Below are 72,089 nucleotides of genomic sequence, written 5' to 3'. Positions count from 1 at the left end.
ACTCAGAATGACGGTTCATTCATGCATGAATCACCCACAGGTTTTCTGCAGGGGTTTGAAGCCTCTTTTTCCTCGTATTGTGGCAGGTTGGAATTATATAAAGCAAGAAGTTTAATGCGTAATTAGGGGCGTGGCCTTTTGATTGGCATTAATTTGTCCAACCTGTAAATAAATACTTTTTATAAGATCTTAGAAAATGTTGGGAGTAAAGAATCAGGCCTGTAATTAGTGAATTGGTGTCTGTCTCCAGTTCTGTACAGTGGGAGGACTTTTGCAGTTTTCATTTGTTTTTGGAAATGTCCCAGTTCTGAGTGACTGATTACAGCTGTATGTCAGTTAACAATCCATCAATAACCTTTTTGACTATTGTCATATCACCACAGTCAGTTGACACCTTGTTTTTACATTTACTTACAATATCTATGATTTCTCTCTCCTCCACAACTGTGAGAAACATTGAATCTGGATTTCTACTTATTAATGTTTCCTTCCATTCATCAGCTGATCCAGGATCACACATTTTTCTGCCAGCTTTGGTCCAACACTCACAAAATACCTGTTAAAATTATTAACCACCTCATTCATGTCATTAATGACTTCATCTTTATTGGTTAAATATTGTGGATAATTAGTCTGTCTTGAACTTTAATGTTATTTTTAGTCCTTATTCATGAAGGAATTCATGTCTCTCTCCATGAAGGCAAGTGGTCTCAGCTCTGAAACAGCAAAGTCCTCCCTCCATTATCATATTATTTTTATTATTGTTGTAATTATTATTACAAAAGTGCATCTGCACTCGTTGAGTTTGCACTTTGAAAGAGATGGAAAATGGACTGGTACCAAAAGCCAGGCTTGTTGCACAAGGTTTTGAGGAAGTGCAAGTTTCTGCTACAGAAGGAATCTCCAACCTGTGCTTCAGTCTCTGAGGCTCCTTGTGGCAGGAAGTTATCAAAAACAATGGACACTGCATTTGATGGACATAAAATCTGCCTTCTTTCATGGTCTAGAAATGTGGAGAGACATTTTTTATTATTATCATTAAGATAGATTGTTGAGTTTATGTTGAGCTTTTATAACTCACCACCAGGGGGCACTGCTGCTCTTTCTACATATGGAGAGTGTAATATTCCAGATTTATTAACAATAAATCTAAAATGAAAACTTAATTACATTTTTCATGATAATTTCTGACTAAATATGAGTTGAGGTAAAAAGACATTTACTCCTAAACGGATGTCTGATATAAAAGGGTTAAATCCAAAGTCTGTCCTCTTCCTGGAATCTGATCCCGATGATCCTCCCTCTTCTTCCTGCTCTCCAACCTGCAGATCTGCAGCTTCAACACGGATCTCAACATCAGCTTTATAATAAATCATGTGTCAGACGAGTTGTAAATCTAGTACAACTTGATTTTATACATGTGATTCAATAATATTGTTAATTTCATATTATTTAAATAATATGAAAAACGTACACAGATATGTTGTAACTTTAGATTGTAACATATCATCATACATAATATATCATAATAACACAGCATGGATCATTTGAATTACATTGTTTTGACTTAGTTTGTCCCATGAATTACACGATAATCTGATGTACGCGCAGCTCCGATTTAAAATGCTTAAACCCTTTTACAGTTTTCAGCGAACTATAATATCACAATATATCTTATAATTTGGATACCGCAATATCGTATTGTATCGTGACTCAAGTATCGGGATGTGTATCCCACATAACACTCATTTCCTCATTCAACTTTAAACCAAATGTTCTTGTTTTCTAAATCAATAAAAACATTTTAAAAGGGAAATAAAAGCAAACCGTATCTGACTGCACTGACTTCTGAAATCTTCAAGGTTTTTTGTTTAATACTGCAGACATTAAAATGTATAAAATGGTGACAAATGGTTGGCTGTTCTGTTTCTGACGTGTTGATGGTTGCGTTTCTTCTTTTGTCCTCGTTTCTCTGAAGATTCTTCATGTTTTTCAGAGGAACGTTGTAAAAACTCAACACGTAAAAATATCAAACTTGGACTAACCTCTGAACGGAGTAGATGGAGAAAGTTTAACAACATGCTCCATGTTGTTAAACTCTCTCCATCTACTCCGCTCAGAGGTTAGTGCAGATTAACTTTACCAAGAGAATGTGAATCAAATCAAATCAAATCAAACTTTATTTATATAGCACTTTTCCTACAAATAATGAAACACAAAGTGCTTAACAGAAAAAAAAAACAAGAAAAAACAAATAAACATAAAACTTATTAATGCCCCCCCCCCCCCTCCCCGCAGACAAAAGCACACTACAATTCACCTAAATTCCTAAATTACACACACAGACACGCACGCAGACACATGGTGTAGACATGGCTAGGCACAGAGGATCCAGGTGACGAAACGGTAACAGGGAGCCGTCCACGCCAGGAGGTCTCATAGCCCGCAGCTACAAGGGGGGGGGCCCACAGAGACCATCCCGGCCCGGACGGAAAGAGGAGTCCACACCACAGCGGTGAAGCCGTGGTGCAGAGCTCCACCACCATCCAGGCCAGGACGACCCCCAGGACGACCCCCTGCAGGCCAGAGTCACTCCCAGCATGGAGGCTCCCCATGAGGAAACACTGGAGCTAAAAGCTACAAGAAAGCAGGATAAAATACACTAAAGGAGTTTATAAAAAACATAAAACATACAAACATAAAATCCTAAAAGTATGTCTAGAAAGTAAGACATTAAAAACTAAAATAATAAAACAGTAAAATGTATAAAATAGACCATAAATAACAACTAAAATATTTAGATAAAACATTGAGATTAAACAAAAATAAAATACGATAAGAAAGGATAAACTAAATATAAAACAGAGCAGTAAGATTCAATAAAAATAAGGGTGAGCATAAGAAATGTAAAAGAGTTAAATGAGTCAGTTAAAAGCCTGATTAAAGAGATGGGTCTTGAGCCTCTTTTTAAAAACATCAACAGTCTCTGCGGCCCTGAGGTTCTCCGGGAGGCTGTTCCACAATCGGGGACCATAAAAACTGAATGCCGCCTCCCCGTGTGTCCTGGTTCTAACTTTTGGTATGGTTAAAAGGCCAGCACCGGAGGACCTCAGGGTCCGCGAGGGTCGATAGGGTAAAAGTAGTGCAGACAAATAAGAAGGCCCAAGACCATTAAGACACTTAAAAACTAGTAAAAGAACCTTAAAATCGATCCTGAAGCGCACGGGGAGCCAATGCAGCGATTTTAAAACAGGTGTAATGTGCTCCCGCCCTCTGGTCCTCGTCAGCACGCGTGCGGCTGAATTCTGTAATAATTGTAGGTTGTACATGTTCTTTTTAGGAAGACCAGAGAGCAGGGCGTTACAATAATCTAAACGACATGAGATAAAAGCATGCATTAGCACCTCCGTACTGGCCTGAGAGAGAAACGGGCGGACTCTGGCTATGTTCTTAAGATGGTAAAAACCGATCTTTGTTATGTTTTTAATATGTGGAATAAAAGTGAGCTCAGAGTCAAAAATCACGCCCAGATTTTTAACTGATTTTGAGGGTTTAAAATCCTGTAACTTTGGTAAAAGTTTCTCTCTCTGGCCTTCGGAACCGATGAGTAAAATCTCTGTTTTGCCCTGGTTGAGCTGTAGGAAGTTTGCTGCCATCCATGACTTGATGTCTAAAATACAAAAATGAATGAAGAATAAACAGATGGGAAAAAGGATGTGTGAGAGAGGCAATGTAGATGAACGAAATAAACATTTAAAGAAACTTCAGCAAATACTAACAGCTCTTTATTTGCACCGTAGAGATGGCAAGTTACCAACAGCAACAAAAAATACGATTTTAAGAAGGAACAGGGATTCAAACAACATCAATGCAGAACTCATGTGACTCAGCAAATCAATTCTGCGGCTAAAACCTTTGTTGCACGTCTTGCACAATTATCGCTTATCGCCCGTGTGCGTGGTTATGTGCCGTTTAAGAGTACACGATTTAGTAAAGGTTTTTCCGCAGGTTTTGCACAGGTACGGCTTTTCGCCAGTGTGGGTCCTCGAGTGAACCACCAGGTGGGAACATCGCCTGAAACTCTTTCCACATGTTTCGCAGATGTAGGGCCTCTCGCCCGTGTGCGTGGTTATGTGGCGTTTAAGAACTGATGATTTAGTAAAGGTTTTGCCGCAGGTGTTGCACAGGTACGGCCTTTCGCCAGTGTGGATCCTCGAGTGAACCAGCAGTTGGGAACGTAGCCTGTAACTTTTTCCACATGTTTTGCAGATGTAGGGCTTCTCGCCCGTGTGCGTGGTTATGTGGCATTTAAGAGCTGATGATTTAGTAAAGGTTTTGCCGCAGGTGTTGCACAGGTACGGCCTTTCGCCGGTGTGGGTCCTAGAGTGAATCACCAGGCTGGAACGTTCTGTGTAACTTTTTCCACATGTTTTGCAAAAGTAGGGCTTCTCGCCCGTGTGGATCCTTGAGTGAATCACCAGTTTGGAACGTTCTCTGTAACTTTTTCCACATGTTTTGCAGATGTAGGGCTTCTCGCCCGTGTGCGTGGTTATGTGCCGGTTAAGAGCTGATGATTTAATAAAGGTTTTTCCACAGGTGTTGCACAGGTACGGCTTTTCGCAGGTGTGGATCCTCGAGTGAGCCACCAGTTTGGAACGTTCTCTGTAACTTTTTCCACATGTTTCGCAGCTGTAGGGCTTCTCATCCGTGTGCGTGATTATGTGGCGTTTAAGATCTGATGATTTAGTAAACGATTTTCCGCAGGTGTTGCACAGGTACGGTTTTTCGCCAGTGTGGATATTCATGTGATCCATTAAATTACAACTTTTACTGAACTCTTTCCTGCAAGTGCTGCAAGAAAACACCTTCTTCCCTGTGTGGGTCCTGGTCAGCTTTGATTTACAGTTGCTGTCTGACGGGACAGCAGCATCTTCGTGGTCACCGTGTCGTCTCATTGGCTCCGGATCTGCAGTTTTACTGGAGTCTGAGCGTAAACTTTCAGTTCCTTCCTCATCTTTGTTTTGAGCTTCAGGAGAAATGTGCAACAGTAGCTGGCCACAGTTTGGTCCTGGCTCACCATTTTCAACTTTCACATCAGCGACATTGACCAATGAGACATCCACCTCTACGTCCTCGTGCTTAATCTCCTGACCGCTGGAGTCTTCCTCCAGTTCTGTAGTCTGTGGATGCCCTGGTTCCTCCTGGTCCGGGCTGCAGCTCCTCTCCAGGTTATCCAGGTGCTGGTCACTGAAAACCCCGTCCTCCTCCACCTTACAAACATTTTCTTGTGGGAGGAAGAGAGGAGAGAATGGTTCCTTTAATAAATCCCAGAAATGTTTATAAAAAGTTGCAGTAAGACCATCACTCCCTGGGGATTTATCCAAAGACAAACTGTTAACTGGTCAAGTTCAACAGAAGAAATATCTGCATCACATAAATCTGCAAACTGTTTTTCTATAGTTGGAATAAGATCTTTGATATAGTTAAAAAAGTTGGCAGCATCATCTCTAGAGAAAGATGAGGAATAAAACTTACTGTAGAAGGAAACTATTTCTCTGGCAATCACAGCTGGATCTGTGACAGTTTGATCTTTAATCACCAGTGATTTGATTGAATTTCTTTCCCGTCTTCTTTTTTCTAATCGACAAAAGTGTGGTGTGCTTTTTTCTCCTTCCTCTATCCATTTTGCTCTTGATCTTATATAAGCACCTTCGGCTCTCCTGAGATAGATTTCATCAAGCTTAATTTGCTAAATTTGTAATTTTTGTTTATCCTCATCAGTCTGTAAAATTTTATTGCAATATGAGTTTATTTCTTTAATAATTTCTGATAATTTGTTACTTCTGTTACGTGATCTTCCAAAACTAATAGCAAATTCTCAAACTTTAAATTTTAAGAATTCCCATTTAGCAACATAAGATATTATTGATTCATCACACTTTACATCTGAGATTAAGATTTCCATTCCATCATGAAAGGCCTGGCATTTCAATAAACTTATAGTTACATTTCCAGTAACCTTTGTTCCTACGATGGATTAAATACATATCAAACCTGAAATTTTATTTTCAAAGTATTGTTCCTGCCACTTTCATTTTCTTTGTCATGTAAAGATTGTTTTCAGTTCAACAGTGATATGCACCATTTTAATACAAGACAGGCTAATCATTTAAATCTCCTGAAGTTCCGTACTGGTTTGTGTCAGTTCTCCATCAGATACAGTTATGGAACACCTACAGCAATCTCGTCTACCTCTACTTCATTCAATCATTTTAAACATAAACTCAGGACACATTTAATTGATCAGATTACCTAATGATATTTCTAGATTTGTTATTTTTCCTTTAATCATGTAGATACCATGTATTCTATTCATGCTGCTGTTTATTTGCTTTGTCTTTGTTTTTAGACTGCAATCATGTATTCTGCATATTTTAAATCTTTGTACAATATTTTGCTGTATTTTACAGGTAGAGGCCTCGTATAAGCCCCTTGGGCTTTTTGCCTCAGCCTAGCACATTACCAATCTCTCTTTTACATTTGTATGTTACTTGTTCTGTTTTTATACTGTGCTGAATGAATCAATCTAAAAAAACGGTGATCTATATCTTTTCTACAGAATAAAGGATTAAGTGTAAAGTGTGAAATCTCAGTCTGGTCCAGAGTCTGAATGGAGCATGAAAGGCAGCACCAAGTAAACAGAACAACAAGTTAGTTCGGGATGTTTCCGAATCCCACATCAGCAGCTGCTTGAGCTGGGGAGTTTCCCATTTAGTTGGTTTGCTTCATCACCACGGCTTTTAACTGGAAACAAAGGGATCTTGTAGGAGTCATACTCATGTGTTCATTCATTCAACTTTCCAGGGTTACGTACCGACTCTGTGGAGTCTGATTTCAGGTTTCCAGGCGAGGTCCAACAGTCTGCGCTGACGGTCGAGCTCTTCTTCATACTCCAAGATGCTTTTTTCAAACACTGACAATATTTCTACAGCAGCTGCTGTTAGTCGCTGACCGATAAACTCTCTCAGATGATTCACCTTAGACATTGTTGAAGAGGAAAAAGAAAGGAAACAACAGAACCGTCCTCCTCAAAGGAATCACTGCTCACGTGTTCCGTTCGCTCCAAACTTTCGCTCTTCCGCCGGGTGTTACAATCTGGAGTTCCGGTAGAAATCACGGTTCTACGTATAGTTCCTTCTCGCAGTTACAGTCAGTATTTCATTTATCAACGAAAGTAATTAGAATAAAATGCAAACAACATTCTTTTCATCACTGGTTTACTACGACTTCTGTCATTTAGCAGACGCTTTTATCCAAAGTGATTTACATCTGAGAAAACAACACAAGCAAGAAGGTTTAGACCAGGGTTCGGCAACCCGCGGCCCTCTAGCGCCGCCTAGTGGCTCCTGGAGCTTTAAAAAAAATGTTTGACCTTTTTTTTTTCCTTTTTTTTCTTCTTTTTTGTATTTTTTTGTCTTTTTTTCCCTTTTCTCTTTTTTTCTTCTCTCTTCTTTTTTCCATTGTTTCTCTTTTTTTCTTTCTTTTTCCTTTCCTTTTTATTCCCGAAATTTTGACTTTTCTCTCGACATTTCGCCTTTTTCTTGAAATTTTGACTTTTTTCTCGATATTTCGACTTTTTTCTCGAAGTGCATAATGAAAAAAAAATCTTCCCCCAGTTCTAACTACACACAGCATGTGTTGCCTTCATTCTAAGGCTGATACAAGACTTTTCATTTTTTGCGGCTCCAGACATATTTGTTTTTTGTGTTTTTGGTCCAATATGGCTCTTTCAACATTTTGGGTGGCCGACCCCTGGTTTAGAGTTTTAGTTTTTCCGACACAAGGAGAGCTGACGCAATTTATATGATAAGCTTCTGATTTTTAATATCAATAAATGAAAGAAAAATGTTTTTTAATTCATGTGTACTTTATTATTTGTCATAAAACATTTATGTTGACAATATAAACTTATATTTAAAACATGAAACATCACGATCTGATTCCTCTGCTGCAGAAATAAAGACAACTTGTGCTGGCGGGATTATCGAGGTGCAAACGAGAGAAATAAAGAGCAAAGTTGCTGTGTTGCATCTTCAGGAGGAGAGACCGGTCTAGATCCCGGTCCATCACCGGAGAAACACTTTCTGGATCCTGCAGCACCTGCAGCCGACTCCATATCAGACTCTGAAAGTTGTCTAAACATTCAATAAAAACTTTATTCATCATTACTGAACCACATCAGTTTGTACTAATCAAACTTTCCGTGACATCTTAGTTTTATTTTAAAAGACAACTTTACAGAACCTTTTTTTCGCTGCAAAATGTATTTGAATGTTTTTCTGTCCAGACACAGTTATGGGATGTTTTAGGATCTGGCTTTAATCTGCAGTAGTCCTCCCATACGGTCGTCATGGCGACAGAGATGTCTGACCTGTAGCAGCTCCAGCTGAAAGATCATGTTGGTCTGAACCAGAGCAGCTGGTCCAGTTCAGGGCAGAGATCCAGAAGATCCTCTTGGTACCTGAACCAGCTGATGGTCCAGTCTTAGTCCTGGACCAGCAGATCCAGACTAAACCAGCTGATGGTCCAGTCTTAGTCCTGGACCAGCAGGTCGGTGTGATCTGATCATCAGCAGGTTCCTCTAACGGAGCCAAAGCTCCATCAGGATTTGCAGGTTCCATCGTTGAGCTCCTGCCTCTAGTTGTTTGTTCAGATCATGTGGTTGATTGTGAGATTGTTGCAGCTCCACTCGTGTGTAACTTATCTGGTGATGTGGGGACTGTCGTGTCCTTCACGTGGTCGTGAAATTATTGTTCACGTCACGTTTCCTCATATTCTGAACTTCACTGCATCACCAGTGAGAGTCACCAACGGACAAAACCTCAGAAAAGTGCGTACACCAGCCTTGGTGTGTGCGTGAAAGACCGCAACTTTCTACGTTCAAATCAATTTTTGTATATCCGACCGTGAGCGTAGAAAATAGCGTACGCACGTTTTTTGTGCGCCGCACGTTTTGTACATGAGGCCCCTGGCCCTCACACAGGCTCAGAGGCCTGGGTGGAGAGTACTGTATAAACCACCATTAACCAGGAGGGTTGGGGATTTACAGTGGAGGCTCCTGCACGGGGCGCTCACTGTGAATGCCTTTGTTTCTGTTATTAATCCAAATGTTCAGCCTGTTTGTCCCTTCTGTGCACAGAGAGAGACGGTGTTTCATTGTTTCTTAGAGTGTGCTCGTCTTTCTGCTCTGTTTCACCTGCTGAGTCGAATGTTCTCGATGTTTGGTGAGACTTTTTCACACCAGGTGTTCATTTTATGTTTCAGGCACAGTAAAACGAAAAAATCTAAATGTCAATTGTTAAATTTTGTCATTGGTCAAGCCAAATTGGCGATTTATGTCAGCAGGAGAAGCAGACTGGAGGGTTCTGTGGATACTGATGTTGGATACATTTTTTTGTCGGATGTTGAAAGTCAGACTCAGGACTGATTTTAATTTCTACTGTCTGACTAACAACATAAAGTAGTTTAATGAAATGTGGTGTGTTGACAAGGTTCTGTGTTCAGTGGAAGGCAGCATGCTGCTCTTTGGAAATATTCTGAGTTTAAATGTATTGGTTTTGTATTGTTTTTGTTTGTACTGAAAGTTTTTGTCTGTGTGTTTGGTTGGACGTTTTTGAGTAAATAATAGTGGTTTGAAAAACTCAAAAAAATTCTCTCTTTGTTTCTCACGCACGCACACACACACACACACACACACACACACACACACACACACACACACACGGTCATTAATATTCATTCATTAAACCACAGTATTTTTTTCTTCGTCTCATTAATGTAATGTACCATTGCTGTGGATCTTGTCTTTTATAATAATTATTATTAAAAAAGATAGAATTTCAAACCTTTTAATGTATTATAATTGTTTTGGGGTTTTCTAGATAAAGAGCACACATATTTGGATATTATACAACTGATTCTGAGAAATCGTTTTTATATTGACATTGATGAACATTTACAATGTGAACATAAGACCTTGGTACTAACTCCTGTCTAAACTTAATTGTGTTTTGCTGCGGGCGGTGCTCCCTTGCTGAAGGGGCGGTGTGGCCTGGATATGCAAGTCTGAACAGGTGGGTCTTGAGGTGAGATTTGAATTGTCCAATGGAGTCAATCTGACGGATGCAGGGGGGAGAGAGTTCCAGAGTCTGGGTGCAGAGCAACTGAAGGCTCTGCCACCCATAGTGGCCAGTTTAAATTTGGGTACAGACAGGAGAGCAGCTGAGGAGGAGCGTAGAGCACGGGTGGGGGTGTACGGGTGGAGAAGGTCTGACAGGTATTGAGGGACCAGGTTATGGAGAGCTTTAAATGTGAGGAGAAGAACTTTATATTGGATGCGGTGATGGACAGGTAGCCAGTGGAGCTGGATGAGGATGGGGGTGATGTGGTCAGTGCGTTTTGTACGGGTGGTGATTCTGGCAGCAGAGTTCTGGATGATTTGGAGACGGTGGAGAAGTTTGTTGGGGAGGCCAGTGAGGATGGAGTTGCAATAATCAATGCGTGAGGTGACAAGTGCATGGACCAAGACCTGGGTGTTGTGCTGGGTGAGAGATGGGCGGATTCTGGCGATGTTCCGTAGGTGCATGAAAGCAGTACGGGTAATGTTACTGATGTGGGGGGAAAAAGAGAGAACACTGTCCAGTATGACGCCGAGGCTTTTGACTTTGGAGGAGATGTGGACCGGGTGACCATCAATGGAGATATTGAAGGAGGACTTCACTTTTATTTCCATTTAATTTGAGAAAGTTGTTTGTCATCCAGAACTTGATGGTGTTGAGACAGTCAGTAAGAGTGGGGGGGGGGGGGGGGGGGGGGGTGCTTGGTTTAGTGGAGATGTAGAGTTGTGTGTCATCGGCATAACAGTGAAACTGGATTCCAAAGTGGCGGAGGATGTTACCAAGGGGGAGGATGTATACAATGAAGAGAAGCGGTCCAAGTACTGATACCTGTGGAACGCCATGTGTGATGAGTGATGGTTGTGGAGTGTACATTTTTACCTTGAACGAACTGTTTCCTGTCAGAGAGATATGAGGTGAACCATTTTATTGCAGTACCAGAGACCCCAGTGCCAGCCAGGCGTTCCAGGAGTATGGAGTGGGAGATGGTGTCAAAGGCGGCACTGAGGTCGAGGAGGATGAGGATGGTGAGAAGGCCAGAATCTGCTGCCAGGAGGAGGTCGTTGGTGATCTTGATTAATGCAGTTTCTGTACTGTGTTTTGGGCGGAAACCAGACTGAAATGGTTCAAAGAGGCTATTGTTGTGCAGGTGGTTCTGGAGGTGGGTTGCTACTGTCTTTTCCAGAATCTTAGAGATGAATGGGAGGTTGGAAATGGGGCGATAATTATTGTGGTCGATTGGATCAAAACCAGGTTTTTGAGAATGGGAGTGATGGAAGCAGTCTTTAATGATGGTGGAACAGTGGCAGTGGAAAGAGAGGAGTGAACTATGGTAGTTATTATGGGTGAGACTGTTGGCAGACAGGCTTTAATTAAGGCAGTGGGGAGAGGATCAAGAGGGCAGGTAGAGTTCTTGGATGCTTTGATGAGTCTATTAATACTTTCAACAGATGGGAGTTGAAATGTGGACAGGGTGTTGGAGGGTGGAGGGTCCAGGGTGTTCCACCGGGAGAAGGTGGGTTGCGTTGGTGCAGGAAGAGTTAGTTGTTGGTGGATATTGACAATTTTTGAATTGAAAAAGTCCAGAAACTCTTGACACTGTGAGGTGGAGATGAGATGAGAGGGAGTTTCAGCTGGTTTCAGGAGTTTGTTGACAGTTAAGAATAAAGTCCGGGTGTTGCTGTCAGCAGAGTTAATGATATGGGAGTAGTAGGTGGACCTGGCTGTGTTGATGGCAGATTTGTAGGAAGTGAAATGGTCAAGATACATTTGCTGATGTACCACTAGGCCGGTTTTCCTCAGTAATCGCTCCAGCTGACGACCCCGCGCTTTAAGCTGGCGAAGCTCCGGGGTGTACCAGGGGGAGGACCGAGTGAATGTAACTGTGCGAGTTTTCAGGGGGGCAAGTGTGTCTAAAGCATATTGGAGGTTAGTATTATAGTGATCAACCAGTTCAGAAGCAGTGTGGAAGTGAGGGGAGCTGGAATGGATGGAGGTGCTAATTAGACTGTTAAGCTCAGTGATATTGATATTTTTAAGGTTTCTGAAAGATATGGAACGGTTCTGGATGGATTTTGAAAGTTGAAGATGTATATCAAAGGTAACAAGGTTATGGTCAGAAATGGGAAAATCAACAGTACTGAGGTTACAAGGTGTGACTCCTGAGCAGCAAACTAAGTCGAGAAAATGCCCTTTGATGTGAGTGGGGAAATTAACAAATTGAACCAGGTCAAAACTGTTCAGGATAGAAATAAAATCTTTTGCAAATGTTTCAGTGGGTTTATCGAGATGAATGTTAAAATCACCAGTTAAAATAACATTGGGAGACATAGCACAAAGATCAGCTAAAAGGGATGTGAGCTCACTAATAAAAATGGCAGAGGGTTTAGGAGGTCGATAAATGGTGACAATAAGGGTAGGTGTGGGACCATTCAGCTGAGCAGCCAGAACTTCAAAGGAAGTTACTTCCTTTGTCACTGGGAGAGGCGTGATTTTTAGGTTCTCGCGATAGATGAGCGCGAGACCGCCCCCTCTCCCGGAAGAGCGAGATTTACAGATGTAAACAAAGCCAGGTGGGGATGCTTGGTTCAGATGAGAGAAGTCGTTCGGCTGTTGCCAAGTTTCGGTGAGACATATAAAGTCCAGTTTTAAATCTGTGATGGATTCGGATATAAGCAGTGCTTTGTTGGTTAGTGAGCGAACATTGAAGGTGGAGAATTTAAAACAGTTAGAGGGAGAAGGCTCCGCCGTCCTGGGAAGAGAAGCCAATATGTGATGGTTAGCAGTCCTACCGGCGTTTCCAGCCTTGTCCTGTCGGCGTGAATCCCTCGACCAGAAAGATCGGATGGAACTGCTGTCATCAAAGCAGAATTTCCTGCGGGATCCGCGGTGGATGTATCTCGGACGTCGGAGGATATCCCGGTGGACGAGTAGGCTGGCTGGTAGCTTATTCCGTGATCGGAGCCAGCGGATTACATCAGTTGAGTATGTCAGTCGAGGCAGAGCAGTTACGATGGTGGAGAAGAAGGCAATCCAGAGCAGGAGCTTGAGTATCCGCATTGTAGCAGAGCCGCAGCAGGAGAGAACCAGGAGGCGGTGGTAATGGAGCCGCACGTCAGGACGCCAAACTCAGAGAGGTCCCGTTTGCAGCAGTGGGATTCCTCAGTGGCTGACAGATGATCGTAGTGATGCGAGCAGGTAATTCATATAAAACACTGATACCGCTGGCAGAGGCAGTTAGCAGGCATCAAATGGTGTTAAACAAGTAAAAGGTAAAAAAGTCGGGTTGGTGAGCAGCGGCAGCCAAGACGCGCCAGCGTTCACTCACATCAACCGGAAGCTGAGATGATCATCATTGCAGGTGGGCCCTGATACGGCTGTGGCCTACCCACATACACAGGTGCTCCAATGTGACTGGGAGATGTCTCTACGACCTCAGGTGATTCTGACCTGGGTGCCGGGTGAGGGGTGTCATCTCTGCAAATCCCTCTCTATACCTCCATTCAGTCTCCTCTATCACAGCGGGGGTTCCTGCAGGGTGACTGAAGCCTGTGGGAGGGTGTACCCTCATAATCTTTCATCAGTCTTGGTTGTCGCATTCATCAGTGTGGACGTCCATCTTCACTTGGGGGAACATAAGCCATTATCACTTCGTAATGACCTTATCCGGCTCCAAGGACCATATGTTTTGGAGGCTTAATGATTAACAGTTGTACACTGACTTGCTCTGTATTTTAATTGTGAAGCGCATGTCAAGACTTAAATGAAGATGCAGGAAGCGGTCAATTTTCTTTACAGCACTTTAATCCAGTCTAGAGAGTGCACTTACAGATGTGCTGTGTGTGTATGTGGTTGTGGAATAAACCAAAGAATAATATAAATCAATAAACAGCAATAAACATATATTTAACCATAGCACAGAATCCAAATAATAATTTTATAAGCATGAACATACATGAGATAATATCATATTTAACTGGCAACAAAGAAAACAATCAGTGACATTCAGATAACATAACTAATGACTTTTGAACGATTAGCAAAGTAAATAACACTGCTGAAAATACTCACCACCAGACTTATAAAATATAACAACAAAAAAGTGCTTCCAATAAACAACAATATAACTCACGTTTTTCTGGACGCACATTCGACCACAAACATCAGATTCATGACACAAAGTAATCTAACAGCTTCATCCACATCATCCAGCTTCTCATCATTGTCTCTCTTCTTCTGCCACGATAAGCAGCTCTCAGCGGGATCGAGTGCAGCAGCCCCCCCTGGTGGCTGGATGTTCTTAAATCAACCACTCTGTCATGAAAACCTTCAGACCAGTGCTACATATTTGATTATTAGTACAAATGTGGGGATTTTGAAGTTCTGATTTTTTTTATACCTGACAATTTCTACAGATGTGGGGCTTCATGATTTTCTAAAAGTGTTATGGTGGTTGAGTTTCCTATAAATGCGACTTTATTTGAAGATGTTCATTATTTACTACTAAAATGTTACAGAAGTGATCATTTGAAAATTGGAGCAAACTAAATGGATTAAGAATAAAAAAATGTTTCATGCTGAAATATGTTTGTAGCATGTTAAATCAATTTGATAATTATTGTGAGGAAAAGTTGAGGCAGCGCTTTTAATGAGTGAATATCAAATATTGTCAACAAAGGAGAACTTTATTCAACAAGTTCAATCGAGCAAGTAGCTCTTGTAGTTCTTCAGGATCCTTGAAGTTGCTCTCAGTTCACAAAGGTCGGTGATCCTGATTTAGTTGGTTTTGCAGCAGCTTCCAGACCTGATTGTTCCTCCCGTTTACAACATGGAGCGTTGCAGTACGAGGAAGACAAGCCTTTAAAACCCCTCTTCAGAAAACCTACGAGTGACATCATGGAGGGATTTTCTGTTTCTTCTTTTACAGTCTAGGAACCATATAAGCACGTTATTGTTGTTGATTCCTCCTTCTACTGACAAATGTATATAAAACTCATTATAGTACAGTGTAAAATCAACAAGGCCGACCCCTGGGACCCTGAACATGAAGAAGCAGTTCTAGATAATGGATGGATCCTTTTATTCATGCAATAAATTCACATACAAACAAATCCTTTACCATGACAGAGACCTGACAGTCCAGTAGTGACATCCTGGTTGGAACAGGAAGTGGGTGTGAATAAAGACCAGGATGAACCCTGGCTGCACAGCAACCTTGTGGTCGGATCTGTCAGCAGGTTGTAACTTCATCTTGGCTGATTGCAGCTCAGTGATTCCTCTCTGACCTCACAGTTGGTCACATGTGCAGTAAACTAACTGCAGCTGACATGAAGTGAATGATCTCAGCTGGACTGAGCTGCAGAGAAACAACATGCTGGTGTTCACTGTGAAGCTCTGATTGGAACCAGACGGAAAAACAACATGTGGATCCTGGAATAACGGCTGCTTCCACCTTTAAAGGACCAGAAGAGGAAGAAGTTTCCAAGGAATCATTCAGAACAGTTTCACCAACATGTGATTCAGGTGTTCTGTTGGAGACAGAGACAGACATGTACACACTCGGAGGAGGAGACTCTGGAAACAACTCAACACAGAAACACTGAAGAACCAGACCAGAACCAGAACCCAGGATAAAGAGGTTCAGTGAATGTGGTGTTGACGGTTTGGAGGTGGATCAGTCTGTCAGAGGACACGCTGTAGAAGGACAGAGTTCCAGCAGGAACGTCCACATACACTGCTACTCTGTCAGAGACTGAGAAAGTGGAGGAGGAAGACGTTGCTCTCTTATTGTGCCGGACACGGTACCGACCATCATCAGAACATTCCAGACTCCAGGAATGATGGTTCCTTCCAAACCTACAGTCACCAGAGTCTTGTTTCCTGCTGATTCTTCTGTAACTCACTGATATCTCAACATATCCTCTCCACTGGACCTCCCAGTAACAGCGACCCATCAGAACTTCTCTACACAGCAGCTGATCCCAGTAACCAAATCTGTCTGGATGATCAGGATATGACTGATCCTCCCACACACGTGTCATCTTCCTGTTGTTGTCAGACAGTTGGATTTTGTTGTAGACTGTGTTTGTGTCAATGGTGAGTTGACAGGAATCTGATGGAGAGAACAAACAATCCAGCTGCAGTTGTTATTGATCAGTCATTGATCATTGATGGACTCATGAATGAGTGATGTGTCAGTGTGACGATGGTTGAATGTGTGAATGAAATAAAAACACACTTACACTTCCTCAGACCTGGTGTCAACCATCGTTGTCCAGCAGGCTCCACCCTGAAAGGAGGAGGGGGGTCAGACCAGCACAGCCTCTTTCAGCAAACATGGACAGTACATGGCTCTCACACACTGATGAAGGAACAGTCCAACACTTGGACAGATGCACTTGAATGCAGCATCTCTGAAGTCCTGTCCTGTGGTCGTCACGTTCCAGCACAGTTTGAACACATTATTTTCATTTCAGCTTTGCTGAATCAGCAGCAGGAGGAGACCATGTCATGGATGAGTGAAGGTGCAGCTGTTATTGTGCTGTGATGGGCCTGAAAACCACACTGCTGTGGTTCTGGGATGTTTACTGGGTCAAGAACGACTCAAAGTTATGAAGTGCATCTATCAGCTCTGCTGCAGCACCAGATGAGCTGCAGCAGCTCCATCTGCTCAAAGATCTCTGCTCAATGTGTCATTGAAAAAATTCAAACATTATATGGTTTTTAACAAAAGGCCAACAGCTGTAAGGAACAGGATGAGAAGAGGGGGGTATAAAAAATGTAAATGCAGATGAAAGGGTCTCTTTTGTAATGTATACCTTCCTCTAAGAGGACTAGCATCAACATGTTGGGTGCAGGTATCTGTATTTTACTCTGTGCAATTAATACAAATTGCCACAACAAAATCCAGAGAGCCGCAAAGATGATGAACACAACAACTCCATGAAAAGTCCAGCACACTGATGTCCTTCTGTCTTCCTACCTGAGAGTGTTCAGTCTCCAGCGGGGATCCTCCAGTCTAGCAGACAAAAGCTTCACTGCTGACTCTCCTGGATGGTTGTAGCTCAGGTCCAGCTCTCTCAGATGGGAGGGGTTGGAGCTCAGAGCTGAGACCAGAGAAGCACTTCCTTCCTCTGAGATCAGACAGCCTGACAGCCTGCAAACATACAACACAACACACATGCAGAGACTCTGAGAGAACTGCTCTGAAACTAAAGCTGACTCTGTCCTCATGTTCACCTGATGATGGTGCTGAAGGAAAAGTCAGAGGATCAGCAGAAACAGATCAACAATCTTTCAGATCAACCACAGTTCTAAAGGTCAACAGTTGAACACTTGGTGAATTCTGACCTGAGAGACTCCAGGTGACAGTGTGGACTCTCCAGTCCAGGACACAGCTTCTTCAGTCCTGAATCCTGCAGGTGGTTGTTACTCAGGTCCAGTTCTGTCAGACTGGAGGACTGAGAGCTGAGAACAGAGGACAGATTTGCACAGATGTCTTCTGAGAGGTTACAGTCACTCAACCTGCGGAGGAGATTAAAGAGAAATGATGAAGTTATTTAGGAAGGTTGTGTATAACATTTCATGTACAAGACAACTCAATGGGCTTAAAATAAAAACATTTAAAAAAATGACTTGAAAATGTATGAATTGAAATGCAGTAATTAAAGACAGACAGACATAAGTAAATAAAAAGGTTTTCAACTTGACTTATGGCTATAGAGTTTCAGCATCCCAGCACCAGCCAAAACACCTGACACACTCTACATAAGTTTAGCATTTTTTTTACACAATCATTTGTCAAGGCGGACACCAGAGGGGTATTCCAGGAAGCGGGTTTTGTGAAAACTCTGAGTTTGTTAACCCTGAGATGAGGGAAACCCGGAGTTTCAGTTCCAGAAAATGATCTAACTCAAACTCTGAGTCAGTTACTACGGCAACCAGGGGTGGACTGGCCATCGGGCATACCGGGCATTTGCCCGGTGGGCCGATGGTGCTTTTGGGCCGGACCGGGCCAAAAAAAAAAAAATGGCCCATTTGATTTTGTTTTTTATCTGACAACAACTGGTACCACTGGCCGATTGGTTATGATGAGTTAGATTGGTTATGGGCTGGACCAATCATAGCCGAGGGCCGATGCCCCCCCCTCCCTCTTGGACCTCGGCTCAATCAATGATATAGAGAAGGACGATGGACAGAAAGAAACGTAAAGGAGGCGCGAAGAAATTAAGGGAAAAAAAAGGCAAGCTCTTCAGGCAGATGCTGCCAAATGTGTGAAATTAACACAGATGTTTGGTGGAGCAGGAGCTTCTACATCGGCAGCATCAGTGTCCGCCGGTGCTCTGGCACTGGAAACGGCCCCAGCAGCAGGTGATAATGGCGGGGGTGGCCGTGGCCGTCAGGTGGAGGAGAGACCCGTGGCTGCTCGTGGAGGGGGATTTGAACGAAAGGTAAGAAAGCGACAACTGCAGTCTACCTGCTGTGTCAGATATAAATCATGTTTGGTTGATGGTTTATTTTCGTTGTGCTTGCTAACTTTTAAAACAGAATAGCTACGAGTGGGCCACGTTAGCTAAGTTAACAGCACTTAAGCTAATTAGCTAGGGTTGCATCTGTCCCTTACATGCGTGTCAAATTGGCGACACAAGTTCTGTCACTGGCGACACAATTTGACAAAGCTGCTTTTGTAGCCTGATGAGGTAAAATAAAATAATCAAAACACTCATTATAATGTATCAGATAAGATTATATTAAACTTTGTTTATTGATATGGTGTACTCACTCAATGAAAATATCACTAAACCACAATATGTCATTTATTCATAATAATATTTAATATTTAACATCTCATCTGTGTTCCTCTCATCCTATTTTTCAGGATTCCCTCATACATTTCTCACGAGGTTCACAAGACCAAGCTGCGTTTTGGGTTCCTCTAAGTAAGTACTGTATATAATATATGACACAACTATTTTCCCACTTTTTTCTGGAGTTAAGATATCAGTCCTGTGATCATCTGTGAGTCCAACAAGTGTCATTCTCACCTTTCTGTCTCCTTTCTGTTTTTAAAGGTATATTTGAGGAACTATATTGTTGTTGTGGAGTTCACAGGTGGCAGGTGTTTATTGATTTGGTGAGTACATAATATATGAAAACCTCAGAATTTTCTCTGATAATCAAAATCTGTCATTTTATCATTTTAATATTCATCTCATCTGTGTTCATCTCATCCTATTTTTCAGGATTCCTTCATACATTGTTGGTGAGGTTCACAAGACCAAGTTAGACCCTCCAGGAATCCGCGATTCCGTGTCCGCTGGGGTGGCCCTGGGGGGGGGGATGGGGCCGGGATCGGGCCTCCCCTGGCCGGGGGATGCACGCCCGGGCGCGGCGGCGGGGTGGAGTCATTCTCAGGTGTCTATGTCTTATGTCGTCAGTATGAATGGAGGGATGTTGGTTCATTTCCCCCTCCGCCTGGGGGCTCCAGCGGTGCCGGGGGCACCCGTGGAGGTATGGTGGGGCCCTGGCCCAGCTTGGAGGGCCGGCCCCCGTCAATTGGATGGCCGGTGGGGGAGCGTGGGCGTCCTTCCAGGGCCGGCTCCGCTGGTCCTGCCTCCTGGCTTCGGCCTCCGCTCCCCCTCCTTCCCCCCTACACGATTCATACGCACATAGGCAAAGGGGCGAGGGGTCCAGGGCGTGGGGGACATTGTCCCGCGTGGCCCGGCCCTCCCTGCCTCACGGTTTTAATAACACTGCAGACACTGCACATTCAACATTTAATAAACACATTTAACAAGGATACTTAGTTCTGGAGCGGGGGGATCATTGTCAGTATGATACCCTGACCGCCCCCTCCCTGTTTTTATTGCATTAATTACATGCACTCAACACGAGGGTCGGGAGGGGGGCCCACATCACCCGCGTTCCCTCGCCAGCCCGGGATAGGTGGTTCATGATGCCCGGGCCTGGCGGGGCTTGCCGCGCAGCCTGGGGTGCCTTCTGGCAGTGCTGGAACAACCCGGCGAGGGGGAAACGGTGCGTGAGTGTGCGTCTTTGTTGGTGAGAATGCGGTATGGGAGGGTCCTGCCATGGAGGATTTGGGCCTCCATTGGCAGGACAACAACATTTAATAATTCATTGATATTATTACTATACAAAGATGGTTATTATTATTATTATTATTATTATTATTATTATTATTATAGATACCGGATAGACGAATGGATGGATGAATGGGATGCCTGGGTCTGGGGCCCTCCGTTGTTGGGACCGCGTGGGTGTCGCCCTGTTGGGGGGTTCCCTATCTCTGGGCCCGTCTCCGGTCCCCCCCACGGCCTCTGTGGCGGGGCGCCCCTCTGGTCCTGGAGTGCCGCTTTCATGGGGGCGGGTGCACATGCTCGTTGGCCTGGGGGGTGAGGGCCTCCTGGCCACATGTCCGGCCTGGACTGGGTGGCCGGGAATCGCCTGGGTAGCGGTCCGCCGCCCCGGGATCCCTGGCTGCGTCATCCCGTGTCGTGGCCACCACTGGCGGGGGGGGCCTCGTTGGCGGTGGGTTGCCTCCCGCCCTCTTCTCGCCCTCTGTGGGTTTGCTGGTGGCCTGGGTTCCGGGTTCTTCCTTGTCGGCCTCTGGGCTCGCAGGTGGCGGGGTTGCGTCCCCCCCTCCCCCTCTATAGATACACTTCAGGGGCCTGTACTACGAAGCAAGTTCAACATACCCAGGATATCTTTTCCTTATCCAGATTCACTAACCCGGACAATTGCAATCACGCTAAGCGGTCACACGACGGTGGTTATCAACTCGGTATATCAACCCAGGTTTCTCCAATCTGGATATGAGCGCGTGCACATAAAAGGGGCGGTGTTTTCAGCGCATGACCAATCGCAAGCATGGAGAAGTCTGCTGTCAGAGCCGCTTATTTCAGTAGCAAAGAGCAAACAATAATTTTACGGAAATATGATGAGTATAGGCATATAATACAGGCAAAAAGCAACACAGTTGCAGCTGCAAAATGCAGGAAAGACAGCTGGCAAAAGATCGCTGACTGTATTTTGCGTAAATTCATAGGGATATAAACATATATTTGAATATTCTGGGAATCTTAATCTTAAACTGTGAACCAACCATGATCAGCAATATTAAAATAATAAAAGGCTTGCAATATTTCAGTTGATTTGTAATGAATCCAGAATGTATGACATTTTTTTGTTTTTGTGTTTGCATTACAGAAAATCACAATATTCTAATTTTCTGAGACAGTCCTGTATATATTGGTTCTATAACTATTGTTGTTGACCGATAACTTGTGCTGATGCTGTACCAAAGAATTGGTTTCTTTTATTTATTTTATTTAATTTTTTATTTTTTCAGGAGGGGGGTATTTAGTATTTTAAAGTGACTTCTCAGAATGTTCGAGGGACGAAATTGAAAATCCCTTTTTTGCTATCCCCTTACAAATCCATCTTCTTTTTGATTTCTTCTTGATTTATTTATTTAATTGGTATTAGTTTTGGATTGACTGTACATCGGATTTTGGGTGATGATTTGTTTTATTTATTCATTGATTGATTTATTTTTTATTTTCTCCTCCACCTCTTTTTTCTTTTTTTCTTGGATCGTTCATACAGGTACTCATCAGGGAAAGCAAAGGGGTTTTGGCGGTCCCTGAATACGCGTTCTCTTCGGAGGGATCCTCTCACGATCCGCGCACCGAGCTCCACTGGATTCTCTTCGAAAGGGCATGCCATTTTCCAAGAGAGCTGATTGGTCAGTGGGCGGTGCTTTTATACCCGGCGATCTGTATCTCGAACATAACCTGCTCCGGAGCAGGTTAGCTGTTCAGCATAAGTTACCATGGCGATGTACCCCGGTGAGAAGTGAACCACCGTCGTAGTCCTGAAAACCCAGGGTTAAACCTGAAATTACCTCGCTAACCCCAAATCCTGCTTCGTAGTACAGGCCCCAGGTGGAGCTTTGATAGGATTATTACACACACACACACACACACACACACGCACACACACACACACACACACACACACACACACACACACACACACACACACACACACACACACACACAGCCACACAAACATATACATACACACAAACACACACACACACACATAGCCACACAGACATGTACACACGCATGTATACACACACATACACACACACACACACACACACACACACACACACACACACACACACACACACACACACACACACACACAGTCATATACATACACGCACACACACACATAGACATACACACTGGCTTGTTCACCTGCATGCTTGCTCTGTTTTTTGGGGCTAGTTAGTCATGGTAGTTTAGCTCAGACTGTGATCACATCTCGAGATTTGGGTCGATTGCTGGTCGTGGTTGGCTCCGTGTTGGTTTTGTGTTGCGCTTGTGGTTCTTGTTGCAGATTTCCAGTGCTCGACGTGTGCCTCCGTGTGCTTCCTGGGTTAGCAGTGGATGTCACCCCCCCCCCAAAAAAAAAGAATAAAAATAAAAAAACCTCACTGGGTTTGTATGTGTATATATATGTGTGTGTATGTATACGTATGCGTATATATGTATATATATTAAATATAGTAATGATGCACATATATATGCCTTAGGTTTTTATCGGCATGGTATCCACCATTAATATGTGTGCAGACAAGGTAAAAAAAAAGTATGTGGATCTTCAGACTTCAGAAACACTAATGTTTCGTCAAAGGGATTTTGTAAATTGAAAGGTTAAATAAAGTTTAAAAAAAAAAAGTATGTGGATCTTTTGTTGTCGCCGGTCGCCATGGTGAATCGTTGTATCAGGGCTCCATTGATGATGGCTTTTTATTTTCCTCATGCACGCGCTTAACTCAAGGTTAAGAAACTCAGAGTTGATTGAACTAACTCATATCCGCTGTTCTGGAACCGAAAACTCTGAGTTTCCTATCTCCGGGTAAGTTAACTCAGAGTTCAGGTTTAGTTTGTTGAACCTGCTTTCTGGGATACCCCACAGCAGGTCATTTTCTGTTGCCTCCATGTAAAAATAACTTAAAACAGAAGACAATGCATTAGGTGGTGACCTATTTTCATTACATACCCAAACAACACACATCATTTCTGTTAATATCTTTAACTATCGCCAAGAAAACCATACTATTGAACTGGAAAGACAGAACAAAGATATCCATAACTCACTGGCTTAATCTTCTAACAGATCATTCAAACCTAGAAAAACTCACTGCTATTTTGAAAAATAACATCTCATCCTATGAAAACACGTGGTCCCCCTTCCTACAATACATCCAGAGCTGATTCCTCTCACAAATACCTCTCTTTTCTGTTCACTTGTTGTCACTTACAACTCTTACTTTATTGTTATCAATTATGATCATATTATTATAAGATCATATATTATATATAGTATTATGACATATTATATCTGTTATATATTACTATTGTTAAATTATTATATCACCATATAATAAATATATTACTAGAGCTATTATATATTATTATTACTATTATTACTACATTATCATATTGTTATGATTATTACATTATTGTCATTATTACAACCATGATTATAACTGTGATGATAACAATAATTGTTGCTGTCACTTTGGAGGAGTGGAATTATTAATATTGGTTCTGATTAAGATCATGATTGTGAATATTATCATTATTATTACTACTGTTGTTGTTCTCATTGCTATTATTATCAAACCATCATCACAACTAAAGCTTTTTTTTATTTTTTGTATATTATTATTTTATTTGTTTATTTATCTATTTTTTATTTTTTATCTTTGAACAGTAATCATGATAATGAAGTTATTATATTATAATTATAGTAAAGGCTAAGGGTGGAGGTGGGCGGGGGCTCCATGCCTGGCTCTGTGGGGCCATGACGGGGCCCTGGGTGGTGGTCGGGGGCAGGTATGGGAAAACCCCATCCCTCTTTTAAATAATTAAATAAAATAAATGAATAATGAAAAATTGGAAAGCCTCTCCTCAGCGGGAAGACCCCCTCCTCAGGGTCTGGGAGTTGCCCAGAGTAGGAGAGGCACAGGGGGTCAGATCTACAACGGGCCGGTAGCCTCCTCTGGGTCGGGTTGCGGTCCAAGATGCGATCCCTCCTGACTCTAAATGACATCTAACAGAACTAACAAAATTAATCAGGAGGGGTAGCGGGGGAAGGGGAATAGGGAAAAAAAAAAAAAATGTATATTGTGGCGGACACAATTACGGATATTGGAAAATATTTTTTTTTATTTGGTTTTTGCTAAAAATAATAATTTCACATTACCTACGCCACCTCCGTCGTCATGGCGACAGCAAACAACATGGTTAAATACTCAAATTTACATTAAATACTGTCAGGGTTGCACATTTCCCCCAGTTTGTTTCTGTTTTGCCGCGCCTGTGTCCCATCTGCCCTGATTGTCTACACCTGTGTCTCGTTATTCCCTCGTTATTCCCTTGCTCCTTGTGGTTCCGTACTGTGCTTTCCTCCATGTGTCCTGCCTGTTTTTGCTCCAGTTTTTTGATCCCTGTTTCCGTGAGTTTTTGATCCTGCTAAGCAGCGCTTTGTTTTTTGGTTGCAAACTCCTGCCTCGCTCTCCTGCATCTGGGTCCTCACCACACCAGTCCTGACAAATACTAGAAAACACGGTTAAATACTTGCGGTCAAAATACTGTTAAAAAACATCAAAACACCATTAAACACTGTTAAAACAGCGTTAAAAACATGCTTTTACAAACTGACAGTAACAAACAGTAACGTGCGCGTCAAACTCATAACTTAGCCACTATAATAAAGAATAATATATAAATAATAATAATGTAATAATCTGTGTATATATCACGACAATGGATCCCATTGCCTTCGCATAGTACAATATCCGTGGTGCTCACACGGAATTATACCATTTCCGTTTTGGTGCCACGGAAAATAGTGGTGAGAGGTCGTGGGCATTTCACAGATTTTTGTGAGATCAGGTTGAACATAGTCATAATGCCATTGTGCTGATTATGTTTTTTTGTACTTTAAGGAGGTGTCCTAGTGTCTGTTTTCTCTGAGTTGTGAAGATGTATGTTTAGGTATTTTAATGAATGTCATAGTTTGGTTATTTAGTTCCTGTTTAATTTTGAAACCTATGTCTTTGTGTTTCAGTTCTGTTTTGACTTTCCTTGTTCCCATCTGCCTTGATTGTCTGCACCTGTGTCTTGTCAACCCTTCTGTATATCTGGTCTTGTCTTTCCTTTGCTCCCTGCTGGTCCATATTGTTTCATCTCTCCATGTTTCTGGTCAGGTTTGTCACGTTCATATTCTGGTTTTTTGGATCATGAGCAGCACTTTTTGTTACCGTAATAAATCACCATTTTTGGAACTCCTGTCTCCTGCATCAGGGTCCTATCCACCCAACTCCGTGACAATTAATGATATTGTTGTAATTCAGCTGATGATTCTGATGAGACCCCAGAAAAACTGCTGTGAAAGGTCAGCAGCTAACGGGAATCGAATAAAACAACCAAACAGTTCTAACGGTCAACAGTTTAACACTTGGTGGATTCTGACCTGAGAGACTCCAGGTGACAGTGTGGACTCTCCAGTCCAGGACACAGCTTCTTCAGTCCTGAATCCTGCAGGTGGTTGTTACTCAGCTCCAGTTCTGTCAGACTGGAGGACTGAGAGCTGAGAACTGAGGACAGATATGCACAGATGTCCTCTGAGAGGTTACAACCACTCAACCTGCAGAGGAGATTAAAGTGAAATGATGAGATTATTTAAAAGTTTGTGTATAACATTTAATGTACAAGACAACTCAAAGTGCTTAAAATAAAAATATTTAAAAAAAAAAAATGAATAAAACATTTAAGAATTTAAAAGCAGTAATTCAAGACAGACAGACATAAGTCAATAAAAAGATTTTCAACTTGACTTGAGTCTATAAAGAGTTTCAGCATCCCTGATGCATTCTGGGAGTTTGTTCCACAGGAGCAAAAGCTGAACGCTCACTCATCAAGTTTGGTTTTAACTCTGGGTACAGAAAGTAAGCGTTTGCATGATGACCTGAGGGTTCTGGTTGGTTCATCATGGATCAGGAGATCAGAGATGTATTTTGATCCGAAATCAGGTGAAGAGAAAGTGTACTGTTTTATTTTCAAAACATTTATTAAGAAATGACCCTGTGTTATGCTTAACTATGGGTCATGTAGTGATAGAGCAAGTAACAGAAGTGAAGGTATTAGGGATGTTGTAGAGAGTCAAATGTCATGGAATAGACAAGTTGACCAAATAGTGCAGAGAATGGGTAGAGGTATAGCTGTGATTAAACACTGCAGGAAGTTTTTACCTAAGGATTTGCTTAAACAGGTGATACACGCATCGGTGTTGTCAAATGTAGATTATTGCTCTATGATTTGGTCCAGTACAACCAAACATAACCTGGCCAGGCTGCAGGTATCTCAGAACAAAGCAGCTGGCTGAGTCATTCAGCGCCTTTATCAGACCAGTGGAAGTATAATGAAACCCCATCCACCCTGGTTAAGTGGAGAATGTAGGATGCAATATTCATTGATGAGTTTAATCAATAAAGTAGTTATGACTTAAACACTAGAAACGCTCTACAGAAGATTATAATTTCTTTCACAAATGCAGTCATTTGTCGAGGCGGATATCAGCAGGTCATTTTCTGTTGCCTCCATGTAGCAGTAACTTAAAACAGAAGACAATGAATCACAAAGCGATGGTGGCGTGGAGTGAGTTACCAGACCTTTAGACTTTAGATAATATGATAAGCTTTAAAAAGAAGCTCCAGTTATTTTTGTTTACTCAAGAGAATAAAATGGACTGTTAAGGATTGAGCTATTAATATGTTTATTGTGTTGACATTGTTTCCATTTATTTTTTATTCTTTTTAAATTGAGCTATAGATTTGATTTTTCTTAATATTTTGTTTGAGACTGTGATGAGAAAATGTAAATCCTGACTTTCAAAAGAGGAAATGTAGAGTCATAATGCCATTGTGCTGATTATAATGTTTGTTTTTTTTTTTACTTTTAGGAGATGTCCTAGTGTCTGTTGTCTCTGAGTTGTAAGCATGTATGTTTATGTATTTTAATTAGTGATAATGTTGTTATTAAGCTGATGATTCTGATGAGACCCCAGAGAAACTGCTGTGAAAGATCAGCAGCTAATGGCAATCGAATAAAACAAACAAACAAACAGTTCTAACGCACAACAGTTGAACACTTGGTGGATTCTGACCTGAGAGACTCCAGGTGACAGTGTGGACTCTCCAGTCCAGGACACAGCTTCTTCAGTCCTGAATCCTGCAGCTGGTTGTTACTCAGCTCCAGTTCTGTCAGACTGGAGGACTGAGAGCTGAGAACTGAGGACAGATCTGCACAGATGTCCACTGAGAGGTTACAACCACTCAACCTGCAGAGGAGATTAAAGTGAAATGATGAGATTATTTAAAAGTTGATTATGTCATTTAACAAATAAATAAATATAGATAAATGATATAATATCAATGAATACTGATTCATATATATATATATATATATATATATATATATATATATATATATATATATATATATATATATATATATATATGCATATATATATATATATATATATATATATATATATATATATATATATATATATATATATATATATATATATATATATATATATATGCATATATATGCATACACATGCATACACATATATATATACATACACACACACACAAACCCAGTGTTTTTTTTTGTTGGGGGGGGGGGGTGACATCCGCTGCTAAACCAGGAAGCAAGAACACATGAAGGCACACAACAAGCACTGGAAATCTGCAACAAAAACCACTAACGAAATACGAAACCGACACGGAGCCGAACAAAACACTAGCAGCAATCGACCCAAATCTCGATCACAGTCACTCACACAGTCACACAATCACAGTCTGAGCTAGGCTACCGCGACTAACTAACCCCAAAAACTACAGAGCAAGCATGCAGGTGAACAAGCCAATGAGTGTGCGTCCATGTATATGTCTGTGCGGCTATATGTGTGCGTGTGTGTATGTGTATCTGTATGTGTTTGTGTGTATGTATATGTCTGTGTGTATGTGCGTGTGTGTGTGTGTGTGTGTGTGTGTGTGTGTGTGTGTGTGTGTGTGTGTGTGTGTGTGTGTGTGTGTGTGTGTCTATGCGGCTATGTGTATGTATGTGTGTGGCTATGTGTGTGTGTATGCATGTATGAATGTATGTACAGTGGGGAGAACAAGTATTTGATACACTGCCGATTTTGCAGGTTTTCCCACTTGCAAAGCATGTAGAAGTCTGTAATTTTTATCATAGGTACTCTTCAACTGTGAAAAAATCCAGAAAATCACATTGTATGATTTTTAAGTAATTCATTTGCATTTTATTGCATGAAATAAGTATTTGATACATCAGAAAAACAGAACTTAATATTTGGTACAGAAACCTTTGTTTGCAATTACAGAGATCAGACGTTTCCTGTAGTTCTTGACCAGGTTTGCACACACTGCAGCAGGGATTTTGGCCCACTCCTCCATACAGATCTTCTCCAGATCCTTCAGGTTTCGGGGCTGTCGCTGGGCAATACGGACTTTCAGCTCCCTCCAAAGATTTTCTATTGGTTTCAGGTCTGTAGACTGGCTAGGCCACTCCAGGACCTTGAAATGCTTCTTACGGAGCCACTCCTTAGTTGCCCTGGCTGTGTGTTTCGGGTCGTTGTCATTTTGGAAGACCCAGCCACGACCCATCTTCAATGCTCTTACTGAGGGAAGGAGGTTGTTGGCCAAGATCTCGCGATACATGGCCCCATCCATCCTCCCCTCAATACGGTGCAGTCGTCCTGTCCCCTTTGCAGAAAAGCATCCCCAAAGAATGATGTTTCCACCTCCATGCTTCACGGTTGGGATGGTGTTCTTGGGGTTGTACTCATCCTTCTTCTTCCTCCAAACACGGCAAATTGAGTTTAGACCAAAAAGCTCTATTTTAGTCTCATCAGACCACATGACCTTCTCCCATTCCTCCTCTGGATCATCCAGATGGTCATTGGCAAACTTCAGACGGGCCTTGACATGCACTGGCTTGAGCAGGGGGACCTTGCGTGCGCTGCAGGATTTTAATCCATGACGGCGTAGTGTGTTACTAATGGTTTTCTTTGAGACTGTGGTCCCAGCTCTCTTCAGGTCATTGACCAGGTCCTGCCGTGTAGTTCTGGGCTGATCCCTCACCTTCCTCATGATCATTGATGCCCCACGAGGTGAGATTTTGCATGGAGCCCCAGACCGAGGTAGATTGACCGTCATCTTGAACTTCTTCCATTTTCTAATAATTGCGCCAACAGTTGTTGCCTTCTCACCAAGCTGCTTGCCTATTGTCCTCTAGCCCATCCCAGCCTTGTGCAGGTCTACAATTTTATCCCTGATGTCCTTACACAGCTCTCTGGTCTTGGCCATTGTGGAGAGGTTGGAGTTTGTTTGATTGAGTGTGTGGACAGGTGTCTTTTATACAGGTAACGAGTTCAAACAGGTGCAGTTAATACAGGTAATGAGTAGAGAACAGGAGGGCTTCTTTTTTTTTTTTTTTTTTTTTTTTACCTTGTCTGCACACATATTAATGATTGATACCATGACGGTAGAAACCAAAGGTATATATATATATATATATATATATATATATATATATATATATATATATATATATATATATATATATATATATATATATATATATATATATATATATATATATGTATGTGCATATATGTGCATTATTACTATATTTAATATATATACATATATATACGCATACATATGCGTACACATACATAAATATACACATACAAACCCAGTGACGACATCCACTACCAATCCAGGAAGCAGGAACACACGGAAACACACGTCAAGCACTGGAAATCTGCAACAAAAAACCACAAACAAAACACGAAACCGGCACGGAGCCGACCAAAACATGAACAGCAATCGACCCAAATCTTGAGATCTGATCGCAGTCTGAGCTAAGCTACCGCTACCGCTACCCAACCCCAAAAACTACAGAGCAAGCATGCAGGTGAACAAGCCAGTGTGTATGTCTATGTGTGTGTATGCGTGTATGTATATGATCATGCGTGTGTGTGTGTGTGTGTGTGTATGTGTGTGTGTGTGTGTATATGTGTGTTCGTACGTGTGTGTGTACATGTCTTTGTGTTTGTGTGTGTGTGTAATAAACCAAACAAAGCTCCACCTGAGGTGTATCTATAGTGGGGGAGGGGGGGGAGCAACCCCGCCACCCGCGAGACCAGAGGCCGACACGGAAAAACCCGGAACCCAGGCCACCAGCAACCCCACAGAGGGGAGATGTAGGAGGGAGGCAACCCACCGCCTGCGAGACCCCCCCCCCCCCCCCCCCGGCGGCCGAGGGGGCCCGCGGGCGGGGCCCCCGCGGCGCGGAAAGAAGCAGCCAGGGATCCCGCGGCGGCGGACCGCGACCCAGGCAATCCCCGGCCACCCGGTCCGGGCCGAAAACCCCATCCCTCTTTTAAATAATTAAATAAAATAAATGAATAATGAAAAATTGGAAAGCCTCTCCTCAGCGGGAAGACCCCCTCCTCAGGGTCTGGGAGTTGCCCAGAGTAGGAGAAGCACAGGGGGTCAGATCTACAACGGGCCGGTAGCCTCCTCTGGGTCGGGTTGCGGTCCAAGATGCGATCCCTCCTGACTCTAAATGACATCTAACAGAACTAACAAAATTAATCAGGAGGGGTAGCGGGGGAAGGGGAATAGGGAAAAAAAAAAAAAAAATGTATATTGTGGCGGACACAATTACGGATATTGGAAAATATTTTTTTTTATTTGGTTTTTGCTAAAAATAATAATTTCACATTACCTACGCCACCTCCGTCGTCATGGCGACAGCAAACAACATGGTTAAATACTCAAATTTACATTAAATACTGTCAGGGTTGCACATTTCCCCCAGTTTGTTTCTGTTTTGCCGCGCCTGTGTCCCATCTGCCCTGATTGTCTACACCTGTGTCTCGTTATTCCCTCGTTATTCCCTTGCTCCTTGTGGTTCCGTACTGTGCTTTCCTCCATGTGTCCTGCCTGTTTTTGCTCCAGTTTTTTGATCCCTGTTTCCGTGAGTTTTTGATCCTGCTAAGCAGCGCTTTGTTTTTTGGTTGCAAACTCCTGCCTCGCTCTCCTGCATCTGGGTCCTCACCACACCAGTCCTGACAAATACTAGAAAACACGGTTAAATACTTGCGGTCAAAATACTGTTAAAAAACATCAAAACACCATTAAACACTGTTAAAACAGCGTTAAAAACATGCTTTTACAAACTGACAGTAACAAACAGTAACGTGCGCGTCAAACTCATAACTTAGCCACTATAATAAAGAATAATATATAAATAATAATAATGTAATAATCTGTGTATATATCACGACAATGGATCCCATTGCCTTCGCATAGTACAATATCCGTGGTGCTCACACGGAATTATACCATTTCCGTTTTGGTGCCACGGAAAATAGTGGTGAGAGGTCGTGGGCATTTCACAGATTTTTGTGAGATCAGGTTGAACATAGTCATAATGCCATTGTGCTGATTATGTTTTTTTTGTACTTTAAGGAGGTGTCCTAGTGTCTGTTTTCTCTGAGTTGTGAAGATGTATGTTTAGGTATTTTAATGAATGTCATAGTTTGGTTATTTAGTTCCTGTTTAATTTTGAAACCTATGTCTTTGTGTTTCAGTTCTGTTTTGACTTTCCTTGTTCCCATCTGCCTTGATTGTCTGCACCTGTGTCTTGTCAACCCTTCTGTATATCTGGTCTTGTCTTTCCTTTGCTCCCTGCTGGTCCATATTGTTTCATCTCTCCATGTTTCTGGTCAGGTTTGTCACGTTCATATTCTGGTTTTTTGGATCATGAGCAGCACTTTTTGTTACCGTAATAAATCACCATTTTTGGAACTCCTGTCTCCTGCATCAGGGTCCTATCCACCCAACTCCGTGACAATTAATGATATTGTTGTAATTCAGCTGATGATTCTGATGAGACCCCAGAAAAACTGCTGTGAAAGGTCAGCAGCTAACGGGAATCGAATAAAACAACCAAACAGTTCTAACGGTCAACAGTTTAACACTTGGTGGATTCTGACCTGAGAGACTCCAGGTGACAGTGTGGACTCTCCAGTCCAGGACACAGCTTCTTCAGTCCTGAATCCTGCAGGTGGTTGTTACTCAGCTCCAGTTCTGTCAGACTGGAGGACTGAGAGCTGAGAACTGAGGACAGATCTGCACAGATGTCCTCTGAGAGGTTACAACCACTCAACCTGCAGAGGAGATTAAAGTGAAATGATGAGATTATTTAAAAGTTTGTGTATAACATTTAATGTACAAGACAACTCAAAGTGCTTAAAATAAAAATATTTAAAAAAAAAATGAATAAAACATTTAAGAATTTAAAAGCAGTAATTCAAGACAGACAGACATAAGTCAATAAAAAGATTTTCAACTTGACTTGAGTCTATAAAGAGTTTCAGCATCCCTGATGCATTCTGGGAGTTTGTTCCACAGGAGCAAAAGCTGAACGCTCACTCATCAAGTTTGGTTTTAACTCTGGGTACAGAAAGTAAGCATTTGCATGATGACCTGAAAGTTCTGGTTGGTTCATCATGGATCAGGAGATCAGAGATGTATTTTGATCCGAAATCAGGTGAAGAGAAAGTGTACTGTTTTATTTTCAAAACATTTATTAAGAAATGACCCTGTGTTATGCTTAACTATGGGTCATGTAGTGATAGAGCAAGTAACAGAAGTGAAGGTATTAGGGATGTTGTAGAGAGTCAAATGTCATGGAATAGACAAGTTGACCAAATAGTGCAGAGAATGGGTAGAGGTATAGCTGTGATTAAACACTGCAGGAAGTTTTTGCCTAAGGATTTGCTTAAACAGGTGATAGACGCATCGGTGTTGTCAAATGTAGATTATTGCTCTATGATTTGGTCCAGTACAACCAAACATAACCTGGCCAGGCTGCAGGTATCTCAGAACAAAGCAGCTGGCTGAGTCATTCAGCGCCTTTATCAGACCAGTGGAAGTATAATGAAACCCCATCCACCCTGGTTAAGTGGAGAATGTAGGATGCAATATTCATTGATGAGTTTAATCAATAAAGTAGTTATGACTTAAACACTAGAAACGCTCTACAGAAGATTATAATTTCTTTCACAAATGCAGTCATTTGTCGAGGCGGATATCAGCAGGTCATTTTCTGTTGCCTCCATGTAGCAGTAACTTAAAACAGAAAACAATGAATCACAAAGCGATGGTGGCGTGGAGTGAGTTACCAGACCTTTAGACTTTAGATAATATGATAAGCTTTAAAAAGAAGCTCCAGTTATTTTTGTTTACTCAAGAGAATAAAATGGACTGTTAAGGATTGAGCTATTAATATGTTTATTGTGTTGACATTGTTTCCATTTATTTTTTATTCTTTTTAAATTGAGCTATAGATTTGATTTTTCTTAATATTTTGTTTGAGACTGTGATGAGAAAATGTAAATCCTGACTTTCAAAAGAGGAAATGTAGAGTCATAATGCCATTGTGCTGATTATAATGTTTGTTTTTTTTTTTACTTTTAGGAGATGTCCTAGTGTCTGTTGTCTCTGAGTTGTAAGCATGTATGTTTATGTATTTTAATTAGTGATAATGTTGTTATTCAGCTGATGATTCTGATGAGACCCCAGAGAAACTGCTGTGAAAGATCAGCAGCTAATGGCAATCGAATAAAACAAACAAACAAACAAACAGTTCTAACGCACAACAGTTGAACACTTGGTGGATTCTGACCTGAGAGACTCCAGGTGACAGTGTGGACTCTCCAGTCCAGGACACAGCTTCTTCAGTCCTGAATCCTGCAGGTGGTTGTTACTCAGCTCCAGTTCTGTCAGACTGGAGGACTGAGAGCTGAGAACTGAGGACAGATCTGCACAGATGTCCACTGAGAGGTTACAACCACTCAACCTGCAGAGGAGATTAAAGTGAAATGATGAGATTATTTAAAAGATGATTATGTCATTTAACAAATAAATAAATATAGATAAATGATATAATATCAATGAATACTGATTATTTCTTTTTTTTTTTTTACCTTTTCCGCACACATATTAATGGTTGATACCATGCTGGTAATATATATATATATATATATATATATATATATATATATGCATATATATATATATATATATATATATATATATATATATATATATATATATATATATGCATATATATGCATACACATGCATACACATATATATATACATACACACACACACAAACCCAGTGTTTTTTTTTGTTGGGGGGGGGGGGGGGTGACATCCGCTGCTAAACCAGGAAGCAAGAACACATGAAGGCACACAACAAGCACTGGAAATCTGCAACAAAAACCACTAACGAAACACGAAACCGACACGGAGCCGAACAAAACACTAGCAGCAATCGACCCAAATCTCGATCACAGTCACTCACACAGTCACACAATCACAGTCTGAGCTAGGCTACCGCGACTAACTAACCCCAAAAACTACAGAGCAAGCATGCAGGTGAACAAGCCAATGAGTGTGCGTCCATGTATATGTCTGTGCGGCTATATGTGTGTGTGTGTGTATGTGTATCTGTATGTGTTTGTGTGTATGTATATGTCTGTGTGTATGTGTGTGTGTGTGTGTGTGTGTGTGTGTGTGTGTGTGTGTGTGTGTGTGTGTGTGTGTGTGTGTGTGTGTGTGTGTCTATGCGGCTATGTGTATGTATGTGTGTGGCTATGTGTGTGTGTATGCATGTATGAATGTATGTACAGTGGGGAGAACAAGTATTTGATACACTGCCGATTTTGCAGGTTTTCCCACTTGCAAAGCATGTAGAAGTCTGTAATTTTTATCATAGGTACTCTTCAACTGTGAAAAAATCCAGAAAATCACATTGTATGATTTTTAAGTAATTCATTTGCATTTTATTGCATGAAATAAGTATTTGATACATCAGAAAAACAGAACTTAATATTTGGTACAGAAACCTTTGTTTGCAATTACAGAGATCAGACGTTTCCTGTAGTTCTTGACCAGGTTTGCACACACTGCAGCAGGGATTTTGGCCCACTCCTCCATACAGATCTTCTCCAGATCCTTCAGGTTTCGGGGCTGTCGCTGGGCAATACGGACTTTCAGCTCCCTCCAAAGATTTTCTATTGGGTTCAGGTCTGTAGACTGGCTAGGCCACTCCAGGACCTTGAAATGCTTCTTACGGAGCCACTCCTTAGTTGCCCTGGCTGTGTGTTTCGGGTCGTTGTCATTTTGGAAGACCCAGCCACGACCCATCTTCAATGCTCTTACTGAGGGAAGGAGGTTGTTGGCCAAGATCTCGCGATACATGGCCCCATCCATCCTCCCCTCAATACGGTGCAGTCGTCCTGTCCCCTTTGCAGAAAAGCATCCCCAAAGAATGATGTTTCCACCTCCATGCTTCACGGTTGGGATGGTGTTCTTGGGGTTGTACTCATCCTTCTTCTTCCTCCAAACACGGCAAATTGAGTTTAGACCAAAAAGCTCTATTTTAGTCTCATCAGACCACATGACCTTCTCCCATTCCTCCTCTGGATCATCCAGATGGTCATTGGCAAACTTCAGACGGGCCTTGACATGCACTGGCTTGAGCAGGGGGACCTTGCGTGCGCTGCAGGATTTTAATCCATGACGGCGTAGTGTGTTACTAATGGTTTTCTTTGAGACTGTGGTCCCAGCTCTCTTCAGGTCATTGACCAGGTCCTGCCGTGTAGTTCTGGGCTGATCCCTCACCTTCCTCATGATCATTGATGCCCCACGAGGTGAGATTTTGCATGGAGCCCCAGACCGAGGTAGATTGACCGTCATCTTGAACTTCTTCCATTTTCTAATAATTGCGCCAACAGTTGTTGCCTTCTCACCAAGCTGCTTGCCTATTGTCCTCTAGCCCATCCCAGCCTTGTGCAGGTCTACAATTTTATCCCTGATGTCCTTACACAGCTCTCTGGTCTTGGCCATTGTGGAGAGGTTGGAGTTTGTTTGATTGAGTGTGTGGACAGGTGTCTTTTATACAGGTAACGAGTTCAAACAGGTGCAGTTAATACAGGTAATGAGTAGAGAACAGGAGGGCTTCTTTTTTTTAAATTTTTTTTTTACCTTGTCTGCACACATATTAATGATTGATACCATGACGGTAGAAACCAAAGGTATATATATATATATATATATATATATATATATATATATATATATATATATATATATATATATATATATATATATATGTATGTGCATATATGTGCATTATTACTATATTTAATATATATACATATATATACGCATACATATGCGTACACATACATAAATATACACATACAAACCCAGTGACGACATCCACTACCAATCCAGGAAGCAGGAACACACGGAAACACACGTCAAGCACTGGAAATCTGCAACAAAAAACCACAAACAAAACACGAAACCGGCACGGAGCCGACCAAAACATGAACAGCAATCGACCCAAATCTTGAGATCTGATCGCAGTCTGAGCTAAGCTACCGCTACCGCTACCCAACCCCAAAAACTACAGAGCAAGCATGCAGGTGAACAAGCCAGTGTGTATGTCTATGTGTGTGTATGCGTGTATGTATATGATCATGCGTGTGTGTGTGTGTGTGTGTGTATGTGTGTGTGTGTGTGTATATGTGTGTTCGTACGTGTGTGTGTACATGTCTTTGTGTTTGTGTGTGTGTGTAATAAACCAAACAAAGCTCCACCTGAGGTGTATCTATAGTGGGGGAGGGGGGGGAGCAACCCCGCCACCCGCGAGACCAGAGGCCGACACGGAAAAACCCGGAACCCAGGCCACCAGCAACCCCACAGAGGGGAGATGTAGGAGGGAGGCAACCCACCGCCTGCGAGACCCCCCCCCCCCCCCCCCCCCGGCGGCCGAGGGGGCCCGCGGGCGGGGCCCCCGCGGCGCGGAAAGAAGCAGCCAGGGATCCCGCGGCGGCGGACCGCGACCCAGGCAATCCCCGGCCACCCGGTCCGGGCCGAAAACCCCATCCCTCTTTTAAATAATTAAATAAAATAAATGAATAATGAAAAATTGGAAAGCCTCTCCTCAGCGGGAAGACCCCCTCCTCAGGGTCTGGGAGTTGCCCAGAGTAGGAGAAGCACAGGGGGTCAGATCTACAACGGGCCGGTAGCCTCCTCTGGGTCGGGTTGCGGTCCAAGATGCGACCCCTCCTGACTCTAAATGACATCTAACAGAACTAACAAAATTAATCAGGAGGGGTAGCGGGGGAAGGGGAATAGGGAAAAAAAAAAAAAAATGTATATTGTGGCGGACACAATTACGGATATTGGAAAATATTTTTTTTTATTTGGTTTTTGCTAAAAATAATAATTTCACATTACCTACGCCACCTCCGTCGTCATGGCGACAGCAAACAACATGGTTAAATACTCAAATTTACATTAAATACTGTCAGGGTTGCACATTTCCCCCAGTTTGTTTCTGTTTTGCCGCGCCTGTGTCCCATCTGCCCTGATTGTCTACACCTGTGTCTCGTTATTCCCTCGTTATTCCCTTGCTCCTTGTGGTTCCGTACTGTGCTTTCCTCCATGTGTCCTGCCTGTTTTTGCTCCAGTTTTTTGATCCCTGTTTCCGTGAGTTTTTGATCCTGCTAAGCAGCGCTTTGTTTTTTGGTTGCAAACTCCTGCCTCGCTCTCCTGCATCTGGGTCCTCACCACACCAGTCCTGACAAATACTAGAAAACACGGTTAAATACTTGCGGTCAAAATACTGTTAAAAAACATCAAAACACCATTAAACACTGTTAAAACAGCGTTAAAAACATGCTTTTACAAACTGACAGTAACAAACAGTAACGTGCGCGTCAAACTCATAACTTAGCCACTATAATAAAGAATAATATATAAATAATAATAATGTAATAATCTGTGTATATATCACGACAATGGATCCCATTGCCTTCGCATAGTACAATATCCGTGGTGCTCACACGGAATTATACCATTTCCGTTTTGGTGCCACGGAAAATAGTGGTGAGAGGTTGTGGGCATTTCACAGATTTTTGTGAGATCAGGTTGAACATAGTCATAATGCCATTGTGCTGATTATGTTTTTTTTGTACTTTAAGGAGGTGTCCTAGTGTCTGTTTTCTCTGAGTTGTGAAGATGTATGTTTAGGTATTTTAATGAATGTCATAGTTTGGTTATTTAGTTCCTGTTTAATTTTGAAACCTATGTCTTTGTGTTTCAGTTCTGTTTTGACTTTCCTTGTTCCCATCTGCCTTGATTGTCTGCACCTGTGTCTTGTCAACCCTTCTGTATATCTGGTCTTGTCTTTCCTTTGCTCCCTGCTGGTCCATATTGTTTCATCTCTCCATGTTTCTGGTCAGGTTTGTCACGTTCATATTCTGGTTTTTTGGATCATGAGCAGCACTTTTTGTTACCGTAATAAATCACCATTTTTGGAACTCCTGTCTCCTGCATCAGGGTCCTATCCACCCAACTCCGTGACAATTAATGATATTGTTGTAATTCAGCTGATGATTCTGATGAGACCCCAGAAAAACTGCTGTGAAAGGTCAGCAGCTAACGGGAATCGAATAAAACAACCAAACAGTTCTAACGGTCAACAGTTTAACACTTGGTGGATTCTGACCTGAGAGACTCCAGGTGACAGTGTGGACTCTCCAGTCCAGGACACAGCTTCTTCAGTCCTGAATCCTGCAGGTGGTTGTTACTCAGGTCCAGTTCTGTCAGACTGGAGGACTGAGAGCTGAGAACTGAGGACAGATCTGCACAGATGTCCTCTGAGAGGTTACAACCACTCAACCTGCAGAGGAGATTAAAGTGAAATGATGAGATTATTTAAAAGTTTGTGTATAACATTTAATGTACAAGACAACTCAAAGTGCTTAAGATAAAAATATTTAAAAAAAAAATGAATAAAACATTTAAGAATTTAAAAGCAGTAATTCAAGACAGACAGACATAAGTCAATAAAAAGATTTTCAACTTGACTTGAGTCTATAAAGAGTTTCAGCATCCCTGATGCATTCTGGGAGTTTGTTCCACAGGAGCAAAAGCTGAACGCTCACTCATCAAGTTTGGTTTTAACTCTGGGTACAGAAAGTAAGCGTTTGCATGATGACCTGAGGGTTCTGGTTGGTTCATCATGGATCAGGAGATCAGAGATGTATTTTGATCCGAAATCAGGTGAAGAGAAAGTGTACTGTTTTATTTTCAAAACATTTATTAAGAAATGACCCTGTGTTATGCTTAACTATGGGTCATGTAGTGATAGAGCAAGTAACAGAAGTGAAGGTATTAGGGATGTTGTAGAGAGTCAAATGTCATGGAATAGACAAGTTGACCAAATAGTGCAGAGAATGGGTAGAGGTATAGCTGTGATTAAACACTGCAGGAAGTTTTTGCCTAAGGATTTGCTTAAACAGGTGATACACGCATCGGTGTTGTCAAATGTAGATTATTGCTCTATGATTTGGTCCAGTACAACCAAACATAACCTGGCCAGGCTGCAGGTATCTCAGAACAAAGCAGCTGGCTGAGTCATTCAGCGCCTTTATCAGACCAGTGGAAGTATAATGAAACCCCATCCACCCTGGTTAAGTGGAGAATGTAGGATGCAATATTCATTGATGAGTTTAATCAATAAAGTAGTTATGACTTAAACACTAGAAACGCTCTACAGAAGATTATAATTTCTTTCACAAATGCAGTCATTTGTCGAGGCGGATATCAGCAGGTCATTTTCTGTTGCCTCCATGTAGCAGTAACTTAAAACAGAAGACAATGAATCACAAAGCGATGGTGGCGTGGAGTGAGTTACCAGACCTTTAGACTTTAGATAATATGATAAGCTTTAAAAAGAAGCTCCAGTTATTTTTGTTTACTCAAGAGAATAAAATGGACTGTTAAGGATTGAGCTATTAATATGTTTATTGTGTTGACATTGTTTCCATTTATTTTTTATTCTTTTTAAATTGAGCTATAGATTTGATTTTTCTTAATATTTTGTTTGAGACTGTGATGAGAAAATGTAAATCCTGACTTTCAAAAGAGGAAATGTAGAGTCATAATGCCATTGTGCTGATTATAATGTTTGTTTTTTTTTTTACTTTTAGGAGATGTCCTAGTATCTGTTGTCTCTGAGTTGTAAGCATGTATGTTTATGTATTTTAATTAGTGATAATGTTGTTATTCAGCTGATGATTCTGATGAGACCCCAGAGAAACTGCTGTGAAAGATCAGCAGCTAATGGCAATCGAATAAAACAAACAAACAAACAGTTCTAACGCACAACAGTTGAACACTTGGTGGATTCTGACCTGAGAGACTCCAGGTGACAGTGTGGACTCTCCAGTCCAGGACACAGCTTCTTCAGTCCTGAATCCTGCAGCTGGTTGTTACTCAGCTCCAGTTCTGTCAGACTGGAGGACTGAGAGCTGAGAACTGAGGACAGATCTGCACAGATGTCCACTGAGAGGTTACAACCACTCAACCTGCAGAGGAGATTAAAGTGAAATGATGAGATTATTTAAAAGTTGATTATGTCATTTAACAAATAAATAAATATAGATAAATGATATAATATCAATGAATACTGATTATCTCTTTTTTTTTTTTTACCTTTTCCGCACCCATATTAATGGTTGATACCATGCTGGTAATATATATATATATATATATATATATATATATATATATATATATATATATATATATATATATATATATATATATATATATATATATATATATGCATATATATATATATATATATATATATATATATATATATATATATATATACATATATATATATATGCATATATATGCATACACATGCATACACATATATATATACATACACACACACACAAACCCAGTGTTTTTTTTTGTTGGGGGGGGGGGGGTGACATCCGCTGCTAAACCAGGAAGCAAGAACACATGAAGGCACACAACAAGCACTGGAAATCTGCAACAAAAACCACTAACGAAACACGAAACCGACACGGAGCCGAACAAAACACTAGCAGCAATCGACCCAAATCTCGATCACAGTCACTCACACAGTCACACAATCACAGTCTGAGCTAGGCTACCGCGACTAACTAACCCCAAAAACTACAGAGCAAGCATGCAGGTGAACAAGCCAATGAGTGTGCGTCCATGTATATGTCTGTGCGGCTATATGTGTGTGTGTGTGTATGTGTATCTGTATGTGTTTGTGTGTATGTATATGTCTGTGTGTATGTGTGTGTGTGTGTGTGTGTGTGTGTGTGTGTGTGTGTGTGTGTGTGTCTATGCGGCTATGTGTATGTATGTGTGTGGCTATGTGTGTGTGTATGCATGTATGAATGTATGTACAGTGGGGAGAACAAGTATTTGATACACTGCCGATTTTGCAGGTTTTCCCACTTGCAAAGCATGTAGAAGTCTGTAATTTTTATCATAGGTACTCTTCAACTGTGAAAAAATCCAGAAAATCACATTGTATGATTTTTAAGTAATTCATTTGCATTTTATTGCATGAAATAAGTATTTGATACATCAGAAAAACAGAACTTAATATTTGGTACAGAAACCTTTGTTTGCAATTACAGAGATCAGACGTTTCCTGTAGTTCTTGACCAGGTTTGCACACACTGCAGCAGGGATTTTGGCCCACTCCTCCATACAGATCTTCTCCAGATCCTTCAGGTTTCGGGGCTGTCGCTGGGCAATACGGACTTTCAGCTCCCTCCAAAGATTTTCTATTGGGTTCAGGTCTGTAGACTGGCTAGGCCACTCCAGGACCTTGAAATGCTTCTTACGGAGCCACTCCTTAGTTGCCCTGGCTGTGTGTTTCGGGTCGTTGTCATTTTGGAAGACCCAGCCACGACCCATCTTCAATGCTCTTACTGAGGGAAGGAGGTTGTTGGCCAAGATCTCGCGATACATGGCCCCATCCATCCTCCCCTCAATACGGTGCAGTCGTCCTGTCCCCTTTGCAGAAAAGCATCCCCAAAGAATGATGTTTCCACCTCCATGCTTCACGGTTGGGATGGTGTTCTTGGGGTTGTACTCATCCTTCTTCTTCCTCCAAACACGGCAAATTGAGTTTAGACCAAAAAGCTCTATTTTAGTCTCATCAGACCACATGACCTTCTCCCATTCCTCCTCTGGATCATCCAGATGGTCATTGGCAAACTTCAGACGGGCCTTGACATGCACTGGCTTGAGCAGGGGGACCTTGCGTGCGCTGCAGGATTTTAATCCATGACGGCGTAGTGTGTTACTAATGGTTTTCTTTGAGACTGTGGTCCCAGCTCTCTTCAGGTCATTGACCAGGTCCTGCCGTGTAGTTCTGGGCTGATCCCTCACCTTCCTCATGATCATTGATGCCCCACGAGGTGAGATTTTGCATGGAGCCCCAGACCGAGGTAGATTGACCGTCATCTTGAACTTCTTCCATTTTCTAATAATTGCGCCAACAGTTGTTGCCTTCTCACCAAGCTGCTTGCCTATTGTCCTCTAGCCCATCCCAGCCTTGTGCAGGTCTACAATTTTATCCCTGATGTCCTTACACAGCTCTCTGGTCTTGGCCATTGTGGAGAGGTTGGAGTTTGTTTGATTGAGTGTGTGGACAGGTGTCTTTTATACAGGTAACGAGTTCAAACAGGTGCAGTTAATACAGGTAATGAGTAGAGAACAGGAGGGCTTCTTTTTTTTTTATTTATTTTTTACCTTGTCTGCACACATATTAATGATTGATACCATGACGGTAGAAACCAAAGGTATATATATATATATATATATATATATATATATATATATATATATATATATATATATATATATATATATATATATATATATATATATATATATATGTATGTGCATATATGTGCATTATTACTATATTTAATATATATATACATATATATACGCATACATATGCGTACACATACATAAATATACACATACAAACCCAGTGACGACATCCACTACCAATCCAGGAAGCAGGAACACACGGAAACACACGTCAAGCACTGGAAATCTGCAACAAAAAACCACAAACAAAACACGAAACCGGCACGGAGCCGACCAAAACATGAACAGCAATCGACCCAAATCTTGAGATCTGATCGCAGTCTGAGCTAAGCTACCGCTACCGCTACCCAACCCCAAAAACTACAGAGCAAGCATGCAGGTGAACAAGCCAGTGTGTATGTCTATGTGTGTGTATGCGTGTATGTATATGATCATGCGTGTGTGTGTGTGTGTGTGTGTGTATGTGTGTGTGTGTGTGTATATGTGTGTTCGTACGTGTGTGTGTACATGTCTTTGTGTTTGTGTGTGTGTGTAATAAACCAAACAAAGCTCCACCTGAGGTGTATCTATAGTGGGGGAGGGGGGGGAGCAACCCCGCCACCCGCGAGACCAGAGGCCGACACGGAAAAACCCGGAACCCAGGCCACCAGCAACCCCACAGAGGGGAGATGTAGGAGGGAGGCAACCCACCGCCTGCGAGACCCCCCCCCCCCCCCCCCCCCCCGGCGGCCGAGGGGGCCCGCGGGCGGGGCCCCCGCGGCGCGGAAAGAAGCAGCCAGGGATCCCGCGGCGGCGGACCGCGACCCAGGCAATCCCCGGCCACCCGGTCCGGGCCGGACACGTGGCCCTCACCCTCCAGGCCAACGACCCCCACCCGGCAGGGGGCCAGCCTGCCCGGAGAGACAGAGCCGCCCCGGCCGCCGACGCGGGCAGGCGCACCCGCCCCCACGAAAGTGGCCCTCCAAGACCAGAGGGGCGCCCCGCCACAGAGGCAGCGGGGGGGACCGGAGACGGGCCCGGAGAGAGGGAACCCCCCAACAGGGCGACACCCGCGCAGGCCCGACAACGGAGGGCCCCAGACCCAGGCATCCCATTCATTCATCCATTCACCTATCCGATACCTACCCGATACTAATAATAAGATATACTATACATAATAATAATACTAATAATAATAATACTAATACTAATACTAATAATAATAATAATAATAATAATAATAATAATAATAATAATAATAACAACAATAATAATAATAATACTAACCATCTTTCTATAATATAATATTGATAAATTATTAAGTTTTGTTGTCCTGCCAATGGAGGCTCAAATCCTCCATGGCAGGACACTTCCACACCGCATTCTCACCGACACAGACACACAATCACGCACCATTTCCCCCTCCCCGGGGGGGTCCAGCACCGCCAGAAGGCACCCCAGGCTGCACGGCGAGCCCCGCCAGGCCCGGGTATCCCGACACACTTATCCCAGGCCGGCGAGGGAAACAGGGAGGGGGAGGGCCAAGTATCGATTTGACACCGACCTCCCCCCTCCTGAACTACGTGTCATTGTCAAATGCATTTATTAAGTGTTGAATGTGTAGTGTCTACTTTGCTGTTAAAACCGTGAGGCGGGGAGTGCCGGGCCACGCGGGACAATGCCCCCACGACCCGGACCCCCCGCCCCTCTCCTATGTGCGTATGAATCGTGTAGGGGGGGAAGGAGGGGGAGCGGAGGCCGAAGCCAGGAAGCAGGACCAGCAAAGCCGGCCCTGGTAAGACACCCGCGCCCCCCCACCGGCCATCCAGTAGACGGGGGCCGGCCCTGAACAGGAACAGGAGGGCTTCTTAAAGAAGAACTAACAGGTCTGTGAGAGCCGGAAGTCTTACTGGTTGACAAGTGATCAAATACTTATGTCATGCAATAAAATGCAAATTAATTACTTAAAAATCATACAATGTGATTTTCTGGATTTTTTTTTAGATTCTGTCACTCACAGTTGAAGAGTACCTATGATAAAACTATAATACTTGTTCTCCCCACTGTATATGTGTGTGTGTGTGTTTGCCTGCGTGTGTGTGTGTGTGTGTGTGTGTGTGTGTGTGTGTGTGTGTGTAATAACCCTACCAAAGCTCCAATTGAATGTGATTGTAATTAAAAGAGATGTGCCCGTGTTCGTCCTTACAGAACTTTCTTGGAGGCTTTGACCACCGGTAGCAGCCTCCGTAGAACCTCCTCTGAAGCTGAGTATTTCTTCAGGTCAAACACCTCCAGATCTTCTGATGACAGTAAGATGAAGCCCAGAGCCGACCACTGAGCAGGAGACAGTTTATCTGTGGAGAGACGTCCTGACCTCAGGGACCGTTGGACGTGCTCCACCAGAGAACCAGCGTTCAGTTCTTTCAGACAGTGGAACAGGTTGATGCTTTTCTCTGCAGACAGATCCTCACTGATCCTCTTCTTGATGTATTTAACTGTTTCCTTATTGTTCTGTGAACTTCTTTGTTTTGGTTTCAACACACCTCGTAGGAGAGTCTGATTGGTCTCCAGTGAAAGACCCAGGAGGAAGCGGAGGAACAAGTCCAGGTGTCCATTTGGACTCTGTAAGGCCTTGTCCACAGCACTCCGATAGAGCTTAGTCTCTGCTTTTGTTTTAAACCGTCTAGAGGTGTTTCTTTGTTCCTCCAGCAGGTTGACTCCAGACTTGATGAAGGTCCGATGGACATGCAGAGCAGCCAGAAACTCCTGAACACTCAGATGGATGAAGCAGAAGACCTGGTCCTGGTACAGGCTGCTCTCCTCTCTAAAGATCTGTGTGAACACTCCTGAGTACACTGAAGCCTCTCTGACATCGATGCCACACTCTCTCAGATCTGGTTCATAGAAGATCAGGTTTCCTTTCTGCAGCTGCTCAAAAGCCAGTTTTCCCAGAGACTTGATCATCTTCCTGCTCTCTGGACTCCAGTGTGGATCCGTCCCAGCTCCTCCATCATACTTGACCCTCTTCAGTTTGGCCTGGACCACCAGGAAGTGGATGTACATCTCAGTCAGGGTCTTGGGCAGCTCCCCTCTCTCTCTGGTTTCCAGGACTTTCTCCAGGACCGTAGCAGTGATCCAGCAGAAGACTGGGATGTGGCACATGATGTGGAGGCTTCGTGATTTCTTGATGTGGGAGATGATCCTGCTGGTCTGCTCTTCTTCTCTGAACCTCTTCCTGAAGTATTCGTCCTTCTGTGGGTTAGTGAACCCTCTGACCTCTGTCACCATGGAGACACACTCAGGAGGGATCTGACTGGCTGCTGCGGGTCGTGTGGTGATCCAGAGATGAGCAGAAGGAAGCAGGTTCCCCCTGATGAGGTTTGTCAGCAGCACATCCACTGAGGTGGACTCTGTAACATCAGTCAGGACCTCATTGTTGTGGAAGTCCAGAGGAAGTCGACTCTCATCAAGACCGTCAAAGATGAACACGACCTGGAACTCTTCAAAGCTGCAGATTTCTCTGGTTTCAGTGAAGAAGTGATGAACAAGTTCCACCAAGCTGAACTTTGTCTCTTTCAGCACATTCAGCTCTCTGAAGGTGAATGGAAGCAGGAACTGGATGTCCTGGTTGGTTCTGCCTTCAGCCCAGTCCAGAGTGAACTTCTGTGTTAGGACTGTTTTCCCGATGCCGGCCACTCCCTTCGTCATCACTGTTCTGATTGGTTCATCTCTTCCAGGTGGGAGTTTAAAGATGTCTTCCTGTGTGATGGTTGTTTCTGCTCTGTCTGGTTTCCTGGATGCTGCTTCAATCTGTCTGACTTCATGTTCTTCGTTGACCTCTCCAGTCCCTCCCTCTGTGATGTAGAGCTCTGTGTAGATCTGCTTCAGAAGGGCTGGGTTTCCTGCTTTAACAATTCCCTCAAACACACACTGGCACTTCTTCTTCAGCTTTGATTTCAGCCGCTTTTTACAATCTTCAGCAAAGGTACCTTGATAAAAGTGGACAAATGAAACCAATTAGTGTTTATGAAGTTCAACTTAATTCTCATAAAGAATCAGAATGTGAACCGACACTGATCGACTCCAACGTTACGATGAGCTGTCCAAGATTGAGTAGATTCACTTTTACCACCAAAACACCTCTGAACATTCAGGACGTGGAAGTGACAAGAACATTTGGGGGTCCTGGAGTTTCTAGTACCAGGATGTTAGCAGTACAGCCCTGATGGGTTGTGGGTTTGTGGGTTGTTGTGTTCTTGTTATTGTTGTGGTGTTTGTGAAGTGGATTTTCCAGGTTTAGGATTTGAAAACACCAGAATATGATCTGATCAAATAACCTGTAGAAGCATGAAAACAATCTGGAGTTCAGCAGGATTCCTGGAACAAGAAAACCAGGACTACAATCTTCCAGTTATCTTGTGGTGTTGGTCGGTTAAACACAAATATTTAAAATATTTATGCTGTCCTGTACAGGGAGGGTGCTACTCTAGAGTGGAGGTGGTACCATGTGGGGGCAAATGTTGTGGCTGATCTTTGAATGTTGCTCATCTCCTGATGCATTCTGGGTCATTTATTCAGCAGCTTAAATGTTCATAGAAATCGTCTTACTTCTCCGCAGATGCTCAGCCAGATCCTCCTGCTTCATTCTCCTCAGGAAGTTCACTGTGATCTTCACAAACGCCTCTCTGCTCCTCCTCTGCTCTTCATCCTCACCCTCCAACAGATGTTCTAGGGATTCTGGGTAATCTGGACTCAGACCCCTCTGGATCTTCTTCAGCTCATTCTTCACAAACATGACAATGTTGTCCTCCAGCAGCTGGAACAGAAGACCACATGAAGGACACAATCAGACTGAAACCACGGAGACAAACATCAGACCCATGTTGGACAGACTGACAGTCCACTGGTCTCCAGACACCAGCATGGAGACAAACATCAGACCCATGTTGGACAGACTGACAGTCCACTGGTCTCCAGAGACCAGCATGGAGACAAACATCAACAGAACAGATGGATAAGCAGTTGTTGTTCATGTACATACCTGAAAGATGGAGTCCAGCTGTGTCTGCTGCTGCTGGACAGACGGACCGCTGGGAGGCTCTGAGCTCTGCTGGTCCACTCTGTGGAGGAACCAGGAAGAATTAGCTCACATCATGTCTGTCCTCACAGAGACAAACACAAGCTGAAGGTCCATGAACTTCTGTTTGGATGAGGACAGTCCATCAGAGGACTGGTGGTGGTGAATGTTTACTAGTCCTGCTGATCCACCGAGAACATGTGACCTCAGTGAGAACTCTGCTCATTCACATATTCACAAGATCCAGTTCTGCTCCAAGAAAAGTTACGAGATCAAGAAGAAGGACAACTGATGGAGACATGAAGCAGCTGATGAACTCTGGATCATCATCAGGATCAGTCCTCTGGAAGGTAAGACCTCCAGATGTGTCGACCAGAGGAAAAAGCTCATGACAGGAGATTAATATCTATGAGGAGGAAGCTCAGATCACCATCAGGGGATGGAGGACCACAGGGGTCCAGGACTACACAGATCTACTCAGGAAGAAACAAGGACATTTCCTAACATGAGGACTAATTTAAATACATTTAATGCATTTAAATACATCTCACCGCTCTGAAGAAGACTGTTGGTCTCCTTTAAAGAGAATTATAAAGCCTTTTGACCTGTCACTCTTCAAGGACACACAGCTGGGTCCAGGTCTGGATTCAAGTTCAGGTCCAGTTCCGGCTCTGGGTCCAGGTTGATTCCTGTAATAATGATGTTTGGTGATGTGAGTCTTGAGCTCCGATATGCAGAAGAGTCACAGACGGTTAGAGATGCTCATCTCACCTCTGAGCTTTGCTCCGACTCTCATCTTCCCCACACATAGGGGTTTTAGAGGGAGGGACTCCCTCCTCTCCGTCCTCACACTGATCCATTCTGCTGAATTCACATCCACATCAGCTCACACACACACCTTCATCTGCAGAGGAAACACACATCACTGGTGCTGCACACAGAACAGCTGTTCCTGCTCTGGTTGTTCCTCTCTTGTTTTTTTTTGCTTCTACAGAGCAGTAGAAACAGTTGTAACAGTTGCAGCGTAGAAGAGGTGGAATAGTCCTGTTCAGCTGGGATGTCAGATTTAGATTTAATTCATAGACAACTTCTAGCTCTCACTGCCTCAGCGTTCTATTATCTCCAGATGACCTTTATTGTAGCACACACCGACCAATGTCATGACTGTTCATTTAAATGTGATATATTTTCTGTTGATTGGAAGTAAAAGACGACAAAGTTCTAGTAGCTTTGTCCATCAGATTAGTTAACTAAATTAATGCTCATCACAATGTTTTAATCAGCTAAGTATAAGAAAAACGTAGAGCCTTACCTGGACAGGTGATTCCTGACATCAGGTCTCGGTGGTACAGGTTCCCAGAAAAGTATGTTTTAACATTCAGAACACAGTCGTCCTGAGAGAAATCTTATCAGTGTGTGTGTCTGTGTTAAAATACCTGCAGTGTTGTTTAACAAAGGTGGAATGAGGAAGCGTCTTAGGACAAGACTTGACTTGCCTGTTAGTCAACTAAAGAAGACACTCCTTGTTCTGAGTGTGTGATGCAAAAAGATCAACATAGAATCTCCTCACCCGTTCATATAGCAGTATATTACATGAATTAATTTAAAAGATCCTACTGTTATTGGTCTTTTGTTAGTTGTGAATTTATGGTTGTCATTCAAAATAAAACCTCACACTTTCACAGGGAAGTCCACACCGGGGGGAAAAAACTCCAACCACGGCAGACAACAACAGTTCTGTTAAAGAGTTTCAAAGGGTTTCTGTAGAAGAATAAATTATGGTTCTTAAGATTCTTTCTGTTTATTTTCTAAATAATTAAAAGTTTGGAGTGCCGTGAGATTAGAAACCTATTCTATTTGTTTTATTCTTTATTTTCATTATTAAAGTTTTAGAAAGAGAGAATGGAGAAAAGAGAGAGCAGAGACACATATGTTCTTTCCTGTCTTTGGTTTGGATTCAGCCCCTAGTGGTCAGCAGGTGAACTACAAGTCTTTCCTGATTGGTCTCAATTCAAATATCTAGGTGGTGTGGAGGTTTTGCTAAATACTATATTTACTTCACTGCATTTATCAGACTAATTGTCTTCAGAAAATGTGCTCAAATTAACTTTAAGTTTCAAAAATGAACTGAAAAGTCTGTTTTTCTTTCTCAGTGTCGGCGCTCGATTAGATAGATAGATAGATAGATAGATAGATAGATAGATAGATAGATAGATAGATAGATAGATAGATAGATAGATAGATAGATAGATAGATAGATAGATAGATAGATAGATAGATAGATAGATAGATAGATAGATAGATAGATAGATAGATAGATAGATAGATAGATAGATAGATAGATAGATAGATAGATAGATAGATGCACGGGACTGTCATCTTCATCCCGCTCCCACAGTGTTTATATCCACTCCGCTTGCATCCACAAATCTCAGAGAATTCATGCACAATAATAGAGATGCATTGATTTTGTGTCTTCTCCCGTCCCACAAGAGAAATGAGAAAGAACACAAGAACTTTGAGAGACATTTGAGATTCTGCTCTGACAAGTGAAGCTGAACTTTTACCTAGGATTGTGCACGGCACAACATTAACTTTCTTTCTGTGAAGAACCCAGAGATGGTTATTTGATTTTTATTGATTTCATAAACAGTGTTATTATTATTATTATTATTATTATTATTATTATTATTATTATTATTATTATTATTATTATTATTATTATTATTATTATTATTATTATTATTATTATTATTATTATTTTATTGTACGTGTTATTGTGTCAAACCATTTTTAAACAGTAATACCACTGTACTATTTTGTATCCATGTTTATGATGACGTTATAGAGATGTGAAACATAAACATATCCTGATGCTCAAAAAATGGCTTAAAGATACATATGTTGCACAATCAGTGACCTGACCTTTATTGACAAATTCAACATTTTTTGAGAACGACATGTTTTTAAGTCAGGTGGGTTTAGTCTTAATAAATATAGAGCTGTTCACCTCAAACATGTTTTATTATGTGAATCAGACACCAGCAGGCCAGGAAATCACTGGTATACCAGATGTTAAATACCCCGTTATCTTATTTCATGTTCCTTTGGCAAGATCATTTCTGTACTTCTGGTGTGCTGTTAAACACTTTTCTGTTGTTAACAAATAGATCTTTACTTTAATGATTGCTATCTATAATGAGCAGTGTTGGCTGTGACATCAGCAATGACATCACGTGTGTTTGATGACATCCCAAGGCTGCAAGAAAGAGTTGGTATTTATAACTATGTATCTGATCCATGTATTGATTCGCCGATAACGATGATAACATGTGCTCGTTCCAGCGTGTAGCAACATCATCTCAGGTATCTGAGTCTCTATGTTGCCATGGAAACCATCCCAATCCCACACACTCTCACAGAGCAGTAACATCAGAAATGTTTCACCTCTATACTCCAACACTGACCTGCTGATGTCATCATGTTTTCATGTTTCTGTGGCAAAATAATTTCCACTTTTCTGGTGATAACATGAATAAATAGATAGATCTCCACTTGAACCAGTTCTCTGTATAAACTCCATAAACACTAGTCGTTGTGACGTCATCAATGAGGTCACATGTCTTTGACGACGTCCCAATGGCTGCATGACAGAGTTGCTATTTACAACTATGTATCTGATGCAACAATTATCACATCTAATGTCACTTCCTGTTTTCTTCGTCTTAACCAAACAACACTAACATCTGTATGCTGTCATTTTAGGACTGAAGTACTTCTTAAAATAAATTAATTGCACTCATATATTAATTATACCCTCTTATATGCTCTGCAGAGTGATCCTATTTCCTATTTTCCCTTCACACTCTTCCATTACACCCTGCAGCTGCTCAGCACCGTATCTGGGCTGATGATGGACATTAATGGCTTTGCCAGAGGAATCTGTGATGTGGAACAGACGTTGGTGAAGGAGCTCAATGCCAGCGGCCCCAGAGGTCAGCAGGTCAGACCAGGAGGAGATAGGCGCATGTGTAACCTGCACAAAAGATGAAATACAAGTTAAAACTGTGACATTGGCTAAATGGGGAAAATAAAAATACTTAATTAATGTCAGCATCAATTTTTACAATGAAGCTACAGTGGCTGGGGATGATCTGGTTCGTTCGTCTAGAGTAAACTGCAGTAATTCACGTCGTTTTTGTCTCGATTATTATTGAATTAAATTACACAAGTAAATGCGTTGCCCTCTCAGTTCATGAGAAATGATTTAGAATCAGAGATGCTCCTCTGCAGTCCTGCAGCTTTGGGCTGTTTCCCCCACGGCTCGTGGTCGTGCTCATTCTCTGCTTCATCCTCCTCCTCCTCCATCTCCGTGGCCTCATGTTTGTGATGCAGGTTCCAGTTCAGCCTTAACTCGTCCAGAAGCTCCAACATTGCAACGCTGGATAAGGTCATGTGTCTCAATGATCTCTGCTCTCTCTCCGTTACCTTTCCTGATGTCTTTGCCTCCTCCTCGCAACAACAACTGCAGCCGTTTGTGAGTAAAATTGCGCCACTTAGCGCATGCCTTTCAGACGTGATAAATATAGACGCAAAAACAACCACTAACCAGTTAAAGGTTGTTAAATCTCATTCCTTTTGCTACTTGATCTAGTTGCATCTACTCCTCCCAATATTTAGCTCGCTCTGACACGAGCCTAGATGACTAGATCTCATTCTTGAGCTTCATAATCTGAAAATCTGATGTTTTAGTGCTATCGCTCAACGGGCTGCTGTGCGCGCTCCCGCGGCCAGAAATCAGAAGAAATCACATTCTGGCAGGCAATCACTTTTTGGCACAACACCGGCGCCCCCGTCTACCTGGCGGCTGTGCTGGAGTATCTGACCGCTGAGATCCTGGAGCTGGCTGGAAACGCTGCCCGCGACAACAAGAAGACCCGCATCATCCCCTGTTTAAAAAATAATAAAAGGCTTGCAATATTTCAGTTGATTTGTAATGAATCCAGAATGTATGACATTTGTTTTTTTAATTGCATTACAGAAAATAAAGAACTTTATCACAAAATTCTAATTTTTTGAGACAGTCGTGTGTGTGTGTGTGTGTGTGTGTGTGTGTGTGTGTGTGTGTGTGTGTGTGTGTGTGTGTGTGTGTGTGTGTGTGTGTGTGTATATATATGTATGATTAGATTGTCCTTTATTCATCCCTCAGTGGGGAAATTCACTTTGTGCAGCAGCAGTACACATGCAGCGAAAGAAGGATAAAAAGTAAAAAATACATAATTACCTAATATAAACAGTATATACAGTGGAATGAAAATAACAGTAGTGCAGTACGAGAAAGGAAAAATAACAGCAGGTAGGTATATCATTTCAAACCTTTTAACGTATTATAATTGTTTTGGGGTTTTCTAGATAAAGAGCACACATATTTGGATATTATACAACTGATTCTGAGAAATCGTTTTTATATTGACATTGATGAACATTTACAATGTGAACATGTGACCTTGGTTCTAACTCCTGTCTAAACTTAATTGTGTTTTGCTGCGGGCGGTGCTCCCTTGCTGAAGGCGGCGGTGTGGCCTGCAAGGGTGGTGGTGACAGAGGCTGCCTTTACTGGTCTCCGGGCTGTGGATAACGTGTTCCCGGTGGTGAAGGGAGCATGGGAGGTTGGGATGGAGGAGGCCTGGTGTCCTCTCCTCCGGTAGGAGTCGGCCTCTCATGTGGATGGTGCAGCAGTGGAGACTAAACTGGGAGGGGCTGCACCACTACTGTCCATCTGACGTCTCGTGTCCATCACCATCAGCTGCAGCCTCCGGTTCTCTTGTATTTGCTGCAGCACATACATCATTGCAGGTGGGCCCTGATATGACTGTGGCCTACACACATACACAGGTGCTCCAATGTGACTGGGAGATGTCTCTACGAGCTCAGCACGGTGATTCTGACCTGGGCGCCGGGTAAGGGGTGTCATCTCTGCAAATCCCTCTCTATACCTCCATTCAGTCTCCTCTATCACAGCGGGGGTTCCTGCAGGGTAACTGACAGCCTGTGGGAGGGTGTACCCTTCATAATCTTCCATCAGTCTTGGTTGTTGCATTCATCGGTGTGGACGGACATCTTCACTTGGGGGAACATAAGCCGTTATCACTTTGTAATGACCTTATCCGGCTCCAAGGACCATATGTTTTGGAGGCTTAATGATTAACAGTTGTACACTGGCTTTCTCTGTATTTTAATTGTGAAGCGCGTGTCAGGACTTAAATGAAGAGGCAGGAAGCGGTCAATTTCCTTTACAGTGCTTTAATCCAGTTTAGACAGTGAACTTACAGATGTGGTGTGTGTGGTTCTGGAATAAACCAAAGAATAATAGAAATCAATAAACAGCAATAAACATATGTTTAACCATAGCACACAATCCAAATAATAATGTTCTTAGCATGAACATCATATACATTAGATAATATGCATGAGATACTATCACATTTAACTGGAAACAAAGAAAACAGTCAGTGACATTCAGATTACATAATATAAATGACTTTTGAACGATTAGCGAAGTAAATAACACTGCTGGAAATACTCACCAGCAGATTTATAAAATATAACAACAAAGAAGTGCTTCCAATAAACAACAATATAACTCACGTTTCTCTGGACGCACATTGAACCACAAACATCAGATTCATGACACAAAGTAATATAACAGCTTCATCCACATCATCCAGCTTCTCATCATTGTCTCTTCTTCTACCACACGATAAGCAGCACTCAGCGGGATCTAGTGCAGCAGCGCCCCCTGGTGGCTGGATGTTCTTAAATCAACCACTCTGTCATGAAAACCTTCAGACAAGTGCTACATCTTTGATTATTAGTAAAAATGTGGGGATTTTGAAGTCCTGATTATTTTTTTACCTGATCATTTCTACAGATGTGGGGCTTCGTGATTTGCTAAAAGGGTTATGGTGGTTGAGTTTCATGTAAATGGGACTTGATCTGAAGATGTTCATGATTTGTTACTAAAATTTTACGGAAGTGATCATATGAAAATTGGAAAAAAAATTAAACTGATTAAGAATAAAAGAAATTTCATTCTGAAATATGTTTCGTAGCATGATAAATACATTTGATAATTATTGTGAGGAAATGTTGAGGCAACGCTTTTAATGAGTGGATATCAAATATTGTCATCAAAGGAGAATTCTGTTGAAAAAGTAGCCCTTCTTAGTACAGTGTAAAATCAACAAGGTCGACCCCCGGGAACCTGAACATGAAGAAGCAATTGTAGATGATGGATGGATAATCTTATTCATCTTGGTGAGAGCTAACACATAAACAAACACTTTACCATGACAGAGACGTGACAGTCCAGTAGTGACGTCCTGGTTGGAACAGGAAGTGAGTGAGAATAAAGACCAGGATGAACCCTGGCTGCACAGCAACCTTGTTGTCAGATCTGTCAGCAGGTTGTAACTTCATCTCTGCTGATTGCAGCTCAGTGATTCCTCTCTGACATCACAGTTGGTCACATGTGCAGAAAACTAACTGCAGCTGACATGAACTGAATGATCTCAGCTGAACTGAGCTGCAGAGAAACAACATGCTGCTGTTCACTGTGAAGCTCTGACTGGAAACAGACAGAAGAACAACATGTGGATCCTGGAATAACGGCAGCGTCCACCTTTAAAGGACCGGAAGAGGAAGAAGTTTCCAAGGAATCATTCAGAACAGTTTCAGCAACATGTGATTCAAGTGTTCTGGTGGAAACAGAGACAGACATGTACAGACTCAACTATCAGTCCAACAGAGACAGTTTCTCTGACAGGACTCCTGAGACTGAACTCAACACAGAGACACTGAAGAACCAGGCCAGAACCTGAACCCAGGATAGAGAGGTTCAGTGAATGTGGTGTTGACGGTGTGGAGGTGGATCAGTCTGTAGGAGGAGACGCTGTAGAAGGACAGAGTTCCAGCAGGAACGTCCACATACACTGCTACTCTGTCAGAGACTGAGGAAGAGGAGGAGGGAGATGTTGGTCTGTTATTGTGCCAGACATAGTACTGACCATCATCAGAACATTCCAGACTCCAGGAATTATCGTTCCCTCCAAACCTACAGTAATCAGAGCTTCCTTTCCTTCTGATTCTTCTGTAACTCACTGATACAGAAACTGCTCCTCTCCTCTGGACCTCCCAGTAACAGCGACCCGTCAGAACTTCTCTACACAGCAGCTGACACCAGGAACCAAACCTGTCTGGATGATCAGGATATGACTGATACTCCTCCACAAACATCATCTTCCTGTTGTTGTCAGACAGTTGGATGCGTTTGTGGGAACAGAGAACAAACAACCCAGCTGCAGTTATTATTGATCTGTCATTGATCATTGATGGACTCATTAATGTGTGATGTGTCAGTGTGAAGATGGTTGAATGTGTGAATGAAATAAAAACACACTTACACTTCCTCAGACTTGGTGTCATCCATCGTTGTCCAGCAGGCTCCACCCTGAAAGGAGGAGGGGGGTCAGACCAGCACAGTCTCTTTCAGCAAACATGGACATTACATGGCTCTCACACACTGATGAAGGAACAGTCCAACACTTGGACAGATGCACTTGAATGCAGCATCTCTGGAGTCCTGTCCTGTGGTTGTCACGTTGCAGCACAGTTTGAACACATTCTTTTCTTCTGATTTCATCTTTGCTGAATCAGCAGCAGGAGGAGACCATGTCATGGATGAGAGAACGTGCAGCTGTTATTGTGCTGTGATGGGACTGAAAACCACAATGCTGTGGTTCTGGGATGTTTACTGGGTCAAGAACGGCTCAGAGTTGTGAACTGCATCTATCAGCTCTGCTGCAGCACCAGATGAGCTGCAGCAGCTCCGTCTGCTCAAAGATCTCTGCTCAAAGAGTCCTGGAAAAAAGTCCAACATTATATGGTTTGTAACAAAAGGCCAACAGCTGTAAGGAACAGGATGAGAAGAGGGGGATATAAAAAATGTAAATGCAGATGAAAGGGTCACATCTCTTTTGTACTCTATACCTTCCTCTAAGAGGACTAGCATCCACATGTCTGGTGAAGGTGTCTGTATTTTACTCTGTGCAATTAATAAAGAGCCACAAATATGATGTCCACAACACAATGAAGAGTCCAGCACCCTGATGTTCTTCTGTCTTCATACCTGAGAGTGTCCAGTCTCCAGCGGGGATCCTTCATTCCAGCAGACAAAAGCTTCACTGCTGACTCTCCTGGATGGTTGTAGCTCAGGTCCAGCTCTCTCAGGTGGGAGGGGTTGGAGCTCAGAGCTGAGACCAGTGAAGCACAGCCTTCCTCTGAGATCAGACAGCCTGACAGCCTGCAGACACACAACACAACACACATGCAGAGACTCTGAGAGAACTGCTCTGAGACTAAAGCTGACTCTGTCCTCATGTTCACCTGATGATGGCGCTGAAGGAAAAGTCAGAGGCTCAGCAGAAACACATCAACAATTTTTCACTATCAACCACAGTTGTAACGGTCAATAGTTGAAAACTCGGTGCATTCTGACCTGAGAGACTCCAGGTGACAGTGTGGACTCTCCAGTCCAGGACACAGCTTCTTCGGTCCTGAATCCTGCAGGTGGTTGTTACTCAGGTCCAGTTCTGTCAGACTGGAGGACTGAGAGCTGAGAACTGAGGACAGATCTGCACAGATGTTCTCTGAGAGGTTACAACCACTCAACCTGCAGAGGAGATTAAAGAGAAATTATGGGGTTATTTCAGAGTTGATTATGTCATTTAACAAAGAAACAAATGCTATAATATCAATGAATGCTGATTATGTCAACTAATAATCAATTAGTATTAATCATAGTGATCGCTGAATTTCTCTTCTCTGCATGTGAAGTTTCCTGAGATGAATCATTGATGAGAACTGGTCCCACATGAACCTGAATTTAGTTAAACAGTGAATTTAACTGGTTTCCTCCATGAACACAACATGTGATTGTAACTAAAACAGTTGTGTCCGTGTTCGTCCTTACACAACTTTCTTGGAGGCTTTGACCACCGGCAGCAGCCTCCGTAGAACCTCCTCTGAAGCTGAGAACTTTTTCAGGTCAAACACCTCCAGATCTTCTGATGACAGTAAGATGAAGACTAGAGCCGACCACTGAGCAGGAGACAGTTTATCTGTGGAGAGACGTCCAGACCTCAGGGACCGTTGGACCTCCTCCACCAGAGAACCAGCGTTCAGTTCATTCAGACAGTGGAACAGGTTGATGCTTTTCTCTGCAGACAGATCCTCACTGATCTTCTCCTTGATGTATTCAACTGTTTCCTGATTGTTCTGTGAACTTCTTTGTTTTGGTTCCAACAGACCTCGTAGGAGAGTCTGATTGGTCTCCACTGAAAGACCCAGGAGGAAGCGGAGGAACAAGTCCAGGTGTCCGTTTGGACTCTGCAAGGCCTTGTCCACAGCACTCTGATACAGGTCAGTCTCTGCTCTTGTTTTAAACCACCAGAAGGTATTCTTTTGTTGCTCCAGCAGGTTGACTCCAGACTTGATGAAGGTCTGATGGACATGAATAGCAGCCAGAAACTCCTGGACACTCAGATGGATGAAGCAGAAGACCTGGTCCTGGTACAGGCTGCTCTCCTCTCTAAAGATCTGGGTGAACACTCCTGAGTACACTGAAGCCTCTCTGACATCGATGCCACACTCTCTCAGGTCTGGTTCATAAAAGATCAGGTTTCCTTTCTGCAGCTGCTCAAAAGCCAGTTTTCCCAGAGACTTGATCATCTTCCTGCTCTCTGGACTCCAGTGTGGATCCGTCCCAGCTCCTCCATCATACTTGACCTTCTTCAGTTTGGTCTGGACCACCAGGAAGTGGATGTACATCTCAGTCAGGGTCTTGGGCAGCTCTCCTCCCTCTCTGTTTTCCAGGACTTTCTCCAGGACCGTAGCAGTGATCCAGCAGAAGACTGGGATGTGGCACATGATGTGGAGGCTTCGTGACGTCTTGATGTGGGAGATGATCCTGCTGGTCTGCTCCTCTTCTCTGAACCTCTTCCTGAAGTATTCCTCCTTCTGTGGGTTAGTGAACCCTCTGACCTCTGTCACCATGGAGACACACTCAGGAGGGATCTGATTGGCTGCTGCGGGTCGTGTGGTGATCCAGAGACGAGCAGAAGGAAGCAGGTTCCCCCTGATGAGGTTTGTCAGCAGCACATCCACTGAGGTGGACTCTGTAACATCAGTCACAACCTCATTGTTGTGGAAGTCCAGAGGAAGACGACTTTCATCCAGACCGTCAAAGATGAACACGACCTGCAACTCTTCGAAGCTGCAGATTTCTCTGGTTTCAGTAAAGAAGTGATGAACAAGTTCCACCAAGCTGAACTTTCTCTCTTTCAGCACATTCAGCTCTCTGAAGGTGAATGGAAGCAGGAACTGGATGTCCTGGTTGGTTCTGCCTTCAGCCCAGTCTAGAGTGAACTTCTGTGTTAGGACTGTTTTCCCGATGCCGGCCACTCCCTTCGTCATCACTGTTCTGATTGGTTCATCTCTTCCAGTTGGGAGTTTAAAGATGTCTTCCTGTCTGATGGTTGTTTCTGCTCTGTGTGGTTTCCTGGATGCTGCTTCAATCTGTCTGACTTCATGGTCATCGTTGACGTGTCCAGTCCCTCCCTCTGTGATGTAGAGCTCTGTGTAGATCTGCTCCAGAAGGGTTGGGTTTCCTGCTTTAACAATCCCCTCAAACAAACACTGGTACTTCTTCTTCAGCTTAGACTTCAGCCGCTTTTTACAAACTGCAGCAAAAGTACATTAATAAATGTGGAAAAAAGAAGGTGATAAGTGTTTATAAAGTTCAACATAATTCCCCTAAAGAATCAGGATGTGAACCGTCACTGATCAACTCTAACATTACGATGAGCTGTCCAATATTGAATAGATTCACTTTTACCACCAAAACACCTCTGAACATTCAGGACATAGAAGTGACAAGAACATCTGTGGGTCCTGGAGATTCTAGTACCAGGATGTTAGCAGTACAGCCCTGATGGGTCATGGGTTTGTGGGTTGTTGTGTTCTTGTTATTGTTGTAGTGTCTGTGAAGTGGATTTTCCAGGTTTAGGACTTGAAAACACCAGAAGATGATCTGATCAAATAATCTGTAGAACCATCAAGACAATCTGGAGTTCAGCAGGATTCCTGGAAGAGGAAAACCTGGACGAAAATCTTCCAGTTATCTTGTGTTGTTGGTCAGTTTAACATATTTATGCTGTCCTGCACAGGGAGAGTGCTACTTTAGGGGGGGGTGGTATCATGTGAGGGCGAATGTCAGATTCCTGTGTTTGTTTTTCTAGTTATTTAGCTTATTCTCCTTAGTTGTCCTATGTTTTACATATCTCTGTAGATATTGTTTGTTTTATTATAGGACTCGACAAGCCCTTATGGGTTTTTTTGGTTCCTCCCGCACATTTTTTCTGTTACATTTTATTAGGGCCCGAGCACTGACAGTGCAAAGGCCCTATTGTATCTGTAGGAATTTTTATTCTTTATTCTTTATTCTTTCTTCTGACGAAAGGAGGGCCTTTTGCCCCCTAAACGTGCCCCAAAAGTCACCAAATTTTGCCCCAAGCCAGGCCTGGCGAAAAATGTGATATTTCATGGATTGCATTAATGGGCGTGGCAAGATGGCTCAACAGCGCCCCCTAGAAAACTTTGTGCCTCAAGCCCCACAATACAGTTTGATGTACATGCAAAATCGGGACACACCTGTATCATGTCGCAACTTAAAGAAAAGTCTCTTGGCGCCATGGCCGAAATTGAACAGGAAGTCGGCCATTTGAATTAATTGTGTCATTTTGGCGAAATTTATGCCATTTCTTCAGCCGCTTCAGAGCCCGAACCGTAACGTGCACCCAGGTGTGTTATACATCAAAATGTGCGTCTCTATCCTGCGACGACGCGCATTACTTTTCTCATTCAAAAGCGTTACCGTGGCGACGATAGACGCCAAAAGGCGCACCCCCCCTTCATCTGATTGGTCCATATCTGATAGTTCCTACTTTCTGCCATAACTTTTGAATGGTATAATATAAAGAGTCGTGGGTGGTGTCATCTGACTCGGTTTTGACTCCTTCACCTTAATTGGTGCAAATTAGCCCCGCCCCTTCTTCTGATTGGTCGATATGTGATAGTTCTGATTTTCACTTAAATGTCCAGGCCTGAAGACATCTACATGCAAGTCATACAAGCGCTTCCACTGCAGCACGCTTGAACGTGCACAAGGGTGCAAGGGCCCGTTGATGCTTGCAGCTTTAATTTCTTTTTGTTTCCTTTTTTTTCTACATACGGTTCGTCTGAACTTTTGGCGGTTGTATATTTTTTTTACGTGAAAATAAACTGAACTAAACTAATTGTTGTGGCTGATCTGTGAATGTTTTTCATCTCCTGAGGCATTCTGGGTCATTTATCCAGCAGCTTAAATGTTCATAGAAATCCTCTTACTGCTCTGCAGACGCTCAGCCAGCTCCTCCTGCTTCATTCTCCTCAGGAAGTTCACTGTGATCTTCACAAACGCCTCTCTGCTGCTCCTCCTCTGCTCTTCATCCTCACCCTGCAACAGATGCTCTAGGGATTCTGGGTAATCTGGACTCAGACCCCTCTGGATCTTCTTCAGCTCGTTTTTCACAAACATGACAATGTTGTCCTCTAGCAACTGGAACAGAAGACCACATGAAGGACACAATCAGACTGAAACCACAGAGACAAACATCAGATCCATGTTGGACAGACTGACAGTCCCCTGGTCTCCAGAGACCAGCATGGAGACAAACACCAGACACATGTTGGACAGGCTGACAGTCCACTGGTCTCCAGAGACCAGCATGGAGACCAACATCAGGTCCATCTTGGACAGACTGACAGTCCACTGGTCTCCAGAGACCAGCATGGAGACAAACATCAGACCCATGTTGGACAGACTGACAGTCCACTGGTCTCCAGAGACCAGCATGGAGACAAACATCAGACCCATGTTGGACAGACTGACAGTCCTTTGGTCTCCAGAGACCAGCATGGAGACAAACATCAACAGAACAGGTGGAGAAGCAGTTGTTGTTCATGTACAGACCAGAAATATGGAGTCCAGCTGTGTCTGATGCTGCTGGACAGACGGACCACTGGGAGGTTCTGAGCTCTGCTGGTCCACTCTGTGGAGGAACCAGGAAGAATTAGCTCACATCATGTCTGTCCTCACAGAGACACACACCAGCTGAAGGTCGATGAAGTCCTGTTTGGATGAGGACAGTCCATCAGAGGACTGGTGGTGGTGAAGGTTTACTAGTCCTGCTGATCCACCGAGAACATGTGACCTCAGTGAGAACTCTGCTCATTCACATATTCACAAGATCCAGTTCTGCTCCAAGAAAAGTTACGAAATCAAGAAGACGGACAACTGATGGACACATAAAGCAGTGATTAACTCTGGATCATCATCAGGATCAGTCCTCTGGAAGGTAAGACCTCCAGATGTGTCAACCAGAGGAAAAAGCTCCTGACAGGAGATGAAGATCTATGAGGAGGAAGCTCAGATCACCATCAGGTGATGGAGGACCACAGGTGTCCAGGACTACATGGATCTACTCAGGAAGAAACATGTGGACATTTCCTAACATGATGACTGATTTAAATACATTTAATGTGTTTAAATACATCTCACCTCTCTGAAGGAGAACGTTGGTCCCCTTTAAAGTTAATTACCCAGTCCCTTGACCGGTCGCTCTTCAAGGACAAACAGCTATATATATATATATATATATATATATGTATATATATATATATATATGTATTTTCTGGACTATAAGCCTCTACTTTTTCCATAGGTTTTCAACCATGCGGCTTATACAAAGGTTCTATTCTGTGGATTTTTCTTCCACCACTCGGGGCGCTCTAACCGGAATTAGAATCAAAACTAAGACAAAATAAATGCAAAGAAGAATACGCTTCTTCTTCTTTAGCAGATTGAAGTAGAAGCAGATTTCAAACAGATAAATAGATAAATAAATAGCGGTTATTTTCTCTTGGTTCTGTCCCGTTTTAATCAGCAAAGTTGCTGCCGTGTTAAAAGACACTGTTAGGAAAGATCTATTTAGGTACAAATATGTACATCATTTACAGTTCAGAATCCTTCTGTACATGTAGTAAATATCTAATCTAACAACAGAAATATCTAATCTAACTACAGAAATATCTAATCTAACAACAAATATCTGCGGCTGAAATATCTTTTTTTTTTTAATAGAGTGGATGCGACTTGTATGCAGGTCCGGCTTGTATATCTTTTTTTAATTATTTTTTTAAAAATAGAGCGGATGCAGCTTATATACAGGTGCGGCTTATAGTCCAGAAAATATGGTGTATATATATATATATATATATATATATATATATATATATATATATATATATATATATATATATATATATATATATATATATATATATCAAGCAACCCTGTCTCATGGAGATGGGGCACCTTGAGATGGAGTCAGGTCTGGTTCTTCTCGACTTTTTATCAATTTTAAGACTCTTAACACTATGCTACCCCACTGGTGGTAGGCACTGCAGGTATCTTTCAAATACTCCTTTGTTTGGTTGGATTTTGATAAGATGTGTATCTTGAGGGCCGTTCTTCCCAAGGTGTGACCTCACTTAAAAATGTCATGTGTATTTCACTCTCCTTGGTTTAGGAGAGTCTCACTGAATTCCAATCTCCACCCTCACAGACTCACACACTTACGTGCGCGCTCTCGCGACTTGCGTAGGGTTTAGGGTTGTCCCATTCCTAAAGTCGTTAAGGGTTCAGGGCTGTCCCATTCCTAAAGTCGTTAAGGGTTCAGGGCTGTCCCATTCCTAAAGTCGTTAAGGGTTCAGGGCTGTCCCATTCCTAAAGTCATTAAGGGTTCAGGGCTGTCCCATTCCTAAAGTGGTTAAGTGCGCGAGGGCTCCCGGCAGACATTTTGAGCCCTTACTGCTCACTTACCGTAACTCCGCATCTCCGCAGACTTTTGGAAAGGGAATTACCCACAGTTCATTGCGTTGTGACATAAAAGGAGGTTACCAGGGAGAATGTAAACAAAACAGGATGGCGGAGGAAAATAATTTATGTGCGACTGCGAGACAAAAGAAGTTCACCTGTCAGTATAAATACATAGCCCACTGGTGATTTAAATTCCGAAACTGTTGTCCCGTGATGATTTTTCAATGGCCCTATTATTTCCTTTACAAACAGGGAGCGACCAACAAACGGAGGGAAGAAAACCAAAAAAAGGACAAATGAAGTTTTGGACTTTCTTCAACACTAAAGACAGGAAAAAAGGCTGAGGGAGCTGGATGAAAAGGAGGAGGAGAGGGAAAGGAAGAGGGATGACCAGTTATCTAAGTTAATTGACATTTTTGGGAAGATGGTGGACACAATGTAGTTTTCCTCATCAACTTTTGATTTATAATTTGAGGTCCAATTTCTTTTGTTTTCATTTTATATTAGACAAATCCTCAGTTGACCTGGTGTTGAATAAACAAGACTTGCTTTTCTTTAATCTGAGTACAGTGTTTGAATTAAGATTCCCTATGTTAACAGAAATGCATACATGTAAATACTAGCAAGATAGTTTTAGATCCAACACAAACAAGTCAGGCAGTAATTTGGTTATTCATTTATTTATGACCACAAAATTTAAACAATTTCAGCAAGTTGAACAAAAACGTTGCAGTAAATAGTAATAATATAACTGAAATATTTAGCTCAGGTTACCATCAATTTATACGCTCTCTTACAAAAATGAAATGACATCCTGCTCAAAAAGGAAAGTAATATTAGTTGGTCATAACACAGCTGGAATATTTAACTCAGGATACCATCAGTTTACACGCTCTTACAAAAATGATATTACTCGGCGATTGAGCCTGGCATACTGGTGGCGCTGGTATGGGTAGATTGAAAGAAAGACACTACATTAACAAGGAAATACATATTGTACTGTGCGCATATTTAAATTGTGTTCTTTGTTGAATTTTATGCTCCTTTATATAGGCTACCACTTTGTTTTCAAACATCCAAACATTCATGACGTGTTTCCGGTTTCTGCTTAGTGCTGTCCCATTCTTATTTTCTACCATTTGGAGCCCTCACACCCTCTCACACTTGATCACTTCCAACTGACGTCACTTAAGTCCTTGAGGGTTCAGGGCTTGAGGGTTTAGGGCGGAGATTGGAATTCAGGGAGGGTCTGTGTTGTTCCACCAGCTCCTCGCGTCCCCAGTCCCTCCCCTGCACGACGTCATAGGGCGAGGGCCGGGCTTCTCCCTCAGCCAGCAGCCAGCACAGCTGTGGCTGATTCCAATCAGCCCAGCTGCTCCACCATCATTATCAAGGGCTGCTACATAAGCTGCTGAGAGACGACGCCCGGCGCTTATACGTTGACCACTGTGGCAAGTACCTGCAGCAGCAAGTTTAGTCTCGTGTGTGTGTGTGTGTGTGTGTGTGTGTGTGTGTGTGTGTGTGTGTGTGTGTGTGTGTGTGTGTGTGTGTCAATTAAAATAAATGCTTTTACAATACATGTCCTGAATTGTGTTTAACTGAATAACATTAGCCGCGTGTGTGAGTGAAACAGAGAATAAATAAGTGAAAATACAGTTAAATAATTTGTAAAAAAAAAAAATTTTTTGTTTGTAGTGTGTACTAGTGTACTAATAAACATATCAGAAAATGTTTTTACAATGCGAGGAAAATAACACCATGAAATTAAATTTGATATTTAATGGTTTGCATTAATGGGCATGGCAAAATGGCTCAACAGCGCCCCCTTGAAAACTTTGTGCCTCAAGCCCCACGATACGGTTTGACATACATGCACGAAAATCGGTACACACCTGTATCATGGGACAACTTAAACAAAAGTCTCTTGGCGTCATGCCCGAAACCGAACAGGAAGTCGGCCATTTTGAACATTCTGAATTAATCGCGTAATTTTGGAGCAATATATGCCATTCCTTCGAGAGTTAATTCAGCCCAAACCTTAAAGTCTTTCAAAAGCGTTACCGTGGAGACGCTAGACGCCAAAAAGCGCGTCCACCCTTCATCTGGTTGGTTCAGACAGAAAAAACTTTGCGCCTCAAGCCCCATAATACGGTTTGACGTACATGAACGAAAATCGGTACACTCCTGTATCATGTCGCATCTAAAAGAAAAGTCTCTTGGCGCCATGGCCGAAACCGAACAGGAAGTCGGCCATTTTGAACATTCTGAATTAATCGCGTAATTTTGGAGCAATATATGCCATTCCTTCGAGAGTTAATTCAGCCCAAACCGTATCGTGAACCCAGATGTGTTATACATCAAAATATGCGTCTCTATCCTGCGACTACACGCATTACTTTTCTCTTTCAAAAGTGTTACCGTGGCGACGCTAGACGCCAACAAGCGCACCCCCCCTTCATCTGATTGGTCCATTTTTGATAGTTCCCCAAAAGGCACCAAATTTGGCATGCAAGCCAGGCCTGGCGATAAATTTGATATTTCATGGTTTGCATTAATGGGCGTGGAAAAATGGCTCAACAGCGCCCCCCGGAAAACTTTGTGCCTCAAGCCCCACAATACGGTTTGACGTACATGCACGAAAATCGCTACACACCTGTATCATGTCACAACTTAAAGAAAAGTCTCTTGGAGCCATGGCCGAAACCAAACAGGATGTCGGCCATTTTGAATAAATTGTGTCATTTTGGCGAAATTTATGCCATTCCTTCGGCAGTTAATTCAGCCCGAACCGTAACGTGCACCCAGGTGTGTTATACATCAAAATGTGCGTCTACATCCTGCGACACCACGCATTACTTTTCTCTTTCAGAAGTGTTACCGTGGCGACGCTAGACGCCAAAAGGCGCGCCCGCCCTTCATGTGATTGGTCCATATTTGATAGTTCTCCAAAAGTCACCAAATTTTGCACGCAAGCCAGACTTGGCGATAAATTTGATATTTCATGGTTTGCATTAATGGGCGTGGCCTAACGGCTCAACAGCGCCCCCTAGAATACTTTTATCTGCCATAACTTTTGAATGGTTTGACATAGGACGTTGTGGGTGGTGTCATGGGACTCTGTAATGAGTCCTTAAGCTTCGTTGGCCTTAATTAGCCCCGTCCCTTCTTCTGATTGGTTGTCCCGATTTTCTGGTATAACTTTGGAATGGTTTGACGTAGAGAGTCGTGGGTGGTGTCATCAGATTCTTTATGGAGTCCTTGACCTTCATTGGCCAGAATTAGCCCCGCCTCTTCTTCTGATTGGTTGTCCCTTTTTTCTGTGGAGAGACATTTTCATTAAACCTTCTCCTGAGACCAACAGAGCAGATCCTCTTTTTTTAACCCACATCAACTCCATGGTTCCTGACACAGTGGATTCCTATCAGTTTTCCTACCGTGCCAACAGATCAGTGGATGAAGCGATGGCTTCGGCTTCACTTCACCTTCCAACACCTGGACAGGATGAACACCTATGCACGGCTTCTGTCCCTGGATGTGTCATTTGATGAAGCCAAGACCAGTGAAATAACAAACTGGATCAAAATGACGTGATTGAGGAAGTTGAGGAAAAAGGACAAAAGTGCATCTCCACTTTTCAACTTCATTTGATGACATTTCTCTTTCCACATTGTTTTATGAGCTAAATGCTGGTTGTACTGATCACGCTGTACCAATAACCTGCGTCACTGACAACTTCCTGTTGTTGATGTACTTAAGTCTTTTTTTATTTGTGTTTTTATTATTAAGATAGATTGTTCTCTCTTGGGTTTATGTTGAGCTTTTATAACTCACCACCAGGGGGCACTGCTGCTCTTTCTACATATGGAGAGTGTAATATTCCAGAATTATAAACAATAAATCTAAAATGAAAACTTAATTAAATTTTCATGATTATTTCTGACTAAATATGAGTTGAGGTAAAAAGACATTTACTTCTAAACGGATGTCTGATATAAAAGGGTTAAATCCAAAGTCTGTCCTCTTCCTGGAATCTGATCCCAATGATCCTCCCTCTTCTTCCTGCTCTCCAACCTGCAGATCTGCAGCTTCAACACGGATCTCAACATCAGCTTTGTAATAAATCATGTGTCAGACGAGTTGTAAATCTAGTACAACTTGATTTTATAGATGTGATTCAATAATAGTTAATTTCATATTATTTAAATAATATGAAAATCGTACAGAAATATGTTGTAACTTTAGCTTGTATAGTTACAATAACACAGCATGGATCATTTGAATTACATTGTTTTGACTTAGTTTGTCCCATGAATTATCACGATAATCTGATGTACGTGCAGCTCAGATTTTAAAATGCATAGAGCCTTTTACAGTTTTCATCGAACTATGTATAATATCCCAATATATCGTAAAATTTGGATACCGCAATATCGTATTGTATCGTGACTCAAGTATCGTGATGTGTATCCCACATCACACTCATTTCCTCATTCATTTGAAAACCAAATGTTCTTGTTTTCTAAATCAATAAAACCATTTTAAAGGAGAAATAAAAGCAAACCCTATCTGACTGCACTGACTTCTGAAATCTTCAAGGTGTTTTGTTTAATGCTGCAGACATTAAAGTTTAGAAAATGGTGACAGATGGTTGGCTGTTCTGTTTCTGACGTGTTGATGGTTGCGTTTCTTCTTTTGTCCTCGTTTCTCTGAAGTTTCTTCCTGTTTTTCAGAGGAACGTTGTAAAAACTGAACATGTAAATATATCACACTTGGACTAACCTCTGAACGGAGTAGATGGAGAGAGTTTAACAACATGGAGCTGCAGATTAACTTTACAAAGAGAATGTGAGTGAAGAAGAAACAGACGGGAAAAAGGAAGTGTGAGAGAGGCTTTGTAGATGAATTAAATAAACGTTTAAAGAACTTCAGCAAATACTAACAGCTCTTTATTTGCACCGTGGAGACGACAAGTTACGAACAGCAACAAAAAATACGATTTTAAGAAGGAACAGGGATTCAAACAAACTCAATGCAGAATTTAAATAAAAAAGTAGACAACCACATCGTTCCCTCTGCGTGAAGTTGACGGAGAAGCATAAATCCGGGTTGAACCTGCAACCCTTGTGGGGAGGGGATTAGGCTCATCAGCCACAGGAGGTGGTGGTTGGACTTCTGCGGGTTCTTCTTCTGTGGGCCAGACAGGAGTGGACAGCTGCCCCCGGAGGACGACAACATGAGCTTCATTTGTCATGAGTCACCAGACTTCTCCTCCGGGTGATTTTTCATGTGACTCAGCAAATCAATTCTGCAGCTAAAACCTTTGTTGCACGTCTTGCACAAATATCGCGAGTGCGTGGTTATGTGCCGTTTAAGAGCTGATGATTCCGTAAAGGTTTTTCCGCAGGTGTTGCACAGGTACGGCCTTTCGCCGGTGTGGGTCCTCGAGTGACCCACCAGGTGGGAACGTAGCCTGTAACTTTTTCCACATGTTTTGCAGATGTAGGGCTTCTCGCCCGTGTGTGTGGTTATGTGGCGTTTAAGATCCCATAAATTAGTAAAGGTTTTTCCGCAGGTGTTGCACAGGTATGGCCTTTCGCCGGTGTGGATCCTCGAGTGAGCCACCAGGTGGGAATGTTGCTTGTAACTCTTTCCACATGTTTTGCAGATGTAGGGCTTCTCGCCCGTGTGGATCCTCGAGTGAACCACGAGGTGGGAACGTAGCCTGTAACTTTTTCCACATGTTTTGCAGATGTAGGGCTTCTCGCCCGTGTGTATGGTTATGTGCCGTTTAAGAGTTGATAATTGAGTAAAGGTTTTGTTGCAGGTGTTGCACAGGTACGGCTTTTCGCCGGTGTGGATCCTCGAGTGATCCACCAGGCTGGAATTTTGACTGTAACTTTTTCCACATGTTTTGCAGACGTAGAGCTTCTCGCCCATGTGGATCATTTTATGCTTCTTGAGTGTTGATGATTTTTTAAACGATTTTCCGCAGGTGTTGCACAGGTACGGCCTTTCGCCAGTGTGGATCTTCATGTGATCCATTAAAATACTACTTTTACTGAACTCTTTCCTGCAAGTAAACGCCTTCTTCCCCATGTGGGTCCTGGTCAGCTTTGGTTTACAGTTGCTGTCTGACGGGACAGCAGCATCTTCGTGGTCACTGTGTCGTCTCATTGGCTCCGGATCTGCAGTTTTACTGGACTCTGAGCGTAAGCTTTGAGTCCCTTCCTCATTTTTGTTTTGAGCTTCAGGAGAAGTGTGCAACAGCAGCTGGCCACAGTTTGGTCCTGGTTCACCATTTTCAACTTTCACATCAGCGACATTGACCAATGAGACATCCACCTCTACGTCCTCGTGCTTCATCTCCTGACCGCTGGAGTCTTCCTCCAGTTCTGTAGTCTGTGGATGCCCTGGTTCCTCCTGGTCCGGGCTGCAGCTCCTCTCCAGGTTATCCAGGTGCTGGTCACTGAAAACCCCATCCTCCTCCACCTTACAAACATTTTCTTGTGGGAGTTCTGAAATAACAAAAAGGGACAAAAAGATATGATTTTAACAAGTCAAAAGTGCTTCCCAGTGTTGATTGTTTGGTTGTATTTGTGAGGTTTAAACTTTGTCCTGAACCTTCGATCTTCCCCTTCATCTATGTAGTTATTTGAAAACAAGTGCATTACTCTGTGTGACCATTAGGCGGCACTGTGACTGTACTCTTGTGTTACTGCGTTGGTATCGAGACAGTTGAAGAATAAAGTTGTTGTTCTAGAAAATGGTTTCTTCCGCGTCATAAATAACGATCTAACTACAAGTCCTGCATATGAACTCCTATATGAACATCCTCCAACCATCGTGTTTTTTGCCAGTGTCATCTCACATCTTCTAAAGCATGAAATTTGAACGGTAAAGTCGCATCTTATTAACAGTTCAATGCCTCCCAGTTTATTAAAAATTACTCTGGGGATATGATACCAAAAGCTCTTATTGTGTAGAAAAGATTTCAACCAGTTCCTTTTTTAGGGTTCCATTAATAAAATCTAAATCTATAGCTTGCAGGCCTCCATCTTTGAATTCTTTGGTCAGTTCAGTTTTCCTAATGTAATTATTTTTCTTTCTCCAGGTATAATCAAAGTTAACCTGATTAATCTTTTTGATTACCGTATTTTCGCGACCATATGGCGCACTGTGTGGAAAGGCGCACCCTCAGTTTTGTGTGTCATTTTTGGTTTTAAAACACACATACGGCGCACCGACCCAAAAGGCGCCGTCTAAGGAGACGGAGCTGCAGACACGCGCGCTGCAAAACACACACGCGCTAAAAATACAGCGGAAGCAAAACTTAGTTTGATATTTTGTTTCACTTTTCACATCAATCAAACCCTTCAAAGGTTCATATTCTGTTTCTGCATTAAAGAATTTAAAAAAACCACCGGGTTGCTGCACATAAACCTGTCTCAGCCACTGATCATCTCCTCATCCATCCAGCCCTTTTCATTTCACTCTGGCTGGAAAAGTCTCTTTAGGGAACGCTTTTCTTTTAAAAATCCCGACCGCGGCGGTCCCAGGTCCCGCTCCCCGTCTGCTCCCTCGCGCTGGACCGGGTCCGCTCCCCGTCTGCTCCCCCGCGCTGGACCGGGACGCGGGACCCGGGTCCCGGGTCCCGCTCCGCCCCCCCCCCGCGCTGGTCCCGTGTCCCGGGTCCCCCGCGCTGGACCCGCTCACACACGCGCTGTCGGGGATCCGGTACCGGGTTGTAGCCTATCTGACAGGAGCTCCGTTAATTCAGCTGCGCCAGTCCGAATTTCCAGACCTGTCTCGGCTTCTTGATCATCATCCCTTCATCCAGCCCCC

General features: G+C 42.7%; 4 protein-coding genes across 4 annotated transcripts in view; all 4 read right to left on the bottom strand.

Annotated features, from left to right (window-relative positions):
- Window positions 1–4,814, bottom strand: part of LOC133440748 (zinc finger protein 180-like) — a gene marked incomplete at its 5' end in the record, with an annotated part of 15,699 nt that extends 10,885 nt beyond the window's left edge. The window contains 1 exon segment of the mRNA XM_061718064.1: window positions 3,914–4,814. Coding sequence (XP_061574048.1) covers window positions 3,914–4,814 — 901 coding nt within the window.
- Window positions 4,815–15,744: 10,930 nt separating this feature from the next.
- LOC133440469 (NLR family CARD domain-containing protein 3-like) lies at window positions 15,745–49,680 on the bottom strand. Its single transcript, XM_061717728.1, has 11 exons — window positions 49,524–49,680; window positions 48,983–49,115; window positions 48,763–48,900; window positions 48,176–48,254; window positions 47,743–47,950; window positions 45,341–47,123; window positions 38,978–39,151; window positions 17,526–17,699; window positions 17,158–17,331; window positions 16,418–16,464; window positions 15,745–16,287 (listed from the first exon to the last, which is right to left on the bottom strand). The coding sequence occupies exons 2-11, from the start codon at window positions 49,069–49,071 to the stop codon at window positions 15,761–15,763; spliced, it is 3,393 nt and encodes a 1,130-aa protein (XP_061573712.1). The 5' UTR covers window positions 49,072–49,115; window positions 49,524–49,680; the 3' UTR covers window positions 15,745–15,760.
- A 6,373-nt stretch (window positions 49,681–56,053) lies between these two features.
- Window positions 56,054–64,263, bottom strand: LOC133440747 (NLR family CARD domain-containing protein 3-like). The gene is made up of 10 exons (XM_061718062.1): window positions 64,251–64,263; window positions 62,928–62,931; window positions 62,340–62,418; window positions 61,715–61,925; window positions 61,403–61,406; window positions 58,242–60,020; window positions 57,768–57,941; window positions 57,399–57,572; window positions 56,670–56,720; window positions 56,054–56,606 (listed from the first exon to the last, which is right to left on the bottom strand). Exons 1-10 carry the CDS (start codon window positions 64,261–64,263, stop codon window positions 56,054–56,056), a joined length of 3,042 nt encoding a protein of 1,013 aa, XP_061574046.1.
- A 5,351-nt stretch (window positions 64,264–69,614) lies between these two features.
- LOC133440465 (zinc finger protein 883) lies at window positions 69,615–70,265 on the bottom strand (the record flags this gene model as incomplete). The annotated part of the gene is made up of 1 exon (XM_061717724.1): window positions 69,615–70,265. A coding segment is annotated over one exon (651 nt), but the record flags the coding sequence as incomplete, so codon positions are not given.
- Window positions 70,266–72,089: the final 1,824 nt, after the last annotated feature.

This window comes from Cololabis saira, chromosome 3 (genome assembly GCF_033807715.1).
Source record: "Cololabis saira isolate AMF1-May2022 chromosome 3, fColSai1.1, whole genome shotgun sequence".
Lineage (NCBI taxonomy): Eukaryota > Metazoa > Chordata > Actinopteri > Beloniformes > Belonidae > Cololabis > Cololabis saira.
Note: the sequence above shows the minus strand (reverse complement) of the source record. Positions and strands in the feature narration are given on the sequence as shown.

Coding starts and splice junctions, on each gene's coding strand:
- LOC133440469 (XM_061717728.1), bottom strand. CDS start 49,071: ATGGATCAGTGTGAGGACGGAGAGGAGGGAGTCCCTCCCTCTAAAACC. Junction 16,465..17,157: donor TGGAGACTGAACACTCTCAG/GTAGGAAGACAG, acceptor TCCTCCTTTCAG/GGTGGAGCCTGCTGGACAAC. Junction 16,288..16,417: donor GACACCAGGTCTGAGGAAGT/GTAAGTGTGTTT, acceptor TCTCTCCATCAG/ATTCCTGTCAACTCACCATT.
- LOC133440747 (XM_061718062.1), bottom strand. Junction 61,926..62,339: donor AGCTGGACTCCATATTTCTG/GTCTGTACATGA, acceptor CTTCTGTTCCAG/TTGCTAGAGGACAACATTGT. Junction 56,607..56,669: donor CCAAGTCTGAGGAAGTGTAA/GTGTGTTTTTAT, acceptor CACATTAATGAG/TCCATCAATGATCAATGACA.